Here is a 72,089-nt window from a genome sequence, read left to right on the forward strand (position 1 = left end):
GATAGGATAGAGGATAGGATAGGATAGAGGATTGGATAGAGGATAGGATAGGATAGAGGATAGGATAGGATAGAGGATAGGATAGGATAGAAGATAGGATAGGATAGAGGAAAGGATAGGATAGAGGATTGGATAGAATAGAGGATAGATGATAGGATAGGATACAGGATAGGATAGGGGATTTGATAGGATAGAGGATAGGATAGGATAGAAGATAGGATATGATAGAGGAAAGATGATAGGATAAGGTAGAGGATCGGATAGGGGATAGGATAGGATAGAGGATAGGATAGGATAGAGGATAGGATAGGATAGAGGATAGGATAGGAAAGAGGATAGGATAGGATAGAGGATAGGATAGGATACAGGATTGGATAGGATACAGGAAAGGATAGGATTGAGGATAGGATAGGATGGAGGATAGGATAGGATAGAGGATTGGATAGGATAGAGGATAGGATAGAGGATAGGATAGAGGATAGGATAGAGGATAGGATAGAGGATAGGATAGGATAGAGGATAGGATAGGATAGAGGATAGGATAGGATAGAGGATAGAGGATAGGATAGGATAGAGGATAGGATAGGATAGAGGATAGGATAGGACAGAGGATAGGGTTGGGGTTTTGATAGGATAGAGGATAGGATAGGATAGAGGATAGGATAGGATAGAAGATAGGATAGGATAGAGGATAGGATAGGATAGAGGATAGGATAGAGGATAGGATAGAGGATAGGATAGAGGATAGGATAGAAGATAGGATAGAGGATAGGATAGAGGATAGGATAGAGGATAGGATAGAGGATAGGATAGAGGATAGGATAGGATAGAGGATAGGATAGGATAGAGGATAGGATAGGATAGAGGATAGGATAGGATAGAGGATAGGATAGGATAGAGGATAGGATAGGATAGAGGATAGAGGATAGGATAGGATAGAGGATAGGATAGGATAGAGGATAGGATAGGACAGAGGATAGGATAGGGGATTTGATAGGGTAGAGGATAGGATAGGATAGAGGATAGGATAGGATAGAGGATAGGATAGGACAGAGGATAGGATAGGGGATTGATAGGATAGAGGATAGGATAGGATAGAGGATTGGATAGGATAGAGGATAGATGATAGGATAGGATAGAGGATAGGATAGTGGATTTGATAGGATAGAGGATAGGGTAGGATAGAAGATAGGATAGGATAGAGGACAGGATAGGATACAGGATTGGATAGGATACAGGGAAGGATAGGATTGAGGATAGGATAGGATGGAGGATAGGATAGGATAGAGGATAGGATAGGATAGAGGTTAGGATAGAGGATAGGATAGGATAGAGGATAGGATAGGAAAGAGGATAGGGTAGGATAGAGGATAGGGAAGGATAGAGGATAGGATAGGACAGAGGATAGGATAGGGGATTTGATAGGATAGGATAGAGGATAGGATAGACGATAGGATAGGATAGAGCATAGGATAGGATAGAGGATAGGATAGGATAGAGGACAGGATAGGATAGAGGGTAGGATAGAGTAGAGGACAGGATAGGATACAGGATTGGATAGGATACAGGAAAGGATAGGATTGAGGATAGGATAGGATGGAGGATAGGATAGGATAGAGTATAGGATAGGATAGAGGATAGGATAAACGATAGGATAGTATAGAGGGTAGATAGGATAGAGGATAGGATAGGATAGAGGATAGAGGATAGAGGATAGAGGATAGGATAGGATAGAGGATAGGATAGGATAGAGGATTGGATAGAGGATAGGATAGGATAGAGGATATTATAGGATAGAGGATATGATAGGATAGAGGATAGGATAGGATAGAGGATTGGATAGGATGGAGGACAGGATAGACGATAGGATAGGATAGAGGATACGATAGGATAGAGGATAGGATAGGATAGAGGATATGATAGGATAGAGGATAGGATAGGATAGAGGATAGGATAGGGTAGAGTATAGGATAGGGAATTTGATAGGATACAGGATAGGATAGGATAGAAGATAGGATAGGATAGGATAGAGGATAGGATAGGATAGAGGATTGGATAGAGGATAGGATAGGATAGAGGATATTATAGGATAGAAGATAGGATAGGATAGAGGATAGGATAGGATAGAGGATAGGATAGGATAGAGGATTGGATAGAGGATAGGATAGGATAGAGGATGGGATAGGATAGAGGATAGGATAGGATAGAAGATAGGATAGGATAGAGGATAGGATAGGATAGAGGATAGATGATAGGATAGGATAGAGGATAGGATAGGGGATTTGATAGGATAGAGGATAGGATAGGATAGAAGATAGGATATGATAGAGGAAAGATGATAGGATAAGATAGAGGATCGGATAGGGGATAGGATAGGATAGAGGATAGGATAGGATAGAGGATAGGATAGGATAGAGGATAGGATAGGAAAGAGGATAGGGTAGGATAGAGGATAGATGATAGGATAGGATAGAGGATAGGATAGGGGATTTGATAGGATAGAGGATAGGATAGGATAGAAGATAGGATATGATAGAGGAAAGATGATAGGATAAGATAGAGGATCGGATAGGGGATAGGATAGGATAGAGGATATGATAGGATAGAAGATAGGATAGGATAGAGGATAGGATAGGATAGAGGATAGGATAGGATAGAGGATAGGATAGGATAGAGGATTGGATAGAGGATAGGATAGGATAGAGGATAGGATAGGATAGAGGATAGGATAGGATAGAAGATAGGATAGGATAGAGGATAGGATAGGATAGAGGATTGGATAGAATAGAGGATAGATGATAGGATAGGATAGAGGATAGGATAGGGGATTTGATATAATAGAGGATAGGATAGGATAGAAGATAGGATATGATAGAGGAAATATGATAGGATAAGGTAGAGGATCGGATAGGGGATAGGATAGGATAGAGGATAGGATAGGATAGAGGATAGGATAGGATAGAGGATAGGATAGGAAAGAGGATAGGATAGGATAGAGGATAGGAAAGGATAGAGGATAGGATAGGACAGAGGATAGGATAGGGGATTTGATAGGATAGGATAGAGGATAGGATAGGATAGAGGATAGGATAGGATAGAGGATAGGATAGGATAGAGGATAGGATAGGATAGAGGATAGGATAGGATAGAGGATAGGATAGGATAGAGGATAGGATAGGATAGAGGATAGGATAGGATAGAGGATAGGATAGGATAGAGGATAGGATAGGATAGAGGATAGGATAGGGCATTTGATAGGATAGAGGATAGGATAGGATAGAAGATAGGATATGATAGAGGAAAGATGATAGGATAAGATAGAGTATCGAATAGGGGATAGGATAGGATAGAGGATATGATAGGATAGAAGATAGGATAGGATAGAGGATAGGATAGGATAGAGGATAGGATAGGATAGGATAGGATAGAGGATTGGATAGAGGATAGGATAGGATAGAGGATAGGATAGGATAGAGGATAGGATAGGATAGGATAGAGGATAGGATAGGATAGAGGATAGAGGATAGGATAGGATAGAGGATAGGATAGGATAGAGGTTAGGATAGAGGATAGGATAGGATAGAGGATAGGATAGGAAAGAGGATAGGGTAGGATAGAGGATAGGGAAGGATAGAGGATAGGATAGGACAGAGGATAGGATAGGGGATTTGATAGGATAGGATAGAGGATAGGATAGACGATAGGATAGGATAGAGCATAGGATAGGATAGAGGATAGGATAGGATAGAGTATAGGATAGGATAGAGGATAGGATAGACGATAGGATAGTATAGAGGGTAGATAGGATAGAGGATAGGATAGGATAGAGGATAGAGGATAGAGGATAGAGGATAGGATAGGATAGAGGATAGGATAGGATAGAGGATTGGATAGAGGATAGGATAGGATAGAGGATATTATAGGATAGAGGATATGATAGGATAGAGAATAGGATAGGATAGAGGATTGGATAGGATAGAGGACAGGATAGACGATAGGATAGGATAGAGGATACGATAGGATAGAGGATAGGATAGGATAGAGGATAGGATAGGATAGAGGATAGGATAGGATAGAGGATAGGATAGGATAGAGGATAGGATAGGATAGAGGATAGGATAGGGAATTTGATAGGATACAGGATAGGATAGGATAGAAGATAGGATAGGATAGGATAGAGGATAGGATAGGATAGAGGATAGGATAGGGAATTTGATAGGATACAGGATAGGATAGGATAGAAGATAGGATAGGATAGGATAGAGGATAGGATAGGATAGAGGATTGGATAGAGGATAGGATAGGATAGAGGATATTATAGGATAGAGGATATGATAGGATAGAGGATAGGATAGGATAGAGGATTGGATAGGATAGAGGACAGGATAGACGATAGGATAGGATAGAGGATACGATAGGATAGAGGATAGGATAGGATAGAGGACAGGATAGGATACAGGATTGGATAGGATACAGGAAAGGATAGGATTGAGGATAGGATAGGATGGAGGATAGGATAGGATAGAGGATAGGATAGGATAGAGGATAGGATAGACGATAGGATAGGATAGAGGATAGGATAGGATAGAGGATAGGATAGGATAGAGGGTAGGATAGTATAGAGGATAGGATAGGACAGAGGATAGGGTAGGGGATTTGATAGGATAGAGGATAGGATAGGATAGAAGATAGGATAGGATAGAGGATAGGATAGGATAGAGGATAGGATAGGATAGAGGATTGGATAGAGGATAGGATAGGATAGAGGATAGGATAGGATAGAGGATAGGATAGGATAGAAGATAGGATAGGATAGAGGATAGGATAGGATAGAGGATAGATGATAGGATAGGATAGAGGATAGGATAGGGGATTTGATAGGATAGAGGATAGGATAGGATAGAAGATAGGATATGATAGAGGAAAGATGATAGGATAAGATAGAGGATCGGATAGGGGATAGGATAGGATAGAGGATAGGATAGGATAGGATAGAGGATAGGATAGGATAGAGGATAGGATAGGAAAGAGGATAGGGTAGGATAGAGGATAGATGATAGGATAGGATAGAGGATAGGATAGGGGATTTGATAGGATAGAGGATAGGATAGGATAGAAGATAGGATATGATAGAGGAAAGATGATAGGATAAGATAGAGGATCGGATAGGGGATAGGATAGGATAGAGGATAGGATAGGATAGGATAGAGGATAGGATAGGATAGAGGATAGGATAGGAAAGAGGATAGGGTAGGATAGAGGATAGATGATAGGATAGGATAGAGGATAGGATAGGGGATTTGATAGGATAGAGGATAGGATAGGATAGAAGATAGGATATGATAGAGGAAAGATGATAGGATAAGATAGAGGATCGGATAGGGGATAGGATAGGATAGAGGATATGATAGGATAGAAGATAGGATAGGATAGAGGATAGGATAGGATAGAGGATAGGATAGGATAGAGGATAGGATAGGATAGAGGATTGGATAGAGGATAGGATAGGATAGAGGATAGGATAGGATAGAGGATAGGATAGGATAGAAGATAGGATAGGATAGAGGATAGGATAGGATAGAGGATTGGATAGAATAGAGGATAGATGATAGGATAGGATAGAGGATAGGATAGGGGATTTGATATAATAGAGGATAGGATAGGATAGAAGATAGGATATGATAGAGGAAATATGATAGGATAAGGTAGAGGATCGGATAGGGGATAGGATAGGATAGAGGATAGGATAGGATAGAGGATAGGATAGGATAGAGGATAGGATAGGAAAGAGGATAGGATAGGATAGAGGATAGGAAAGGATAGAGGATAGGATAGGACAGAGGATAGGATAGGGGATTTGATAGGATAGGATAGAGGATAGGATAGGATAGAGGATAGGATAGGATAGAGGATAGGATAGGATAGAGGATAGGATAGGATAGAGGATAGGATAGGATAGAGGATAGGATAGGATAGAGGATAGGATAGGATAGAGGATAGGATAGGATAGAGGATAGGATAGGATAGAGGATAGGATAGGGCATTTGATAGGATAGAGGATAGGATAGGATAGAAGATAGGATATGATAGAGGAAAGATGATAGGATAAGATAGAGTATCGGATAGGGGATAGGATAGGATAGAGGATAGGATAGGATAGAGGATAGGATAGGATAGAGGATAGGATAGGATAGAGGATAGGATAGGATAGAGGATAGAGGATAGGATAGGATAGAGGATAGGATAGGATAGAGGATAGGATAGGACAGAGGATAGAGGATAGGATAGGATAGAGGATAGGATAGGATAGAGGATAGGATAGGATAGAGGATAGGATAGGACAGAGGATAGGATAGGGGATTTGATAGGGTAGAGGATAGGATAGGATAGAGGATAGGATAGGATAGAGGATAGGATAGGACAGAGGATAGGATAGGGGATTGATAGGATAGAGGATAGGATAGGATAGAGGATTGGATAGGATAGAGGATAGATGATAGGATAGGATAGAGGATAGGATAGTGGACTTGATAGGATAGAGGATAGGATAGGATAGAAGATAGGATAGGATATAGGATAGGATAGGATAGAGGATAGGATAGGATAGAGGACAGGATAGGATACAGGATTGGATAGGATACAGGGAAGGATAGGATTGAGGATAGGATAGGATGGAGGATAGGATAGGATAGAGGATAGGATAGGATAGAGGTTAGGATAGAGGATAGGATAGGATAGAGGATAGGATAGGATAGAGGATAGGATAGGATAGAGGATAGAGGATAGGATAGGATAGAGGATAGGATAGGACAGAGGATAGGATAGGGGATTTGATAGGGTAGAGGATAGGATAGGATAGAGGATAGGATAGGATAGAGGATAGGATAGGACAGAGGATAGGATAGGGGATTGATAGGATAGAGGATAGGATAGGATAGAGGATTGGATAGGATAGAGGATAGATGATAGGATAGGATAGAGGATAGGATAGTGGATTTGATAGGATAGAGGATAGGATAGGATAGAAGATAGGATAGGATAGAGGATAGGATAGGATAGAGGATAGGATAGGATAGAGGACAGGATAGGATACAGGATTGGATAGGATACAGGGAAGGATAGGATTGAGGATAGGATAGGATGGAGGATAGGATAGGATAGAGGATAGGATAGGATAGAGGTTAGGATAGAGGATAGGATAGGATAGAGGATAGGATAGGATAGAGGTTAGGATAGAGGATAGGATAGGATAGAGGATAGGATAGGATAGAGGACAGGATAGGATACAGGATTGGATAGGATACAGGAAAGGATAGGATTGAGGATAGGATAGGATGGAGGATAGGATAGGATAGAGGATAGGATAGGATAGAGGATAGGATAGACGATAGGATAGGATAGAGGATAGGATAGGATAGAGGGTAGGGTTGGGGTTTTGATAGGATAGAGGATAGGATAGGATAGAGGATAGGATAGAATAGAAGATAGGATAGGATAGAGGATAGGATAGGATAGAGGATTGGATAGAGGATAGGATAGGATAGAGGATAGGATAGGATAAAGGATAGGATAGGATAGAGGATAGGATAGGATAGAAGATAGGATAGGATAGAGGATAGAGGATAGGATAGGATAGAAGATAGGATAGGATAGAGGATAGGATAGGATAGAGGATAGGATAGGATAGAGGATAGGATAGACGATAGGATAGGATAGAGCATAGGATAGGATAGAGGATAGGATAGGATAGAGGACAGGATAGGATACAGGATTGGATAGGATGCAGGAAAGGATAGGATTGAGGATAGGATAGGATGGAGGATAGGATAGGATAGAGGATAGGATAGAGGATAGGATAGAGGATAGGATAGGATAGGATAGAGGATAGAGGATAGGATAGGATAGAGGATAGGATAGGATAGAGGATAGGATAGGACAGAGGATAGGGTTGGGGTTTTGATAGGATAGAGGATAGGATAGGATAGAGGATAGGATAGGATAGAAGATAGGATAGGATAGAGGATAGGATAGGATAGAGGATAGGATAGAGGATAGGATAGGATAGAGGATAGGATAGAGGATAGGATAGAGGATAGGATAGAGGATAGGATAGAGGATAGGATAGAGGATAGGATAGAGGATAGGATAGAGGATAGGATAGAGGATAGGATAGAGGATAGGATAGATGATAGGATAGAGGATAGGATAGGATAGAGGATAGGATAGGATAGAGGATAGGATAGGATAGAGGATAGGATAGGATAGAGGATAGGATAGGATAGAGGATAGGATAGGATAGAGGATAGGATAGGATAGAGGATAGGATAGGATAGAGGATAGGATAGGATAGAGGATAGGATAGGATAGAGGATAGGATAGGATAGAGGATAGGATAGGATAGAGGATAGAGGATAGGATAGGATAGAGGATAGGATAGGATAGAGGATAGAATAGGATAGAGGATAGGATAGGACAGAGGATAGGATAGGGGATTTGATAGGGTAGAGGATAGGATAGGATAGAGGATAGGATAGGATAGAGGATAGGATAGGACAGAGGATAGGATAGGGGATTGATAGGATAGAGGATAGGATAGGATAGAGGATTGGATAGGATAGAGGATAGATGATAGGATAGGATAGAGGATAGGATAGTGGATTTGATAGGATAGAGGATAGGGTAGGATAGAAGATAGGATAGGATAGAGGACAGGATAGGATACAGGATTGGATAGGATACAGGGAAGGATAGGATTGAGGATAGGATAGGATGGAGGATAGGATAGGATAGAGGATAGGATAGGATAGAGGTTAGGATAGAGGATAGGATAGGATAGAGGATAGGATAGGATAGAGGATAGGATAGGATAGAGGATAGGATAGGATAGAGGATAGAGGATAGGATAGGATAGAGGATAGGATAGGATAGAGGATAGGATAGGATAGAGGATAGGATATGACAGAGGATAGGGTAGGGGTTTTGATAGGATAGAGGATAGGATAGGATAGAGGATAGGATAGGATAGAAGATAGGATATGATAGAGGAAAGATGATAGGTTAAGATAGAGGATCGGATAGGGGATAGGATAGGATAGAGGATAGGATAGGATAGAGGATAGGACAGGATAGAGGATAGGATAGGAAAGAGGATAGGGTAGGATAGAGGATAGGAAAGGATAGACGATAGGATAGGACAGAGGATAGGATAGGGGATTTGATAGGATAGGATAGAGGATAGGATAGACGATAGGATAGGATAGAGCATAGGATAGGATAGAGGATTGGATAGAATAGAGGATAGGATAGACGATAGGATAGGATAGAGGATAGGATAGGATAGAGGATAGGATAGGAAAGAGGATAGGATAGGATAGAGGATAGGAAAGGATAGAGGATAGGATAGGACAGAGGATAGGATAGGGGATTTGATAGGATAGGATAGAGGATAGGATAGGATAGAGGATAGGATAGGATAGAGGATAGGATAGGATAGAGGATAGGATAGGATAGAGGATAGGATAGACGATAGGATAGGATAGATGATAGGATAGGATAGAGGATAGGATAGGACAGAGGATAGGATAGGATAGAGGATAGGATAGGAAAGAGGATAGGATAGGATAGAGGATAGGAAAGGATAGAGGATAGGATAGGATAGAGGATTGGATAGGATAGAGGATAGATGATAGGATAGGATAGAGGATAGGATAGGGGATTTGATAGGATAGAGGATAGGATAGGATAGAAGATAGGATAGGATAGAGGATAGGATAGGAAAGAGGATAGGATAGGATAGAGGATAGGATAGGATAGAGGACAGGATAGGATAGAGGGTAGGATAGAGTAGAGGACAGGATAGGATACAGGATTGGATAGGATACAGGAAGGGATAGGATTGAGGATAGGATAGGATGGAGGATAGGATAGGATAGAGTATAGGATAGGATAGAGGATAGGATAGACGATAGGATAGTATAGTGGGTAGATAGGATAGAGGATAGGATAGGATAGAGGATAGAGGATAGAGGATAGAGGATAGGATAGGATAGAGGATAGGATAGGATAGAGGATTGGATAGAGGATAGGATAGGATAGAGGATATTATAGGATAGAGGATATGATAGGATAGAGGATAGGATAGGATAGAGGATTGGATAGGATAGAGGACAGGATAGACGATAGGATAGGATAGAGGATACGATAGGATAGAGGATAGGATAGGATAGAGGACAGGATAGGATACAGGATTGGATAGGATACAGGAAAGGATAGGATTGAGGATAGGATAGGATGGAGGTTAGGATAGGATAGAGGATAGGATAGGATAGAGGATAGGATAGAGGATAGGATAGGATAGAGGATAGGATAGGATAGAGGATAGGATAGGATAGAGGATAGGATAGGATAGAGGATAGGATAGGATAGAGGATAGGATAGGATAGAGGATAGGATAGGATAGAGGATAGGATAGGATAGAGGATAGGATAGGATAGAGGATAGGATAGGATAGAGGATAGGATAGGATAGAGGATAGGATAGGACAGAGGATAGGGTAGGGGATTTGATAGGATAGAGGATAGGATAGGATAGAAGATAGGATAGGATAGAGGATAGGATAGGATAGAGGATAGGATAGGATAGAGGATAGGATAGGATAGAGGATTGGATAGAGGATAGGATAGGATAGAGGATAGGATAGGATAGAGGATAGGATAGGATAGAAGATAGGATAGGATAGAGGATAGGATAGGATAGAGGATTGGATAGAATAGAGGATAGGATAGACGATAGGATAGGATAGAGGATAGGATAGGATAGAGGATAGGATAGGAAAGAGGATAGGATAGGATAGAGGATAGGAAAGGATAGAGGATAGGATAGGATAGAGGATAGGATAGGATAGAGGACAGGATAGGATACAGGATTGGATAGGATACAGGGAAGGATAGGATTGAGGATAGGATAGGATGGAGGATAGGATAGGATAGAGGATAGGATAGGATAGAGGTTAGGATAGAGGATAGGATAGGATAGAGGATAGGATAGGATAGAGGATAGAGGATAGGATAGGAAAGAGGATAGGATAGGATAGAGGATAGGAAAGGATAGAGGATAGGATAGGACAGAGGATAGGATAGGGGATTTGATAGGATAGGATAGAGGATAGGATAGGATAGAGGATAGGATAGGATAGAGGATAGGATAGACGATAGGATAGGATAGATGATAGGATAGGATAGAGGATAGGATAGGACAGAGGATAGGATAGGATAGAGGATAGGATAGGAAAGAGGATAGGATAGGATAGAGGATAGGAAAGGATAGAGGATAGGATAGGATAGAGGATTGGATAGGATAGAGGATAGATGATAGGATAGGATAGAGGATAGGATAGGGGATTTGATAGGATAGAGGATAGGATAGGATAGAAGATAGGATAGGATAGAGGATAGGATAGGAAAGAGGATAGGATAGGATAGAGGATAGGATAGGATAGAGGACAGGATAGGATAGAGGGTAGGATAGAGTAGAGGACAGGATAGGATACAGGATTGGATAGGATACAGGAAGGGATAGGATTGAGGATAGGATAGGATGGAGGATAGGATAGGATAGAGTATAGGATAGGATAGAGGATAGGATAGACGATAGGATAGTATAGAGGGTAGATAGGATAGAGGATAGGATAGGATAGAGGATAGAGGATAGAGGATAGAGGATAGGATAGGATAGAGGATAGGATAGGATAGAGGATTGGATAGAGGATAGGATAGGATAGAGGATATTATAGGATAGAGGATATGATAGGATAGAGGATAGGATAGGATAGAGGATTGGATAGGATAGAGGACAGGATAGACGATAGGATAGGATAGAGGATACGATAGGATAGAGGATAGGATAGGATAGAGGACAGGATAGGATACAGGATTGGATAGGATACAGGAAAGGATAGGATTGAGGATAGGATAGGATGGAGGTTAGGATAGGATAGAGGATAGGATAGGATAGAGGATAGGATAGAGGATAGGATAGGATAGAGGATAGGATAGGATAGAGGATAGGATAGGATAGAGGATAGGATAGGATAGAGGATAGGATAGGATAGAGGATAGGATAGGATAGAGGATAGGATAGGATAGAGGATAGGATAGACGATAGGATAGGATAGAGGATAGGATAGGATAGAGGATAGGATAGGACAGAGGATAGGATAGTATAGAGGAAGGGATAGGATAGAGGATAGGATAGGATAGAGGATAGGATAGGATAGAGGATAGAATAGACGATAGGATAGGATAGAGGATAGGATAGGATAGAGGATAGGATAGGAAAGAGGATAGGATAGGATACAGGATAGGAAAGGATAGAGGATAGGATAGGATAGAGGATAGGATAGGATAGAGGACAGGATAGGATACAGGATTGGATAGGATACAGGGAAGGATAGTATTGAGGATAGGATAGGATGGAGGATAGGATAGGATAGAGTATAGGATAGGATAGAGGATAGGATAGACGATAGGATAGTATAGAGGGTAGGATAGGATAGAGGAGAGGATAGGATAGAGGATAGAGGATAGAGGATAGGATAGGATAGAGTATAGGATAGGATAGAGGATAGGATAGGACAGAGGATAGGATAGGGGATTTGATAGGATAGAGGATAGGATAGGATAGGATAGAGGATAGGATAGGATAGAGGATAGGATAGGATAGAGGTTACGATAGGATAGAGGATAGGATAGGACAGAGGATAGGATAGGGGATTTGATAGGATAGAGGATAGGATAGGATAGAGGATTGGATAGGATAGAGGATAGATGATAGGATAAGATAGAGGATCGGATAGGGGATAGGATAGGATAGAGGATAGGATAGGATAGAAGATAGGATAGGATAGAGGATAGGATAGGATAGAGGATAGGATAGGATAGAGGATAGAGGATAGGATAGGATAGAGGATAGGATAGGATAGAGGATAGGATAGGATAGAGGATAGGATAGGATAGAGGATAGGATAGGATAGAGGATAGGATAGGACAGAGGATAGGGTAGGGGATTTGATAGGATAGAGGATAGGATAGGATAGAAGATAGGATAGGATAGAGGATAGGATAGGATAGAGGATAGGATAGGATAGAGGATAGGATAGGATAGAGGATTGGATAGAGGATAGGATAGGATAGAGGATAGGATAGGATAGAGGATAGGATAGGATAGAGGATAGGAAAGGATAGAGGATAGGATAGGACAGAGGATAGGATAGGGGATTTGATAGCATAGGATAGAGGATAGGATAGACGATAGGATAGGATAGAGCATAGGATAGGATAGAGGATAGGATAGGATAGAGGACAGGATAGGATCGAGGATAGGATAGAATAGAGGACAGGATAGGATAGAGGGTAGGATAGAATAGAGGACAGGATAGGATACAGGATTGGATAGGATACAGGAAAGGATAGGATAGAGGATAGGATAGGATAGAGGATAGGATAGGATAGAGGATAGGATAGGATAGAGGATAGGATAGGATAGAAGATAGGTTAGGATAGAGGATAGGATAGGATAGAGGATTGGATAGAATAGAGGATAGGATAGACGATAGGATAGGATAGAGGATAGGATAGGATAGAGGATAGGATAGGATAGAGGATAGGATAGGACAGAGGATAGGATAGGGGATTTGATAGGATAGAGGATAGGATAGGATAGAAGATAGGATATGATAGAGGAAAGATGATAGGATAAGATAGAGGATCGGATAGGGGATAGGATAGGATAGAGGATAGGATAGGATAGAGGATAGGATAGGATAGAGGATAGGATAGGAAAGAGGATAGGATAGGATAGAGGATAGGAAAGGATAGAGGATAGGATAGGACAGAGGATAGGATAGGGGATTTGATAGGATAGGATAGAGGATAGGATAGACGATAGGATAGGATAGAGCATAGGATAGGATAGAGGATAGGATAGGATAGAGGACAGGATAGGATAGAGGGTAGGATAGAATAGAGGACAGGATAGGATACAGGATTGGATAGGATACACGAAAGGATAGGATTGAGGATAGGATAGGATGGAGGATAGGATAGGAAAGAGGATAGGATAGGATAGAGGATAGGAAAGGATAGAGGATAGGATAGGACAGAGGATAGGCTAGGGGATTTGATAGCATAGGATAGAGGATAGGATAGACGATAGGATAGGATAGAGCATAGGATCCGATAGAGGATAGGATAGGATAGAGGACAGGATAGGATAGAGGGTAGGATAGAATAGAGGACAGGATAGGATAGAGGGTAGGATAGAATAGAGGTCAGGATAGGATACAGGATTGGATAGGATACAGGAAAGGATAGGATAGAGGATAGGATAGGATAGAGGATAGGATAGGATAGAGGATAGGATAGGATAGAGGATAGGATAGGATAGAGGATAGGATAGGATAGAGGATAGGATAGGATAGAAGATAGGTTTGGATAGAGGATAGGATAGGATAGAGGATTGGATAGAATAGAGGATAGATGATAGCATAGGATAGAGGATAGGATAGGGGATTTGATAGGATAGAGGATAGGATAGGATAGGGGATTTGATAGGATAGAGGATAGGATAGGATAGAAGATAGGATATGATAGAGGAAAGATGATAGGATAAGATAGAGGATCGGATAGGGGATAGGATGGGATAGAGGATAGGATAGGATAGAAGATAGGATAGGATAGAGGATAGGATAGGATAGAGGATAGGTTAGGATAGAGGATAGAGGATAGGATAGGACAGAGCATAGGATAGGATAGAGGATAGGATAGGATAGAGGATAGGATAGGAAAGAGGATAGGGTAGGACAGAGGATAGGATAGGGGATTTGATAGGATAGGATAGAGGATAGGATAGACGATAGGATAGGATAGAGCATAGGATAGGATAGAGGATAGGATAGGATAGAGGACAGGATAGGATAGAGGTAGGATAGAATAGAGGACAGGATAGGATAGAGGGTAGGATAGAATAGAGGACAGGATAGGATACAGGATTGGATAGGATACAGGAAAGGATAGGATAGAGGATAGGATAGGATAGAGGATAGGATAGGATAGAGGATAGGATAGGATAGAGGATAGGATAGGATAGAAGGTAGGTTAGGATAGAGGATAGGATAGGATAGAGGATTGGATAGAATAGAGGATAGATGATAGCATAGGATAGAGGATAGGATAGGGGATTTGATAGGATAGAGGATAGGATAGGATAGAAGATAGGATATGATAGAGGAAAGATGATAGGATAAGAAAGAGGATCGGATAGGGGATAGGATGGGATAGAGGATAGGATAGGATAGAAGATAGGATAGGATAGAGGATAGGATAGGATAGAGGATAGGTTAGGATAGAGGATAGAGGATAGGATAGGATAGAGGATAGGATAGGATAGAGGATAGTATAGGATAGAGGATAGGATAGGATAGAGGATAGGATAGAGGATAGGATAGGATAGAGGATAGGATAGGATAGAGGATAGGATAGGATAGAGGATAGGATAGGATAGAAGATAGGTTAGGATAGAGGATAGGATAGGATAGAGGATTGGATAGAATAGAAGATAGGTTAGGATAGAGGATAGGATAGGATAGAGGATTGGATAGAATAGAGGATAGATGATAGGATAGGATAGAGGATAGGATAGGATAGAGGACAGGATAGGATAGAGGATAGGATAGGATAGAGGATAGGATAGGACAGAGGATAGGGTAGGGGATTTGATAGGATAGAGGATAGGATAGGATAGAAGATAGGATAGGATAGAGGATAGGATAGGATAGGATAGAGGATTGGATAGAGGATAGGATAGGATAGAGGATAGGATAGGATAGAGGATAGGATAGGATAGAAGATAGGATAGGATAGAGGATAGGATAGGATAGAGGATAGATGATAGGATAGGATAGAGGATAGGATAGGATAGAGGATACGATAGGATAGAGGATACGATAGGATAGAGGACAGGATAGGATACAGGATTGGATAGGATACAGGAAAGGATAGGATTGAGGATAGGATAGGATGGAGGATAGGATAGGATAGAGGATAGGATAGGATAGAGGATAGGATAGACGATAGGATAGGATAGAGGATAGGATAGGGTAGAGGATAGGATAGGATAGAGGGTAGGATAGGATACAGGACAGGATAGGACAGAGGATAGGATAGGGGATTTGATAGGATAGAGGATAGGATAGGATAGAGGATTGGATAGAATAGAGGATAGAGGATAGGATAGGATAGAGGATAGGATAGGATAGAGGATAGGATAGGATAGAGGATAGGATAGGATAGAGGATAGGATAGGATAGAGGATAGGATAGGACAGAGGATAGGATAGGGGATTTGATAGGATAGAGGATGGGATAGGATAGAAGATAGGATAGGATAGAGTATAGGATAGGATAGAGGATAGGATAGCATAGAGGATAGGATAGGATAGAGGATAGGATAGCATAGAGGATAGGATAGGATAGAGGATAGGATAGGATAGAGGATAGGATAGACGATAGGATAGGATAGAGGATAGGATAGGAAAGAGGATAGGATAGGATAGAGGATAGGAAAGGATAGAGGATAGGATAGGATAGAGGATTGGATAGGATAGAGGATAGATGATAGGATAGGATAGAGGATAGGATAGGGGATTTGATAGGATAGAGGATAGGATAGGATAGAAGATAGGATATGATAGAGGAAAGATGATAGGATAAGATAGAGGATCGGATAGGGGATAGGATAGGATAGAGCATATGATAGGATAGAAGATAGGATAGGATAGAGGATAGGATAGGATAGAGGATAGGATAGGATAGAGGATAGGATAGGATAGAGGATTGGATAGAGGATAGGATAGGATAGAGGATAGGATAGGTTAGAAGATAGGATAGGATAGAGGATAGGATAGGATAGAGGATTGGATAGAATAGAGGATAGATGATAGGATAGGATAGAGGATAGGATAGGGGATTTGATATAATAGAGGATAGGATAGGATAGAGGATAGGTTAGGATAGAGGATAGAGGATAGGATAGGATAGAGGATAGGATAGGATAGAGGATAGGATAGGATAGAGGATAGGATAGGAAAGAGGATAGGGTAGGACAGAGGATAGGATAGGGGATTTGATAGGATAGGATAGAGGATAGGATAGACGATAGGATAGGATAGAGCATAGGATAGGATAGAGGATAGGATAGGATAGAGGACAGGATAGGATAGAGGGTAGGATAGAATAGAGGACAGGATAGGATAGAGGGTAGGATAGAATAGAGGACAGGATAGGATACAGGATTGGATAGGATACAGGAAAGGATAGGATAGAGGATAGGATAGGATAGAGGATAGGATAGGATAGAGGATATTATAGGGGATTTGATAGGATAGAGGATAGGATAGGATAGAAGATAGGATAGGATAGAGGATAGGATAGGATAGAGGATAGGATAGGATAGAGGATACGATAGGATAGAGGATAGGATAGGATAGAGGACAGGATAGGATACAGGATTGGATAGGATACAGGGAAGGATAGTATTGAGGATAGGATAGGATGGAGGATAGGATAGGATAGAGGATAGGGTAGGGGATTTGATAGGATAGAGGATAGGATAGGATAGAAGATAGGATAGGATAGAGGATAGGATAGGATAGAGGATAGGATAGGATAGAGGATAGGATAGGATAGAGGATTGGATAGAGGATAGGATAGGATAGAGGATAGGATAGGATAGAGGATAGGATAGGATAGAAGATAGGATAGGATAGACGATAGGATAGTATAGAGGGTAGGATAGGATAGAGGATAGGATAGGATAGAGGATAGAGGATAGAGGATAGAGGATAGGATAGGATAGAGTATAGGATAGGATAGAGGATAGGATAGGACAGAGGATAGGATAGGGGATTTGATAGGATAGAGGATAGGATAGGATAGGATAGAGGATAGGATAGGATAGAGGATAGGATAGGATAGAGGTTACGATAGGATAGAGGATAGGATAGGACAGAGGATAGGATAGGGGATTTGATAGGATAGAGGATAGGATAGGATAGAGGATTGGATAGGATAGAGGATAGAGGATAGGATAGGATAGAGGATAGGATAGGATAGAGGATAGGATAGGATAGAGGATAGGATAGGATAGAGGATAGGATAGGACAGAGGATAGGGTAGGGGATTTGATAGGATAGAGGATAGGATAGGATAGAAGATAGGATAGGATAGAGGATAGGATAGGATAGAGGATAGGATAGGATAGAGGATAGGATAGGATAGAGGATTGGATAGAGGATAGGATAGGATAGAGGATAGGATAGGATAGAGGATAGGATAGGATAGAAGATAGGATAGGATAGAGGATAGGATAGGATAGAGGATTGGATAGAATAGAGGATAGGATAGACGATAGGATAGGATAGAGAATAGGATAGGATAGAGGATAGGATAGGAAATAGGATAGGATAGGATAGAGGATAGGAAAGGATAGAGGATAGGATAGGATAGAGGATAGGATAGGATAGAGGACAGGATAGGATACAGGATTGGATAGGATACAGGGAAGGATAGGATTGAGGATAGGATAGGATGGAGGATAGGATAGGATAGAGGATAGGATAGGATAGAGGTTAGGATAGAGGATAGGATAGGATAGAGGATAGGATAGGATAGAGGATAGAGGATAGGATAGGAAAGAGGATAGGATAGGATAGAGGATAGGAAAGGATAGAGGATAGGATAGGACAGAGGATAGGATAGGGGATTTGATAGCATAGGATAGAGGATAGGATAGACGATAGGATAGGATAGAGCATAGGATAGGATAGAGGATAGGATAGGATAGAGGACAGGATAGGATCGAGGATAGGATAGAATAGAGGACAGGATAGGATAGAGGGTAGGATAGAATAGAGGACAGGATAGGATACAGGATTGGATAGGATACAGGAAAGGATAGGATAGAGGATAGGATAGGATAGAGGATAGGATAGGATAGAGGATAGGATAGGATAGAGGATAGGATAGGATAGAAGATAGGTTAGGATAGAGGATAGGATAGGATAGAGGATTGGATAGAATAGAGGATAGGATAGAGGATAGGATAGGATAGAGGATAGGATAGGATAGAGGATAGGATAGGACAGAGGATAGGATAGGGGATTTGATAGGATAGAGGATAGGATAGGATAGAAGATAGGATATGATAGAGGAAAGATGATAGGATAAGATAGAGGATCGGATAGGGGATAGGATAGGATAGAGGATAGGATAGGATAGAGGATAGGATAGGATAGAGGATAGGATAGGGGATTTGATAGGATAGGATAGAGGATAGGATAGGATAGAGGATAGGATAGCATAGAGGATAGGATAGGACAGAGGATAGGGTAGGGGATTTGATAGGATAGAGGATAGGATAGAAGATAGGATAGGATAGAGGATAGGATAGGACAGAGGATAGGATAGGATAGAGGATAGGATAGGATAGAGGATAGGATAGGATAGAGGATAGGATAGGATAGAGGATAGGATAGACGATAGGATAGGATAGAGGATAGGATAGGAAAGAGGATAGGATAGGATAGAGGATAGGAAAGGATTGAGGATAGGAAAGGATTGAGGATAGGATAGGATAGAGGATTGGATAGGATAGAGGATAGATGATAGGATAGGATAGAGGATAGGATAGGGGATTTGATAGGATAGAGGATAGGATAGGATAGAAGATAGGATATGATAGAGGAAAGATGATAGGATAAGATAGAGGATCGGATAGGGGATAGGATAGGATAGAGCATATGATAGGATAGAAGATAGGACAGGATAGAGGATAGGATAGGATAGAGGATAGGATAGGATAGAGGATAGGATAGGATAGAGGATTGGATAGAGGATAGGATAGGATAGAGGATAGGATAGGATAGAAGATAGGATAGGATAGAGGATAGGATAGGATAGAGGATTGGATAGAATAGAGGATAGATGATAGGATAGGATAGAGGATAGGATAGGGGATTTGATATAATAGAGGATAGGATAGGATAGAGGATAGGTTAGGATAGAGGATAGAGGATAGGATAGGATAGAGGATAGGATAGGATAGAGGATAGGATAGGATAGAGGATAGGATAGGAAAGAGGATAGGGTAGGACAGAGGATAGGATAGGGGTTTTGATAGGATAGGATAGAGGATAGGATAGGATAGAGGATAGGATAGCATAGAGGATAGGATAGGACAGAGGATAGGATAGGGGATTTGATAGGATAGAGGATAGGATAGAAGATAGGATAGGATAGAGGATAGGATAGGACAGAGGATAGGATAGGATAGAGGATAGGATAGGATAGAGGATAGGATAGGATAGAGGATAGGATAGGATAGAGGATAGGATAGACGATAGGATAGGATAGAGGATAGGATAGGAAAGAGGATAGGATAGGATAGAGGATAGGAAAGGATTGAGGATAGGAAAGGATTGAGGATAGGATAGGATAGAGGATTGGATAGGATAGAGGATAGATGATAGGATAGGATAGAGGATAGGATAGGGGATTTGATAGGATAGAGGATAGGATAGGATAGAAGATAGGATATGATAGAGGAAAGATGATAGGATAAGATAGAGGATCGGATAGGGGATAGGATAGGATAGAGCATATGATAGGATAGAAGATAGGATAGGATAGAGGATAGGATAGGATAGAGGATAGGATAGGATAGAGGATAGGGTAGGATAGAGGATTGGATAGAGGATAGGATAGGATAGAGGATAGGATAGGATAGAAGATAGGATAGGATAGAGGATAGGATAGGATAGAGGATTGGATAGAATAGAGGATAGATGATAGGATAGGATAGAGGATAGGATAGGGGATTTGATATAATAGAGGATAGGATAGGATAGAGGATAGGTTAGGATAGAGGATAGAGGATAGGATAGGATAGAGGATAGGATAGGATAGAGGATAGGATAGGATAGAGGATAGGATAGGAAAGAGGATAGGGTAGGACAGAGGATAGGATAGGGGATTTGATAGGATAGGATAGAGGATAGGATAGACGATAGGATAGGATAGAGCATAGGATAGGATAGAGGATAGGATAGGATAGAGGACAGGATAGGATAGAGGGTAGGATAGAATAGAGGACAGGATAGGATAGAGGGTAGGATAGAATAGAGGACAGGATAGGATACAGGATTGGATAGGATACAGGAAAGGATAGGATAGAGGATAGGATAGGATAGAGGATAGGATAGGATAGAGGATAGGATAGGATAGAGGATATTATAGGGGATTTGATAGGATAGAGGATAGGATAGGATAGAAGATAGGATACGATAGAGGATAGGATAGGATAGAGGATAGGATAGGATAGAGGATACGATAGGATAGAGGATAGGATAGGATAGAGGATAGGATAGACGATAGGATAGGATAGAGGATAGGATAGGAAAGAGGATAGGATAGGATAGAGGATAGGAAAGGATTGAGGATAGGAAAGGATTGAGGATAGGATAGGATAGAGGATTGGATAGGATAGAGGATAGATGATAGGATAGGATAGAGGATAGGATAGGGGATTTGATAGGATAGAGGATAGGATAGGATAGAAGATAGGATATGATAGAGGAAAGATGATAGGATAAGATAGAGGATCGGATAGGGGATAGGATAGGATAGAGCATATGATAGGATAGAAGATAGGACAGGATAGAGGATAGGATAGGATAGAGGATAGGATAGGATAGAGGATAGGATAGGATAGAGGATTGGATAGAGGATAGGATAGGATAGAGGATAGGATAGGATAGAAGATAGGATAGGATAGAGGATAGGATAGGATAGAGGATTGGATAGAATAGAGGATAGATGATAGGATAGGATAGAGGATAGGATAGGGGATTTGATATAATAGAGGATAGGATAGGATAGAGGATAGGTTAGGATAGAGGATAGAGGATAGGATAGGATAGAGGATAGGATAGGATAGAGGATAGGATAGGATAGAGGATAGGATAGGAAAGAGGATAGGGTAGGACAGAGGATAGGATAGGGGTTTTGATAGGATAGGATAGAGGATAGGATAGGATAGAGGATAGGATAGCATAGAGGATAGGATAGGACAGAGGATAGGATAGGGGATTTGATAGGATAGAGGATAGGATAGAAGATAGGATAGGATAGAGGATAGGATAGGACAGAGGATAGGATAGGATAGAGGATAGGATAGGATAGAGGATAGGATAGGATAGAGGATAGGATAGGATAGAGGATAGGATAGACGATAGGATAGGATAGAGGATAGGATAGGAAAGAGGATAGGATAGGATAGAGGATAGGAAAGGATTGAGGATAGGAAAGGATTGAGGATAGGATAGGATAGAGGATTGGATAGGATAGAGGATAGATGATAGGATAGGATAGAGGATAGGATAGGGGATTTGATAGGATAGAGGATAGGATAGGATAGAAGATAGGATATGATAGAGGAAAGATGATAGGATAAGATAGAGGATCGGATAGGGGATAGGATAGGATAGAGCATATGATAGGATAGAAGATAGGATAGGATAGAGGATAGGATAGGATAGAGGATAGGATAGGATAGAGGATAGGGTAGGATAGAGGATTGGATAGAGGATAGGATAGGATAGAGGATAGGATAGGATAGAAGATAGGATAGGATAGAGGATAGGATAGGATAGAGGATTGGATAGAATAGAGGATAGATGATAGGATAGGATAGAGGATAGGATAGGGGATTTGATATAATAGAGGATAGGATAGGATAGAGGATAGGTTAGGATAGAGGATAGAGGATAGGATAGGATAGAGGATAGGATAGGATAGAGGATAGGATAGGATAGAGGATAGGATAGGAAAGAGGATAGGGTAGGACAGAGGATAGGATAGGGGATTTGATAGGATAGGATAGAGGATAGGATAGACGATAGGATAGGATAGAGCATAGGATAGGATAGAGGATAGGATAGGATAGAGGACAGGATAGGATAGAGGGTAGGATAGAATAGAGGACAGGATAGGATAGAGGGTAGGATAGAATAGAGGACAGGATAGGATACAGGATTGGATAGGATACAGGAAAGGATAGGATAGAGGATAGGATAGGATAGAGGATAGGATAGGATAGAGGATAGGATAGGATAGAGGATATTATAGGGGATTTGATAGGATAGAGGATAGGATAGGATAGAAGATAGGATACGATAGAGGATAGGATAGGATAGAGGATAGGATAGGATAGAGGATACGATAGGATAGAGGATAGGATAGGATAGAGGACAGGATAGGATACAGGATTGGATAGGATACAGGAAAGGATAGGATTGAGGATAGGATAGGATGGAGGATAGGATAGGATAGAGGTTAGGATAGGATAGAGGATAGGATAGACGATAGGATAGGATAGAGGATAGGATAGGGTAGAGGATAGGATAGGATAGAGGGTAGGATAGGATACAGGACAGGATAGGACAGAGGATAGGATAGGGGATTTGATAGGATAGAGGATAGGATAGAAGATAGGATAGGATAGAGGATAGGATAGGATAGAGGATAGGATAGGACAGAGGATAGGATAGGATAGAGGATAGGATAGGATAGAGGATAGGATAGGATAGAGGATAGGATAGACGATAGGATAGGATAGAGGATAGGATAGGATAGAGGATAGGATAGGATAGAAGATAGGATAGGATAGAGGATAGGATAGGATAGAGGATAGATGATAGGATAGGATAGAGGATAGGATAGGATAGGATAGAGGATAGGATAGGATAGAGGATACGATAGGATAGAGGATAGGATAGGATAGAGGACAGGATAGGATACAGGATTGGATAGGATACAGGAAAGGATAGGATTGAGGATAGGATAGGATGGAGGATAGGATAGGATAGAGGATAGGATAGGATAGAGGATAGGATAGACGATAGGATAGGATAGAGGATAGGATAGGGTAGAGGATAGGATAGGATAGAGGGTAGGATAGGATACAGGACAGGATAGGACAGAGGATAAGATAGGGGATTTGATAGGATAGAGGATAGGATAGGATAGAGGATTGGATAGAATAGAGGATAGAGGATAGGATAGGATAGAGGATAGGATAGGATAGAGGATAGGATAGGATAGAGGATAGGATAGGATAGAGGATAGGATAGGATAGAGGATAGGATAGGACAGAGGATAGGATAGGGGATTTGATAGGATAGAGGATGGGATAGGATAGAAGATAGGATAGGATAGAGGATAGGATAGGATAGAGGATAGGATAGCATAGAGGATAGGATAGGATAGAGGATAGGATAGCATAGAGGATAGGATAGGACAGAGGATAGGATAGGGGATTTGATAGGATAGAGGATAGGATAGGATAGAGGATAGGATAGGATAGAGGATAGGATAGGATAGAGGATAGGATAGGATAGAGGATAGGATAGGAAAGAGGATAGGGTAGGACAGAGGATAGGATAGGGGATTTGATAGGATAGGATAGAGGATAGGATAGACGATAGGATAGGATAGAGCATAGGATAGGATAGAGGATAGGATAGGATAGAGGATAGGATAGGATAGAGGATAGGATAGGATAGAGGATAGGATAGGACAGAGGATAGGGTAGGGGATTTGATAGGATAGAGGATAGGATAGGATAGAAGATAGGATAGGATAGAGGATAGGATAGGATAGAGGATAGGATAGGATAGAGGATAGGATAGGATAGAGGATTGGATAGAGGATAGGATAGGATAGAGGATAGGATAGGATAGAGGATAGGATAGGATAGAAGATAGGATAGGATAGAGGATAGGATAGGATAGAGGATTGGATAGAATAGAGGATAGGATAGACGATAGGATAGGATAGAGGATAGGATAGGATAGAGGATAGGATAGGAAAGAGGATAGGATAGGATAGAGGATAGGAAAGGATAGAGGATATGACAGGATAGAGGATAGGATAGGATAGAGGACAGGATAGGATACAGGATTGGATAGGATACAGGGAAGGATAGGATTGAGGATAGGATAGGATGGAGGATAGGATAGGATAGAGGATAGGATAGGATAGAGGTTAGGATAGAGGATAGGATAGGATAGAGGATAGGATAGGATAGAGGATAGAGGATAGGATAGGAAAGAGGATAGGATAGGATAGAGGATAGGAAAGGATAGAGGATAGGATAGGACAGAGGATAGGATAGGGGATTTGATAGCATAGGATAGAGGATAGGATAGACGATAGGATAGGATAGAGCATAGGATAGGATAGAGGATAGGATAGGATAGAGGACAGGATAGGATCGAGGATAGGATAGAATAGAGGACAGGATAGGATAGAGGGTAGGATAGAATAGAGGACAGGATAGGATACAGGATTGGATAGGATACAGGAAAGGATAGGATAGAGGATAGGATAGGATAGAGGATAGGATAGGATAGAGGATAGGATAGGATAGAGGATAGGATAGGATAGAAGATAGGTTAGGATAGAGGATAGGATAGGATAGAGGATTGGATAGAATAGAGGATAGGATAGACGATAGGATAGGATAGAGGATAGGATAGGATAGAGGATAGGATAGGATAGAGGATAGGATAGGACAGAGGATAGGATAGGGGATTTGATAGGATAGAGGATAGGATAGGATAGAAGATAGGATATGATAGAGGAAAGATGATAGGATAAGATAGAGGATCGGATAGGGGATAGGATAGGATAGAGGATAGGATAGGATAGAGGATAGGATAGGATAGAGGATAGGATAGGAAAGAGGATAGGATAGGATAGAGGATAGGAAAGGATAGAGGATAGGATAGGACAGAGGATAGGATAGGGGATTTGATAGGATAGGATAGAGGATAGGATAGACGATAGGATAGGATAGAGCATAGGATAGGATAGAGGATAGGATAGGATAGAGGACAGGATAGGATAGAGGGTAGGATAGAATAGAGGACAGGATAGGATACAGGATTGGATAGGATACACGAAAGGATAGGATTGAGGATAGGATAGGATGGAGGATAGGATAGGAAAGAGGATAGGATAGGATAGAGGATAGGAAAGGATAGAGGATAGGATAGGACAGAGGATAGGCTAGGGGATTTGATAGCATAGGATAGAGGATAGGATAGACGATAGGATAGGATAGAGCATAGGATCCGATAGAGGATAGGATAGGATAGAGGACAGGATAGGATAGAGGGTAGGATAGAATAGAGGACAGGATAGGATAGAGGGTAGGATAGAATAGAGGTCAGGATAGGATACAGGATTGGATAGGATACAGGAAAGGATAGGATAGAGGATAGGATAGGATAGAGGATAGGATAGGATAGAGGATAGGATAGGATAGAGGATAGGATAGGATAGAGGATAGGATAGGATAGAGGATAGGATAGGATAGAAGATAGGTTTGGATAGAGGATAGGATAGGATAGAGGATTGGATAGAATAGAGGATAGATGATAGCATAGGATAGAGGATAGGATAGGGGATTTGATAGGATAGAGGATAGGATAGGATAGGGGATTTGATAGGATAGAGGATAGGATAGGATAGAAGATAGGATATGATAGAGGAAAGATGATAGGATAAGATAGAGGATCGGATAGGGGATAGGATGGGATAGAGGATAGGATAGGATAGAAGATAGGATAGGATAGAGGATAGGATAGGATAGAGGATAGGTTAGGATAGAGGATAGAGGATAGGATAGGACAGAGCATAGGATAGGATAGAGGATAGGATAGGATAGAGGATAGGATAGGAAAGAGGATAGGGTAGGACAGAGGATAGGATAGGGGATTTGATAGGATAGGATAGAGGATAGGATAGACGATAGGATAGGATAGAGCATAGGATAGGATAGAGGATAGGATAGGATAGAGGACAGGATAGGATAGAGGTAGGATAGAATAGAGGACAGGATAGGATAGAGGGTAGGATAGAATAGAGGACAGGATAGGATACAGGATTGGATAGGATACAGGAAAGGATAGGATAGAGGATAGGATAGGATAGAGGATAGGATAGGATAGAGGATAGGATAGGATAGAGGATAGGATAGGATAGAAGGTAGGTTAGGATAGAGGATAGGATAGGATAGAGGATTGGATAGAATAGAGGATAGATGATAGCATAGGATAGAGGATAGGATAGGGGATTTGATAGGATAGAGGATAGGATAGGATAGAAGATAGGATATGATAGAGGAAAGATGATAGGATAAGAAAGAGGATCGGATAGGGGATAGGATGGGATAGAGGATAGGATAGGATAGAAGATAGGATAGGATAGAGGATAGGATAGGATAGAGGATAGGTTAGGATAGAGGATAGAGGATAGGATAGGATAGAGGATAGGATAGGATAGAGGATAGTATAGGATAGAGGATAGGATAGGATAGAGGATAGGATAGAGGATAGGATAGGATAGAGGATAGGATAGGATAGAGGATAGGATAGGATAGAAGATAGGTTAGGATAGAGGATAGGATAGGATAGAGGATTGGATAGAATAGAAGATAGGTTAGGATAGAGGATAGGATAGGATAGAGGATTGGATAGAATAGAGGATAGATGATAGGATAGGATAGAGGATAGGATAGGATAGAGGACAGGATAGGATAGAGGATAGGATAGGATAGAGGATAGGATAGGACAGAGGATAGGGTAGGGGATTTGATAGGATAGAGGATAGGATAGGATAGAAGATAGGATAGGATAGAGGATAGGATAGGATAGGATAGAGGATTGGATAGAGGATAGGATAGGATAGAGGATAGGATAGGATAGAGGATAGGATAGGATAGAAGATAGGATAGGATAGAGGATAGGATAGGATAGAGGATACGATAGGATAGAGGATAGGATAGGATAGAGGATACGATAGGATAGAGGATACGATAGGATAGAGGACAGGATAGGATACAGGATTGGATAGGATACAGGAAAGGATAGGATTGAGGATAGGATAGGATGGAGGATAGGATAGGATAGAGGATAGGATAGGATAGAGGATAGGATAGACGATAGGATAGGATAGAGGATAGGATAGGGTAGAGGATAGGATAGGATAGAGGGTAGGATAGGATACAGGACAGGATAGGACAGAGGATAGGATAGGGGATTTGATAGGATAGAGGATAGGATAGGATAGAGGATTGGATAGAATAGAGGATAGAGGATAGGATAGGATAGAGGATAGGATAGGATAGAGGATAGGATAGGATAGAGGATAGGATAGGATAGAGGATAGGATAGGATAGAGGATAGGATAGGACAGAGGATAGGATAGGGGATTTGATAGGATAGAGGATGGGATAGGATAGAAGATAGGATAGGATAGAGTATAGGATAGGATAGAGGATAGGATAGCATAGAGGATAGGATAGGATAGAGGATAGGATAGCATAGAGGATAGGATAGGATAGAGGATAGGATAGGAAAGAGGATAGGATAGGATAGAGGATAGGAAAGGATAGAGGATAGGATAGGATAGAGGATTGGATAGGATAGAGGATAGATGATAGGATAGGATAGAGGATAGGATAGGGGATTTGATAGGATAGAGGATAGGATAGGATAGAAGATAGGATATGATAGAGGAAAGATGATAGGATAAGATAGAGGATCGGATAGGGGATAGGATAGGATAGAGCATATGATAGGATAGAAGATAGGATAGGATAGAGGATAGGATAGGAAAGAGGATAGGATAGGATAGAGGATAGGAAAGGATAGAGGATAGGATAGGATAGAGGATTGGATAGGATAGAGGATAGATGATAGGATAGGATAGAGGATAGGATAGGGGATTTGATAGGATAGAGGATAGGATAGGATAGAAGATAGGATATGATAGAGGAAAGATGATAGGATAAGATAGAGGATCGGATAGGGGATAGGATAGGATAGAGCATATGATAGGATAGAAGATAGGATAGGATAGAGGATAGGATAGGATAGAGGATAGGATAGGATAGAGGATAGGATAGGATAGAGGATTGGATAGAGGATAGGATAGGATAGAGGATAGGATAGGATAGAAGATAGGATAGGATAGAGGATAGGATAGGATAGAGGATTGGATAGAATAGAGGATAGATGATAGGATAGGATAGAGGATAGGATAGGGGATTTGATATAATAGAGGATAGGATAGGATAGAGGATAGGTTAGGATAGAGGATAGAGGATAGGATAGGATAGAGGATAGGATAGGATAGAGGATAGGATAGGATAGAGGATAGGATAGGAAAGAGGATAGGGTAGGACAGAGGATAGGATAGGGGATTTGATAGGATAGGATAGAGGATAGGATAGACGATAGGATAGGATAGAGCATAGGATAGGATAGAGGATAGGATAGGATAGAGGACAGGATAGGATAGAGGGTAGGATAGAATAGAGGACAGGATAGGATAGAGGGTAGGATAGAATAGAGGACAGGATAGGATAGAGGATATTATAGGGGATTTGATAGGATAGAGGATAGGATAGGATAGAAGATAGGATAGGATAGAGGATAGGATAGGATAGAGGATAGGATAGGATAGAGGATACGATAGGATAGAGGATAGGATAGGATAGAGGACAGGATAGGATACAGGATTGGATAGGATACAGGGAAGGATAGTATTGAGGATAGGATAGGATGGAGGATAGGATAGGATAGAGGATAGGGTAGGGGATTTGATAGGATAGAGGATAGGATAGGATAGAAGATAGGATAGGATAGAAGATAGGTTAGGATAGAGGATAGGATAGGATAGAGGATTGGATAGAATAGAGGATAGGATAGACGAAAGGATAGGATAGAGGATAGGATAGGATAGAGGATAGGATAGGATAGAAGATAGGATAGGATAGAGGATAGGATAGGGGATTTGATAGGATAGAGGATAGGATAGGATAGAAGATAGGATATGATAGAGGAAAGATGATAGGATAAGATAGAGGATCGGATAGGGGATAGGATAGGATAGAGGATAGGATAGGATAGAGGATAGGATAGGATAGAGGATAGGATAGGGGATTTGATAGGATAGGATAGAGGATAGGATAGGATAGAGGATAGGATAGCATAGAGGATAGGATAGGACAGAGGATAGGATAGGGGATTTGATAGGATAGAGGATAGGATAGAAGATAGGATAGGATAGAGGATAGGATAGGACAGAGGATAGGATAGGATAGAGGATAGGATAGGATAGAGGATAGGATAGGATAGAGGATAGGATAGGATAGAGGATAGGATAGGATAGAGGATAGGATAGACGATAGGATAGGATAGAGGATAGGATAGGAAAGAGGATAGGATAGGATAGAGGATAGGAAAGGATTGAGGATAGGAAAGGATTGAGGATAGGATAGGATAGAGGATTGGATAGGATAGAGGATAGATGATAGGATAGGATAGAGGATAGGATAGGGGATTTGATAGGATAGAGGATAGGATAGGATAGAAGATAGGATATGATAGAGGAAAGATGATAGGATAAGATAGAGGATCGGATAGGGGATAGGATAGGATAGAGCATATGATAGGATAGAAGATAGGATAGGATAGAGGATAGGATAGGATAGAGGATAGGATAGGATAGAGGATAGGATAGGATAGAGGATTGGATAGAGGATAGGATAGGATAGAGGATAGGATAGGATAGAAGATAGGATAGGATAGAGGATAGGATAGGATAGAGGATTGGATAGAATAGAGGATAGATGATAGGATAGGATAGAGGATAGGATAGGGGATTTGATATAATAGAGGATAGGATAGGATAGAGGATAGGTTAGGATAGAGGATAGAGGATAGGATAGGATAGAGGATAGGATAGGATAGAGGATAGGATAGGATAGAGGATAGGATAGGAAAGAGGATAGGGTAGGACAGAGGATAGGATAGGGGATTTGATAGGATAGGATAGAGGATAGGATAGACGATAGGATAGGATAGAGCATAGGATAGGATAGAGGATAGGATAGGATAGAGGACAGGATAGGATAGAGGGTAGGATAGAATAGAGGACAGGATAGGATAGAGGGTAGGATAGAATAGAGGACAGGATAGGATACAGGATTGGATAGGATACAGGAAAGGATAGGATAGAGGATAGGATAGGATAGAGGATAGGATAGGATAGAGGATAGGATAGGATAGAGGATATTATAGGGGATTTGATAGGATAGAGGATAGGATAGGATAGAAGATAGGATACGATAGAGGATAGGATAGGATAGAGGATAGGATAGGATAGAGGATACGATAGGATAGAGGATAGGATAGGATAGAGGACAGGATAGGATACAGGATTGGATAGGATACAGGAAAGGATAGGATTGAGGATAGGATAGGATGGAGGATAGGATAGGATAGAGGTTAGGATAGGATAGAGGATAGGATAGACGATAGGATAGGATAGAGGATAGGATAGGGTAGAGGATAGGATAGGATAGAGGGTAGGATAGGATACAGGACAGGATAGGACAGAGGATAGGATAGGGGATTTGATTGGATAGAGGATAGGATAGAAGATAGGATAGGATAGAGGATAGGATAGGATAGAGGATAGGATAGGACAGAGGATAGGATAGGATAGAGGATAGGATAGGATAGAGGATAGGATAGGATAGAGGATAGGGTAGGATAGAGGATAGGATAGACGATAGGATAGGATAGAGGATAGGATAGGATAGAGGATAGGATAGGATAGAAGATAGGATAGGATAGAGGATAGGATAGGATAGAGGATAGATGATAGGATAGGATAGAGGATAGGATAGGATAGAGGATACGATAGGATAGAGGATAGGATAGGATAGAGGACAGGATAGGATACAGGATTGGATAGGATACAGGAAAGGATAGGATTGAGGATAGGATAGGATGGAGGATAGGATAGGATAGAGGATAGGATAGGATAGAGGATAGGATAGACGATAGGATAGGATAGAGGATAGGATAGGGTAGAGGATAGATGATAGGATAGGATAGAGGATAGGATAGGGGATTTGATAGGATAGAGGATAGGATAGGATAGAAGATAGGATATGATAGAGGAAAGATGATAGGATAAGATAGAGGATCGGATAGGGGATAGGATAGGATAGAGCATATGATAGGATAGAAGATAGGATAGGATAGAGGATAGGATAGGATAGAGGATAGGATAGGATAGAGGATAGGATAGGATAGAGGATTGGATAGAGGATAGGATAGGATAGAGGATAGGATAGGATAGAAGATAGGATAGGATAGAGGATAGGATAGGATAGAGGATTGGATAGAATAGAGGATACGATAGGATAGAGGATAGGATAGGATAGAGGACAGGATAGGATACAGGATTGGATAGGATACAGGAAAGGATAGGATTGAGGATAGGATAGGATGGAGGATAGGATAGGATAGAGGATAGGATAGGATAGAGGATAGGATAGACGATAGGATAGGATAGAGGATAGGATAGGGTAGAGGATAGGATAGGATAGAGGGTAGGATAGGATACAGGACAGGATAGGACAGAGGATAAGATAGGGGATTTGATAGGATAGAGGATAGGATAGGATAGAGGATTGGATAGAATAGAGGATAGAGGATAGGATAGGATAGAGGATAGGATAGGATAGAGGATAGGATAGGATAGAGGATAGGATAGGATAGAGGATAGGATAGGATAGAGGATAGGATAGGACAGAGGATAGGATAGGGGATTTGATAGGATAGAGGATGGGATAGGATAGAAGATAGGATAGGATAGAGGATAGGATAGGATAGAGGATAGGATAGCATAGAGGATAGGATAGGATAGAGGATAGGATAGCATAGAGGATAGGATAGGACAGAGGATAGGATAGGGGATTTGATAGGATAGAGGATAGGATAGGATAGAGGATAGGATAGGATAGAGGATAGGATAGGATAGAGGATAGGATAGGATAGAGGATAGGATAGGAAAGAGGATAGGGTAGGACAGAGGATAGGATAGGGGATTTGATAGGATAGGATAGAGGATAGGATAGACGATAGGATAGGATAGAGCATAGGATAGGATAGAGGATAGGATAGGATAGAGGACAGGATAGGATAGAGGGTAGGATAGAATAGAGGACAGGATAGGATAGAGGGTAGGATAGAATAGAGGACAGGATAGGATACAGGATTGGATAGGATACAGGAAAGGATAGGATAGAGGATAGGATAGGATAGAGGATAGGATAGGATAGAGGATAGGATAGGATAGAGGATATTATAGGGGATTTGATAGGATAGAGGATAGGATAGGATAGAAGATAGGATAGGATAGAGGATAGGATAGGATAGAGGATAGGATAGGATAGAGGATACGATAGGATAGAGGATAGGATAGGATAGAGGACAGGATAGGATACAGGATTGGATAGGATACAGGAAAGGATAGGATTGAGGATAGGATAGGATGGAGGATAGGATAGGATAGAGGTTAGGATAGGATAGAGGATAGGATAGACGATAGGATAGGATAGAGGATAGGATAGGGTAGAGGATAGGATAGGATAGAGGGTAGGATAGGATACAGGACAGGATAGGACAGAGGATAGGATAGGGGATTTGATAGGATAGAGGATAGGATAGAAGATAGGATAGGATAGAGGATAGGATAGGATAGAGGATAGGATAGGACAGAGGATAGGATAGGATAGAGGATAGGATAGGATAGAGGATAGGATAGGATAGAGGATAGGGTAGGATAGAGGATAGGATAGACGATAGGATAGGATAGAGGATAGGATAGGATAGGATAGAGGATAGGATAGGAAAGAGGATAGGATAGGATAGAGGATAGGAAAGGATAGAGGATAGGATAGGATAGAGGATTGGATAGGATAGAGGATAGGATAGGACGGAGGATAGGGTAGGGGATTTGATAGGATAGAGGATAGGATAGGATAGAAGATAGGATAGGATAGAGGATAGGATAGGATAGGATAGAGGATTGGATAGAGGATAGGATAGGATAGAGGATAGGATAGGATAGAGGATAGGATAGGATAGAAGATAGGATAGGATAGAGGATAGGATAGGATAGAGGATAGATGATAGGATAGGATAGAGGATACGATAGGGGATTTGATAGGATAGAGGATAGGATAGGGAAGAGGATAGGGTAGGATAGAGGATAGGAAAGGATAGAGGATAGGATAGGACAGAGGATAGGATAGGGGGTTTGATAGGATAGGATAGAGGATAGGATAGACGATAGGATAGTATAGAGGGTAGATAGGATAGAGGATAGAGGATAGAGGATAGAGGATAGAGGATAGGATAGGATAGAGGATAGGATAGGATAGAGGATAGGATAGGACAGAGGATATTATAGGGGATTTGATAGGATAGAGGATAGGATAGGATAGAAGATAGGATAGGATAGAGGATAGGATAGGATAGAGGATAGGATAGGATAGAGGATACGATAGGATAGAGGATAGGATAGGATAGAGGACAGGATAGGATACAGGATTGGATAGGATACAGGAAAGGATAGGATTGAGGATAGGATAGGATGGAGGATAGGATAGGATAGAGGTTAGGATAGGATAGAGGATACGATAGACGATAGGATAGGATAGAGGATAGGATAGGGTAGAGGATAGGATAGGATAGAGGGTAGGATAGGATACAGGACAGGATAGGACAGAGGATAGGATAGGGGATTTGATAGGATAGAGGATAGGATAGAAGATAGGATAGGATAGAGGATAGGATAGAAGATAGGATAGGATAGAGGATAGGATAGGATAGAGGATAGGATAGGACAGAGGATAGGATAGGATAGAGGATAGGATAGGATAGAGGATAGGATAGGATAGAGGATAGGGTAGGATAGAGGGTAGGATAGACGATAGGATAGGATAGAGGATAGGATAGGATAGGATAGAGGATAGGATAGGAAAGAGGATAGGATAGGATAGAGGATAGGAAAGGATAGAGGATAGGATAGGATAGAGGATTGGATAGGATAGAGGATAGATGATAGGATAGGATAGAGGATAGGATAGGGGATTTGATAGGATAGAGGATAGGATAGGATAGAAGATAGGATATGATAGAGGAAAGATGATAGGATAAGATAGAGGATCGGATAGGGGATAGGATAGGATAGAGGATATGATAGGATAGAAGATAGGATAGGATAGAGGATAGGATAGGATAGAGGATAGGATACGATAGAGGATAGGATAGGATAGAGGATTGGATAGAGGATAGGATAGGATAGAGGATAGGATAGGATAGAGGATAGGATAGGATAGAAGATAGGATAGGATAGAGGATAGGATAGGGGATTTGATATAATAGAGGATAGGATAGGATAGAAGATAGGATATGATAGAGGAAATATGATAGGATAAGGTAGAGGATCGGATAGGGGATAGGATAGGATAGAGGATAGGATAGGATAGAGGATAGGATAGGATAGAGGATAGGATAGGAAAGAGGATAGGATAGGATAGAGGATAGGAAAGGATAGAGGATAGGATAGGACAGAGGATAGGATAGGGGATTTGATAGGATAGGATAGAGGATAGGATAGGATAGAGGATAGGATAGGATAGAGGATAGGATAGGATAGAGGATAGGATAGGATAGAGGATAGGATAGGATAGAGGATAGGATAGGATAGAGGATAGGATAGGATAGAGGATAGGATAGGATAGAGGATAGGATAGGATAGAGGATAGGATAGGATAGAGGATAGGATAGGATAGAGGATAGGATAGGGGATTTGATAGGATAGAGGATAGGATAGGATAGAAGATAGGATATGATAGAGGAAAGATGATAGGATAAGATAGAGTATCGGATAGGGGATAGGATAGGATAGAGGATATGATAGGATAGAAGATAGGATAGGATAGAGGATAGGATAGGATAGAGGATAGGATAGACGATAGGATAGGATAGAGGATAGGATAGGATAGAGGATAGGATAGGATAGAGGGTAGGATAGGATACAGGACAGGATAGGACAGAGGATAGGATAGGGGATTGGATAGGATAGAGGATAGGATAGGAAAGAGGTTTGGATAGAATAGAGGATAGAGGATAGGATAGGATAGAGGATAGGATAGAGGATAGGATAGGATACAGGATAGGATAGGATAGAGGATAGGATAGGATAGAGGATAGGATAGGATAGAGGATAGGATAGGACAGAGGATAGGATAGGGGATTTGATAGGATAGAGGATAGGATAGAAGATAGGATAGGATAGAGGATAGGATAGGATAGAGGATAGGATAGGACAGAGGATAGGATAGGATAGAGGATAGGATAGGATAGAGGATAGGATAGGATAGAGGATAGGATAGACGATAGGATAGGATAGAGGATAGGATAGGACAGAGGATAGGATAGGATAGAGGATAGGATAGGATAGAGGATACCATAGGATAGAGGATAAGATAGGATAGAAGATAGGATAGGATAGAGGATTGGATAGGATAGAGGATAGATGATAGGATAAGATAGAGGATCGGATAGGGTATAGGATAGGATAGAGGATAGGATAGGATAGAAGATAGGATAGGATAGAGGATAGGATAGGATAGAGGATAGGATAGGATAGAGGATAGAGGATAGGATAGGATAGAGGATAGGATAGGATAGAGGATAGGATAGGATAGAGGATAGGATAGGATAGAGGATAGGATAGGACAGAGGATTGGATAGAATAGAGGATAGATGATAGCATAGGATAGAGGATAGGATAGGGGATTTGATAGGATAGAGGATAGGATAGGATAGAAGATAGGATATGATAGAGGAAAGATGATAGGATAAGATAGAGGCTCGGATAGGGGATAGGATGGGATAGAGGATAGGATAGGATAGAAGATAGGATAGGATAGAGGATAGGATAGGATAGAGGATAGGTTAGGATAGAGGATAGAGGATAGGATAGGATAGACTATAGGACAGGATAGACGATAGGATAGGATAGAGGATACGATAGGATAGAGGATACGATAGGATAGAGGATAGGATAGGATAGAGGACAGGATAGGATACAGGATTGGATAGGATACAGGAAAGGATAGGATTGAGGATAGGATAGGATGGAGGATAGGATAGGATAGAGGATAGGATAGGATAGAGGATAGGATAGACGATAGGATAGGATAGAGGATAGGATAGGATAGAGTATAGGATAGGATAGAGGGTAGGATAGGATACAGGACAGGATAGGACAGAGGATAGGATAGGGGATTTGATAGGATAGAGGATAGGATAGGATAGAGGATTGGATAGAATAGAGGATAGAGGATAGGATAGGATAGAGGATAGGATAGGATAGAGGATAGGATAGGACAGAGGATAGGATAGGATGGAGGATAGGATAGGATAGAGGATAGGATAGGATAGAGGATAGGATAGACGATAGGATAGGATAGAGGATGGGATAGGATAGAAGATAGGATAGGATAGAGGATAGGATAGGATAGAGGACAGGATAGGATAGAGGATAGGATAGGACAGAGGATAGGATAGGGGATTTGATAGGATAGAGGATAGGATAGAAGATAGGATAGGATAGAGGATAGGATAGGATAGAGGATAGGATAGGACAGAGGATAGGATAGGATAGAGGATAGGATAGGATAGAAGATAGGATAGAATAGAGGACAGGATAGGATACAGGATTGGATAGGATACAGGAAAGGATAGGATTGAGGATAGGATAGGATGGAGGATAGGATAGGATAGAGTATAGGATAGGATAGAGGATAGGATAGACGATAGGATAGTATAGAGGGTAGGATAGGATAGAGGATAGGATAGGATAGAGGATAGAGGATAGAGGATAGAGGATAGGATAGGATAGAGTATAGGATAGGATAGAGGATAGGATAGGACAGAGGATAGGATAGGGGATTTGGTAGGATACAGGATAGGATAGGATAGGATAGAGGATAGGATAGGATAGAGGATAGGATAGGATAGAGGATAGGATAGGATAGAGGTTACGATAGGATAGAGGATAGGATAGGACAGAGGATAGGATAGGGGATTTGATAGGATAGAGGATAGGATAGGATAGAGGATTGGATAGGATAGAGGATAGATGATAGGATAAGATAGAGGATCGGATAGGGTATAGTATAGGATAGAGGATAGGATAGGATAGAAGATAGGATAGGATAGGATAGAGGATAGGATAGGATATTGGATAGAGGATAGGATAGGATAGAGGATAGGATAGGATAGAGGATAGGATAGGATAGAGGATAGGATAGGATAGAGGATAGGATAGGATAGAGGATAGGATAGGATAGAGGATAGGATAGGACAGAGGATAGGGTAGGGGATTTGATAGGATAGAGGATAGGATAGGATAGAAGATAGGATAGGATAGAGGATAGGATAGGATAGAGGATAGGATAGGATAGAGGATAGGATAGGATAGAGGATAGGATAGGATAGAGGATAGGATAGGATAGAAGATAGGATATGATAGAGGAAAGATGATAGTATAAGATAGAGGATCGGATAGGGGATAGGATGGGATAGAGGATAGGATAGGATAGAAGATAGGATAGGATAGAGGATAGGATAGGATAGAGGATAGGTTAGGATAGAGGATAGAGGATAGGATAGGATAGAGGATAGGACAGGATAGACGATAGGATAGGATAGAGGATACGATAGGATAGAGGATAGGATAGGATAGAGGACAGGATAGGAAACAGGATTGGATAGGATACAGGAAAGGATAGGATTGAGGATAGGATAGGATGGAGGATAGGATAGGATAGAGGATAGGATAGGATAGAGGATATGATAGACGATAGGATAGGATAGAGGATAGGATAGGATAGAGGATAGGATAGGATAGAGGGTAGGATAGGATACAGGACAGGATAGGACAGAGGATAGGATAGGGGATTTGATAGGATAGAGGATAGGATAGAGGATTGGATAGAATAGACGATAGAGGATAGGATAGGATAGAGGATAGGATAGGATAGAGGATAGGATAGGATAGAGGATAGGATAGGACAGAGGATAGGATAGGGGATTTGATAGGATAGAGGATGGGATAGGATAGAAGATAGGATAGGATAGAGGATAGGATAGGATAGAGGATAGGATAGGATAGAGGATAGGATAGGACAGAGGATAGGATAGGATAGAGGATAGGATAGGATAGAGGATAGGATAGGACAGAGGATAGGATAGGGGATTTGATAGGATAGAGGATAGGATAGAAGATAGGATAGGATAGAGGATAGGATAGGATAGAGGATAGGATAGGACAGAGGATAGGATAGGATAGAGGATAGGATAGGATAGAGGATAGGATAGGATAGAGGATAGGATAGGACAGAGGATAGGATAGGGGATTTGATAGGATAGGATAGAGGATAGGATAGACGATAGGATAGGATAGAGCATAGGATAGGATAGAGGATAGGATAGGATAGAGGACAGGATAGGATAGAGGATAGGATAGAATAGAGGACAGGATAGGATACAGGATTGGATAGGATACAGGAAAGGATAGGATTGAGGATAGGATAGGATGGAGGATAGGATAGGATAGAGTATAGGATAGGATAGAGGATAGGATAGACGATAGGATAGTATAGAGGGTAGGATAGGATAGAGGATAGGATAGGATAGAAGATAGAGGATAGAGGATAGGATAGGATAGAGTATAGGATAGGATAGAGGATAGGATAGGACAGAGGATAGGATAGGGGATTTGATAGGATAGAGGATAGGATAGGATAGGATAGAGGATAGGATAGGATAGAGGATAGGATAGGATAGAGGTTACGATAGGATAGAGGATAGGATAGGACAGAGGATAGGATAGGGGATTTGATAGGATAGAGGATAGGATAGGATAGAGGATTGGATAGGATAGAGGATAGATGATAGGATAAGATAGAGGATCGGATAGGGTATAGTATAGGATAGAGGATAGGATAGGATAGAAGATAGGATAGGATAGAGGATAGGATAGGATAGAGGATAGGATAGGATAGAGGATAGAGGATAGGATAGGATAGAGGATAGGATAGGATAGAGGATAGGATAGGATAGAGGATAGGATAGGATAGAGGATAGGATAGGATAGATTATAGGATAGGACAGAGGATAGGGTAGGGGATTTGATAGGATAGAGGATAGGATAGGATAGAAGATAGGATAGGATAGAGGATAGGATAGGATAGAGGATAGGATAGGATAGAGGATAGGATAGGATAGAGGATAGGATAGGATAGAGGATAGGATAGGATAGAAGATAGGATATGATAGAGGAAAGGTGATAGTATAAGATAGAGGATCGGATAGGGTATAGTATAGGATAGAGGATAGGATAGGATAGAAGATAGGATAGGATAGGATAGAGGATAGGATAAGATATTGGATAGAGGATAGGATAGGATAGAGGATAGGATAGGATAGAGGATAGGATAGGATAGAGTATAGGATAGGATAGAGGATAGGATAGGATAGAGGATAGGATAGGACAGAGGATAGGGTAGGGGATTTGATAGGATAGAGGATAGGATAGGATAGAAGATAGGATAGGATAGAGGATAGGATAGGATAGAGGATAGGATAGGATAGAGGATAGGATAGGATAGAGGATAGGATAGGATAGAGGATAGGATAGGATAGAAGATAGGATATGATAGAGGAAAGATGATAGTATAAGATAGAGGATCGGATAGGGGATAGGATGGGATAGAGGATAGGATAGGATAGAAGATAGGATAGGATAGAGGATAGGATAGGATAGAGGATAGGTTAGGATAGAGGATAGAGGATAGGATAGGATAGAGGATAGGACAGGATAGACGATAGGATAGGATAGAGGATACGATAGGATAGAGGATAGGATAGGATAGAGGACAGGATAGGAAACAGGATTGGATAGGATACAGGAAAGGATAGGATTGAGGATAGGATAGGATGGAGGATAGGATAGGATAGAGGATAGGATAGGATAGAGGATATGATAGACGATAGGATAGGATAGAGGATAGGATAGGATAGAGGATAGGATAGGATAGAGGGTAGGATAGGATACAGGACAGGATAGGACAGAGGATAGGATAGGGGATTTGATAGGATAGAGGATAGGATAGGATAGAGGATTGGATAGAATAGAGGATAGAGGATAGGATAGGATAGAGGATAGGATAGGATAGAGGATAGGATAGGATAGAGGATAGGATAGGACAGAGGATAGGATAGGGGATTTGATAGGATAGAGGATGGGATAGGATAGAAGATAGGATAGGATAGAGGATAGGATAGGATAGAGGATAGGATAGGATAGAGGATAGGATAGGACAGAGGATAGGATAGGATAGAGGATAGGATAGGATAGAGGATAGGATAGGATAGAGGTTACGATAGGATAGAGGATAGGATAGGACAGAGGATAGGATAGGGGATTTGATAGGATAGAGGATAGGATAGGATAGAGGATTGGATAGGATAGAGGATAGATGATAGGATAAGATAGAGGATCGGATAGGGTATAGTATAGGATAGAGGATAGGATAGGATAGAAGATAGGATAGGATAGAGGATAGGATAGGATAGAGGATAGGATAGGATAGAGGATAGAGGATAGGATAGGATAGAGGATAGGATAGGATAGAGGATAGGATAGGATAGAGGATAGGATAGGATAGAGGATAGGATAGGATAGAGGATAGGATAGGATAGAGGATAGGATAGGATAGAGGATAGGATAGGATAGATTATAGGATAGGACAGAGGATAGGGTAGGGGATTTGATAGGATAGAGGATAGGATAGGATAGAAGATAGGATAGGATAGAGGATAGGATAGGATAGAGGATAGGATAGGATAGAGGATAGGATAGGATAGAGGATAGGATAGGATAGAGGATAGGATAGGATAGAAGATAGGATATGATAGAGGAAAGGTGATAGTATAAGATAGAGGATCGGATAGGGGATAGGATGGGATAGAGGATAGGATAGGATAGAAGATAGGATAGGATAGAGGATAGGATAGGATAGAGGATAGGTTAGGATAGAGGATAGAGGATAGGATAGGATAGAGGATAGGACAGGATAGACGATAGGATAGGATAGAGGATACGATAGGATAGAGGATAGGATAGGATAGAGGACAGGATAGGATACAGGATTGGATAGGATACAGGAAAGGATAGGATTGAGGATAGGATAGGATGGAGGATAGGATAGGATAGAGGATAGGATAGGATAGAGGATATGATAGACGATAGGATAGGATAGAGGATAGGATGGGATAGAGGATAGGATAGGATAGAGGGTAGGATAGGATACAGGACAGGATAGGACAGAGGATAGGATAGGGGATTTGATAGGATAGAGGATAGGATAGGATAGAGGATTCGATAGAATAGAGGATAGAGGATAGGATAGGATAGAGGATAGGATAGGATAGAGGATAGGATAGGATAGAGGATAGGATAGGACAGAGGATAGGATAGGGGATTTGATAGGATAGAGAATGGGATAGGATAGAAGATAGGATAGGATAGAGGATAGGATAGGATAGAGGATAGGATAGGATAGAGGATAGGATAGGACAGAGGATAGGATAGGGGATTTGATAGGATAGAGGATAGGATAGAAGATAGGATAGGATAGAGGATAGGATAGCATAGAGGATAGGATAGGACAGAGGATAGGATAGGATAGAGGATGGGATAGGATAGAGGATAGGATAGGATAGAGGATAGGATAGGATAGAGGATAGGATAAACGATAGGATAGGATAGAGGATAGGATAGGATAGAGGATAGGATAGGAAAGATGATAGGATAGGATGGAGGATAGGATGGGGGATTTGATAGGATAGAGGATAGGATAGGAGATAGGATAGGATAGAGGATAGGATAGGACAGAGGATAGGATAGGATAGAGGATAGGATAGGATAGAGGATAGGATAGGATAGAGGATAAGATAGGATAGAGGATAGGATAGACGATAGGATAGGATAGAGGATAGGATAGGATAGAGGATAGGATAGGAAAGAGGATAGGATAGGATAGAGGATAGGAAAGGATAGAGGATAGGATAGGATAGAGGATTGGATAGGATAGAGGATAGATGATAGGATAGGATAGAGGATAGGATAGCGGATTTGATAGGATAGAGGATAGGATAGGATAGAAGATAGGATATGATAGAGGAAAGATGATAGGATAAGATAGATTATCGGATAGGGGATAGGATAGGATAGAGGATATGATAGGATAGAAGATAGGATAGGATAGAGGATAGGATAGGATAGAGGATAGGATAGACGATAGGATAGGATAGAGGATAGGATAGGATAGAGGATAGGATAGGAAAGAGGATAGGATAGGATAGAGGATAGGAAAGGATAGAGGATAAGATAGGATAGAGGATGGATAGGATAGAGGATAGATGATAGGATAGGATAGAGGATAGGATAGGGGATTTGATAGGATAGAGGATAGGATAGAAGATAGGATAGGATAGAGGATAGGATAGGATAGAGGATAGGATAGGACAGAGGATAGGATAGGATAGAGGATAGGATAGGATAGAGGATAGGATAGGATAGAGGATAAGATAGGATAGAGGATAGGATAGACGATAGGATAGGATAGGATAGAGGATAGGATAGGATAGAGGATAGGATAGGAAAGAGGATAGGATAGGATAGAGGATAGGAAAGGATAGAGGATAGGATAGGATAGAGGATTGGATAGGATAGAGGATAGATGATAGGATAGGATAGAGGATAGGACAGCGGATTTGATAGGATAGAGGATAGGATAGGATAGAAGATAGGATATGATAGAGGAAAGATGATAGGATAAGATAGAGGATCGGATAGGGGATAGGATAGGATAGAGGATATGATAGGATAGAAGATAGGATAGGATAGAGGATAGGATAGGATAGAGGATAGGATAGGATAGAGGATAGGATAGGATAGAGGATAGGATAGGATAGAGGATAGGATAGGATAGAGGATAGGATAGGATAGAGGATAGGATAGGATAGAAGATAGGATATGATAGAGGAAAGGTGATAGTATAAGATAGAGGATCGGATAGGGGATAGGATGGGATAGAGGATAGGATAGGATAGAAGATAGGATAGGATAGAGGATAGGATAGGATAGAGGATAGGTTAGGATAGAGGATAGAGGATAGGATAGGATAGAGGATAGGACAGGATAGACGATAGGATAGGATAGAGGATACGATAGGATAGAGGATAGGATAGGATAGAGGACAGGATAGGATACAGGATTGGATAGGATACAGGAAAGGATAGGATTGAGGATAGGATAGGATGGAGGATAGGATAGGATAGAGGATAGGATAGGATAGAGGATATGATAGACGATAGGATAGGATAGAGGATAGGATGGGATAGAGGATAGGATAGGATAGAGGGTAGGATAGGATACAGGACAGGATAGGACAGAGGATAGGATAGGGGATTTGATAGGATAGAGGATAGGATAGGATAGAGGATTGGATAGAATAGAGGATAGAGGATAGGATAGGATAGAGGATAGGATAGGATAGAGGATAGGATAGGATAGAGGATAGGATAGGACAGAGGATAGGATAGGGGATTTGATAGGATAGAGAATGGGATAGGATAGAAGATAGGATAGGATAGAGGATAGGATAGGATAGAGGATAGGATAGGATAGAGGATAGGATAGGACAGAGGATAGGATAGGGGATTTGATAGGATAGAGGATAGGATAGAAGATAGGATAGGATAGAGGATAGGATAGCATAGAGGATAGGATAGGACAGAGGATAGGATAGGATAGAGGATGGGATAGGATAGAGGATAGGATAGGATAGAGGATAGGATAGGATAGAGGATAGGATAAACGATAGGATAGGATAGAGGATAGGATAGGATAGAGGATAGGATAGGAAAGATGATAGGATAGGATGGAGGATAGGATGGGGGATTTGATAGGATAGAGGATAGGATAGGAGATAGGATAGGATAGAGGATAGGATAGGACAGAGGATAGGATAGGATAGAGGATAGGATAGGATAGAGGATAGGATAGGATAGAGGATAAGATAGGATAGAGGATAGGATAGACGATAGGATAGGATAGAGGATAGGATAGGATAGAGGATAAGATAGGATAGAGGATGGATAGGATAGAGGATAGATGATAGGATAGGATAGAGGATAGGATAGGGGATTTGATAGGATAGAGGATAGGATAGAAGATAGGATAGGATAGAGGATAGGATAGGATAGAGGATAGGATAGGACAGAGGATAGGATAGGATAGAGGATAGGATAGGATAGAGGATAGGATAGGATAGAGGATAAGATAGGATAGAGGATAGGATAGACGATAGGATAGGATAGGATAGAGGATAGGATAGGATAGAGGATAGATGATAGGATAGGATAGAGGATAGGACAGCGGATTTGATAGGATAGAGGATAGGATAGGATAGAAGATAGGATATGATAGAGGAAAGATGATAGGATAAGATAGAGGATCGGATAGGGGATAGGATAGGATAGAGGATATGATAGGATAGAAGATAGGATAGGATAGAGGATAGGATAGGATAGAGGATAGGATAGGATAGAGGATAGGATAGGATAGAGGATAGGATAGGATAGAGGATAGGATAGGATAGAGGATAGGATAGGATAGAGGATAGGATAGGATAGAAGATAGGATATGATAGAGGAAAGGTGATAGTATAAGATAGAGGATCGGATAGGGGATAGGATGGGATAGAGGATAGGATAGGATAGAAGATAGGATAGGATAGAGGATAGGATAGGATAGAGGATAGGTTAGGATAGAGGATAGAGGATAGGATAGGATAGAGGATAGGACAGGATAGACGATAGGATAGGATAGAGGATACGATAGGATAGAGGATAGGATAGGATAGAGGACAGGATAGGATACAGGATTGGATAGGATACAGGAAAGGATAGGATTGAGGATAGGATAGGATGGAGGATAGGATAGGATAGAGGATAGGATAGGATAGAGGATATGATAGACGATAGGATAGGATAGAGAATAGGATGGGATAGAGGATAGGATAGGATAGAGGGTAGGATAGGATACAGGACAGGATAGGACAGAGGATAGGATAGGGGATTTGATAGGATAGAGGATAGGATAGGATAGAGGATTGGATAGAATAGAGGATAGAGGATAGGATAGGATAGAGGATAGGATAGGATAGAGGATAGGATAGGATAGAGGATAGGATAGGACAGAGGATAGGATAGGGGATTTGATAGGATAGAGAATGGGATAGGATAGAAGATAGGATAGGATAGAGGATAGGATAGGATAGAGGATAGGATAGGATAGAGGATAGGATAGGACAGAGGATAGGATAGGGGATTTGATAGGATAGAGGATAGGATAGAAGATAGGATAGGATAGAGGATAGGATAGCATAGAGGATAGGATAGGACAGAGGATAGGATAGGATAGAGGATGGGATAGGATAGAGGATAGGATAGGATAGAGGATAGGATAGGATAGAGGATAGGATAAACGATAGGATAGGATAGAGGATAGGATAGGATAGAGGATAGGATAGGAAAGATGATAGGATAGGATGGAGGATAGGATGGGGGATTTGATAGGATAGAGGATAGGATAGGAGATAGGATAGGATAGAGGATAGGATAGGACAGAGGATAGGATAGGATAGAGGATAGGATAAACGATAGGATAGGATAGAGGATAGGATAGGATAGAGGATAGGATAGGATAGAGGATAAGATAGGATAGAGGATAGGATAGACGATAGGATAGGATAGAGGATAGGATAGGATAGAGGATAGGATAGGAAAGAGGATAGGATAGGATAGAGGATAGGAAAGGATAGAGGATAGGATAGGATAGAGGATTGGATAGGATAGAGGATAGATGATAGGATAGGATAGAGGATAGGATAGCGGATTTGATAGGATAGAGGATAGGATAGGATAGAAGATAGGATATGATAGAGGAAAGATGATAGGATAAGATAGAGGATCGGATAGGGGATAGGATAGGATAGAGGATATGATAGGATAGAAGATAGGATAGGATAGAGGATAGGATAGGATAGAGGATAGGATAGGATAGAGGATTGGATAGAGGATAGGATAGGATAGAGGATAGGATAGGATAGAGGATAGGATAGGATAGAAGATAGGATAGGATAGAGGATAGGATAGGATAGAAGATAGGATAGGATAGAGGATAGGATAGGATAGAGGATTGGATAGAATAGAGGATAGATGATAGGACAGGATAGAGGATAGGATAGGGGATTTGATAGGATAGAGGATAGGATAGGATAGAAGATAGGATATGATAGAGGAAATATGATAGGATAGGGGATAGGATAGGATAGAGGATAGGATAGGATAGAGGATAGGATAGGATAGAGGATAGGATAGGAAAGAGGATAGGATAGGATAGAGGATAGGAAAGGATAGAGGATAGGATAGGACAGAGGATAGGATAGGGGATTTGATAGGATAGGATAGAGGATAGGATAGGATAGAGGATAGGATAGGATAGAGGATAGGATAGGATAGAGGATAGGATAGGATAGAGGATAGGATAGGATAGAGGATAGGATAGGATAGAGGATAGGATAGGGGATTTGATAGGATAGAGGATAGGATAGGATAGAAGATAGGATATGATAGAGGAAAGATGATAGGATAAAATAGAGGATCGGATAGGGGATAGGATAGGATAGAGGATATGATAGGATAGAAGATAGGATAGGATAGAGGATAGGATAGGATAGAGGATATAATAGGATAGAGGATTGGATAGAGGATAGGATAGGATAGAGGATAGGATAGGATAGAGGATAGGATAGGATAGAGGATAGGATAGGATAGATGATAGGATAGAATAGAGGAAAGGATAGGATAGAGGATTGGATAGAATAGAGGATAGATGATAGGATAGGATAGAGGATAGGATAGGGGATTTGATAGGATAGAGGATAGGATAGGATAGAAGATAGGATATGATAGAGGAAAGATGATAGGATAAGGTAGAGGATCGGATAGGGGATAGGATAGCATAGAGGATAGGATAGGATAGAGGATAGGATAGGATAGAGGATAGGATAGGAAAGAGGATAGGATAGGATAGAGGATAGGAAAGGATAGAGGATAGGATAGGATAGAAGATACAATAGGATAGACGATAGGATAGTATAGAGGGTAGGATAGGATAGAGGATAGGATAGGATAGAGGATAGAGGATAGAGGATAGGATAGGATAGAGTATAGGATAGGATAGAGGATAGGATAGGACAGAGGATAGGATAGGGGATTTGATAGGATAGAGGATAGGATAGGATAGGATAGAGGATAGGATAGGATAGAGGTTACGATAGGATAGAGGATAGGATAGGACAGAGGATAGGATAGGGGATTTGAAAGGATAGAGGATAGGATAGGATAGAGGATTGGATAGGATAGAGGATAGATGATAGGATAAGATAGAGGATCGGATAGGGGATAGGATAGGATAGAGGATATTATAGGATAGAAGATAGGATATGATAGAGGAAAGATGATAGGATAGGATAGAGGATAGGATAGGATAGAGGATAGAGGATAGGATAGGATAGAGGATAGGATAGGATAGAAGATAGGACAGGATAGAGGATACGATAGGATACAGGATAGGATAGGATAGAGGATAGGATAGGATAGAGGATAGGATAGGATAGAGGATAGGATGGGATAGAGGATAGGATACGATAGAGGATAGGATAGGACAGAGGATTGGATAGAATAGAGGATAGATGATAGCATAGGATAGAGGATAGGATAGGGGATTTGATAGGATAGAGGATAGGATAGGATAGAAGATAGGATATGATAGAGGAAAGATGATAGGATAAGATAGAGGATCGGATAGGGGATAGGATGGGATAGAGGATAGGATAGGATAGAAGATACAATAGGATAGAGGATAGGATAGGATAGAGGATAGTTTAGGATAGAGGATAGAGGATAGGATAGGATAGAGGATAGGATAGGATAGAGGATAGGATAGGATAGAGGATAGGATAGGACAGAGGATAGCGTAGGGGATTTGATAGGATAGAGGATAGGATAGGATAGAGGATTGGATAGAATAGAGGATAGATGATAGGATAGGATAGAGGATAGGATAGGGGATTTGATAGGATAGAGGATAGGATAGGATAGAAGATAGGATATGATAGAGGAAAGATGATAGGATAAGGTAGAGGATCGGATAGGGGATAGGATAGCATAGAGGATAGGATAGGATAGAGGATAGGATAGGATAGAGGATAGGATAGGAAAGAGGATAGGATAGGATAGAGGATAGGAAAGGATAGAGGATAGGATAGGACAGAGGATAGGATAGGGGATTTGATAGGATAGGATAGAGGATAGGATAGGATAGAGGATAAGATAGGATAGAGAGATAGGATAGGATAGAGGAGAGGATAGGATAGGATAGAGGATAGGATAGGATAGAGGATAGGATAGGATAGAGGATAGGATAGGATAGAGGATAGGATAGGATAGAGGATAGGATAGGATAGAGGATAGGAATAGGATAGAGGATAGGATAGACGATAGGATAGGATAGAGGATAGTATAGGATAGAGGATAGGATAGGACAGAGGATAGGATAGGATAGAGGATAGGATAGGATAGAGGATAGGATAGACGATAGGATAGGATAGAGGATAGGATAGGATAGAGGATAGGATAGGAAAGAGGATAGGATAGGATAGAGGATAGGAAAGGATAGAGGATAGGATAGGATAGAGGATAGGATAGGATAGAGGACAGGATAGGATACAGGATTGGATAGGATACAGGGAAGGATAGGATTGAGGATAGGATAGGATGGAGGATAGGATAGGATAGAGGATAGGATAGGATAGAGGTTAGGATAGAGGATAGGGTAGGATAGAGGATAGGATAGGATAGAGGATAGGATAGGATAGAGGATAGTATAGGATAGAGGATAGGATAGGATAGAGGATAGAGGATAGGATAGGATAGAGGATAGGATAGGATAGAGGATAGGATAGGATAGAGGATAGGATAGGATAGAGGATAGGATAGGACAGAGGATAGGGTAGGGGTTTTGATAGGATAGAGGATAGGATAGGATAGAGGATAGGATAGACGATACGATAGGACAGAGGAAAGGATAGGATAGAGGATAGGATAGGATAGAGGATAGGATAGGACAGGGGATAGGATAGGGGATTTGATAGGATAGAGGATAGGATAGGATAGAGGATTGGATAGGATAGAGGATAGATGATAGGATAGGATAGAGGATAGGATAGGATAGAGGATAGGATACGATAGAGGATAGGATAGGACAGAGGATTGGATAGAATAGAGGATAGATGATAGCATAGGATAGAGGATAGGATAGGGGATTTGATAGGATAGAGGATAGGATAGGATAGAAGATAGGATATGATAGAGGAAAGATGATAGGATAAGATAGAGGATCGGATAGGGGATAGGATGGGATAGAGGATAGGATAGGATAGAAGATACAATAGGATAGAGGATAGGATAGGATAGAGGATAGTTTAGGATAGAGGATAGAGGATAGGATAGGATAGAGGATAGGATAGGATAGAGGATAGGATAGGATAGAGGATAGGATAGGACAGAGGATAGCGTAGGGGATTTGATAGGATAGAGGATAGGATAGGATAGAAGATAGGATAGGATAGAGGATAGGATAGGATAGAAGATAGGATATGATAGAGGAAAGATGATAGGATAAGATAGAGGACAGGATAGGATAGAAGATAGGATATGATAGAGGAAAGATGATAGGATAAGATAGATGATCGGATAGGGGATAGGATGGGATAGAGGATAGGATAGGATAGAAGATAGGATAGGATAGAGGATAGGATAGGATAGAGGATAGTTTAGGATAGAGGATAGAGGATAGGATAGGATAGTGGATAGGATAGGATAGAGGATAGGATAGGATAGAAGATAGGATAGGATAGAGGATAGGATAGGATAGAGGATAGATGATAGGATAGGATAGAGGATAGGATAGGGGATTTGATAGGATAGAGGATAGGATAGGATAGAAGATAGGATATGATAGAGGAAAGATGATAGGAAAAGATAGAGGATCGGATAGGGGATAGGATAGGATAGAGGATAGGATAGGATAGAGGATAGGATAGGATAGAGGATAGGATAGGATAGAGGATAGGATAGGAAAGAGGATAGGATAGGATAGAGGATAGGAAAGGATAGAGGATAGGATAGGACAGATGATAGTATAGGGGATTTGATACGATAGAGGATAGGATAGGATAGAAGATAGGATAGGATAGAGGATAGGATAGGATAGAGGATAGGATAGGATAGAGGATAGGATAGAATAGAGGATAGATGATAGGACAGGATAGAGGATAGGATAGGGGATTTGATAGGATAGAGGATAGGATAGGATAGAAGATAGGATATGATAGAGGAAATATGATAGGATAGGGGATAGGATAGGATAGAGGATAGGATAGGATAGAGGATAGGATAGGATAGAGGATAGGATAGGAAAGAGGATAGGATAGGATAGAGGATAGGAAAGGATAGAGGATAGGATAGGACAGAGGATAGGATAGGGGATTTGATAGGATAGGATAGAGGATAGGATAGGATAGAGGATAGGATAGGATAGAGGATAGGATAGGATAGAGGATAGGATAGGACAGAGGATAGCGTAGGGGATTTGATAGGATAGAGGATAGGATAGGATAGAAGATAGGAAAGGATAGAGGATAGGATAGGATAGAAGATAGGATATAATAGAGGAAAGATGATAGGATAAGATAGAGGACAGGATAGGATAGAAGATAGGATATGATAGAGGAAAGATGATAGGATAAGATAGAGGATCGGATAGGGGATAGGATGGGATAGAGGATAGGATAGGATAGAAGATAGGATAGGATAGAGGATAGGATAGGATAGAGGATAGGATAGGATAGAGGATTGGATAGAGGATAGGATAGGATAGAGGATAGGATAGGATAGAGGATAGGATAGGATAGAAGATAGGATAGGATAGAGGATAGGATAGGATAGAGGATAGGATAGGATATAGGACAGGATAGGATAGAGGGTAGGATAGAATAGAGGACAGGATAGGATACAGGATTGGATAGGATACAGGAAAGGATAGGATTGAGGATAGGATAGGATGGAGGATAGGATAGGATAGAGTATAGGATAGGATAGAGGATAGGATACACGATAGGATAGTATAGAGGGTAGGATAGGATACAGGATAGGATAGGATAGAGGATAGGATAGGATAGAAGATAGGATAGGATAGAGGATAGGATAGGATAGAAGATAGGATAGGATAGAGGATAGGATAGGATAGAGGATTGGATAGAATAGAGGATAGATGATAGGATAGGATAGAGGATAGGATAGGGGATTTGATAGGATAGAGGATAGGATAGGATAGAAGATAGGATATGATAGAGGAAATATGATAGGATAAGGTAGAGGATCGGATAGGGGATAGGATAGGATAGAGGATAGGATAGGATAGAGGATAGGATAGGATAGAGGATAGGATAGGAAAGAGGATAGGATAGGATAGAGGATAGGAAAGGATAGAGGATAGGATAGGACAGAGGATAGGATAGGGGATTTGATAGGATAGGATAGAGGATAGGATAGACGATAGGATAGGATAGAGCATAGGATAGGATAGAGGATAGGATAGGATAGAGGACAGGATAGGATAGAGGGTAGGATAGAATAGAGGACAGGATAGGATACAGGATTGGATAGGATACAGGAAAGGATAGGATTGAGGATAGGATAGGATGGAGGATAGGATAGGATAGAGTATAGGATAGGATAGAGGATAGGATAGACGATAGGATAGTATAGAGGGTAGATAGGATAGAGGATAGGATAGGATAGAGGATAGAGGATAGAGGATAGAGGATAGGATAGGATAGAGGATAGGATAGGATAGAGGATAGGATAGGACAGAGGATAGTATAGGGGATTTGATAGGATAGAGGATAGGATAGGATAGAGGATACGATAGGATAGAGGATAGGATCGGATAGAGGACAGGATAGGATACAGGATTGGATAGGATACAGGAAAGGATAGGATTGAGGATAGGATAGGATGGAGGATAGGATAGGATAGAGGATAGGATAGGATAGAGGATAGGATAGACGATAGGATAGGATAGAGGATAGGATAGGATAGAGGATAGGATAGGATAGAGGGTAGGATAGGATACAGGACAGGATAGGACAGAGGATAGGATAGGGGATTTGATAGGATAGAGGATAGGATAGGATAGAGGATTGGATAGAATAGAGGATAGAGGATAGGATAGGATAGAGGATAGGATAGGATAGAGGATAGGATAGGATAGAGGATAGGATAGGACAGAGGATTGGATAGAGGATAGGATAGGATAGAGGATATTATAGGATAGAGGATATGATAGGATAGAGGATAGTATAGGATAGAGGATTGGATAGGATAGAGGACAGGATAGACGATAGGATAGGATAGAGGATACGATAGGATAGAGGATAGGATCGGATAGAGGACAGGATAGGATACAGGATTGGATAGGATACAGGAAAGGATAGGATTGAGGATAGGATAGGATGGAGGATAGGATAGGATAGAGGATAGAATAGGATAGAGGATAGGATAGACGATAGGATAGGATAGAGGATAGGATAGGATAGAGGATAGGATAGGATAGAGGGTAGGATAGGATACAGGACAGGATAGGACAGAGGATAGGATAGGGGATTTGATAGGATAGAGGATAGGATAGGATAGAGGATTGGATAGAATAGAGGATAGAGGATAGGATAGGATAGAGGATAGGATAGGATAGAGGATAGGATAGGATAGAGGATAGGATAGGATAGAGGATAGGATAGGACAGAGGATAGGATAGGGGATTTGATAGGATAGAGGATGGGATAGGATAGAAGATAGGATAGGATAGAGGATAGGTTAGGATAGAGGATAGGATAGGACAGAGGATAGGATAGGGGATTTGATAGGATAGAGGATAGGATAGAAGATAGGATAGGATAGAGGATAGGATAGGATAGAGGATTGGATAGAATAGAGGATAGATGATAGCATAGGATAGAGGATAGGATAGGGGATTTGATAGGATAGAGGATAGGATAGGATAGAAGATAGGATAGGATAGAGGAAAGATGATAGGATAAGATAGAGGATCGGATAGGGGATAGATAGGATAGAGGATAGGATAGGATAGAGGATAGGATAGGATAGAGGATAGGATACGATAGAGGATAGGATAGGAAAGAGGATAGGATAGGATAGAGGATAGGAAAGGATAGAGGATAGGATAGGACAGAGGATAGGATAGGGGATTTGATAGGATAGGATAGAGGATAGGATAGACGATAGGATAGGATAGAGCATAGGATAGGATAGAGGATAGGATAGGATAGAGGACAGGATAGGATAGAGGGTAGGATAGAATAGAGGACAGGATAGGATACAGGATTGGATAGGATACAGGAAAGGATAGGATTGAGGATAGGATAGGATGGAGGATAGGATAGGAAAGAGGATAGGATAGGATAGAGGATAGGAAAGGATAGAGGATAGGATAGGACAGAGGATAGGATAGGGGATTTGATAGGATAGAGGATAGGATAGGATAGAAGATTCGATAGGATAGAGGATAGGATAGGATAGAGGATAGGATAGAGGATAGGATAGGATAGAGGATAGAGGATAGGATAGGATAGAGGATAGGATAGGATAGAGGATAGGATAGGATAGAGGATAGGATAGGATAGAGGATAGGATAGGAGAGAGGATAGGATAGGACAGAGGATAGGGTAGGGGATTTGATAGGATAGAGGATAGGATAGGATAGAAGATAGGATAGGATAGAGGATAGGATAGGATAGAGGATAGGATAGGATAGAGGATTGGATAGAGGATAGGATAGGATAGAGGATAGGATAGGATAGAAGATAGGATAGGATAGAGGATAGGATAGGATAGAGGATTGGATAGGATAGAGGACAGGATAGGATAGAGGGTAGGATAGAATAGAGGACAGGATAGGATACAGGATTGGATACGATACAGGAAAGGATAGGATTGAGGATAGGATAGGATGGAGGATAGGATAGGATAGAGTATAGGATAGGATAGAGGATAGGATAGACGATAGGATAGTATAGAGGGTAGGATAGGATAGAGGAAAGGATAGGATAGAGGATAGAGGATAGAGGATAGAGGATAGGATAGGATAGAGGATAGAGGATAGAATAGGATAGGATAGAGGATAGGATAGGATAGAGGATAGGATAGGATAGAGGATAGGATAGGATAGAGGATAGGATAGGACAGAGGATAGGGTAGGGGATTTGATAGGATAGAGGATAGGATAGGATAGAAGATAGGATAGGATAGAGGATAGGATAGGATAGAGGATAGGATAGGATAGATGATTGGATAGAGGATAGGATAGGATAGAGGATAGGATAGGATAGAGGATAGGATAGGATAGAAGATAGGATAGGATAGAGGATAGGATAGGATAGAGGATAGGATAGGATATAGGACAGGATAGGATAGAGGGTAGGATAGAATAGAGGACAGGATAGGATACAGGATTGGATAGGATACAGGAAAGGATAGGATTGAGGATAGGATAGGATGGAGGATAGGATAGGATAGAGTATAGGATAAGATAGAGGATCGGATAGGGGATAGGATAGGATAGAGGATAGGATAGGATAGAGGATAGGATAGGATAGAGGATAGGATAGGAAAGAGGATAGGATAGGATAGAGGATAGGAAATGATAGAGGATAGGATAGGACAGAGGATAGGATAGGGGATTTGATAGGATAGGATAGAGGATAGGATAGACGATAGGATAGGATAGAGCATAGGATAGGATAGAGGATAGGATAGGATAGAGGGTAGGATAGAATAGAGGACAGGATAGGATACAGGATTGGATAGGATACAGGAAAGGATAGGATTGAGGATAGGATAGGATGGAGGATAGGATAGGATAGAGTATAGGATAGGATAGAGGATAGGATAGACGATAGGATAGTATAGAGGATAGGATAGGATAGAGGATGGGGACCTAGGGGATATGGGCTTGGCAGTGGTGACTCGGATCCACTGCTAGGTATGCCACAGTGGTGGCGGTCATATTCCTAAAATCCTCCACGCTCCACCTCCTCGCGGTGGTCCCTGGGCACTCACGACTGTGGGTGGCTAACGGAGCGGGGGGTACGCGGCAGGAAGTAGCCTCGACGATGTGCGAGGCAATGCCGGCGGGATCTTCGGATCCTGGTAGGGGCACCCTTGCCGGTAAGGTTCGCACGGAGGGGCAAAAACTGCCGAGTTGGGACGGGATTTTCGGTGACGGACCAGGGCAAGGCTGGGTGTTTCACAAAATTGACATGGACGGCACAAAGGAAAAGAGTTTAGTTTACGGTGCAGGGGAGGGATACCCCAGTACCGGCGCGACTGTTGGTGGGCGAGCAGGCCACAGCGCGTCGTTATCCAACGACTGCGAGCCGAAGGTGGTGGACCACTGGGCCCCTTCGGAGGTAAATACTACCAGCGAAGCTGTGGTGACGGAAACGTCATCACAGATTTCGGGAGACTCGGACGCGGGCGTGTCGCGCGCGGGAGCCGAGATGCGGGGGGCGGACGGAGCTCCGACGGGGAAGCGGCCCCGGCTGGAGCCGTCCGTGGCAGGAGGGGGGCTGCAGACGCGCAGCGGGAGGGTCGTCGGGGGGACCCCTGAGGAGGGCTCCTCGGGGGCGGGTGCTGAGCAGGTGCTCAGCGACCGCGCCGAGAGGGGCCAGCTCCACAAAATCGCGGAGCTAATGGAGTCCGCGGGGAAGCTGCCGACGGCGCAGCTGGCGGAGGAGGTGGAGGACGCGATGAGACGTGTGGAGGGCGTCTCCACCGTCTCCAGGGGCCTCAAGGGCAGTTTTGCCAAGGAGCTCAGGGATTGCTCCGCGCTGGCCAGGGCCTATTGCACTACGCTGGTGCAGCGGGCATACACTGGCACGGCGTGGGGCAATAGCCAGGAGGTCGCCCGTCTCCGCCAACAGACCGAGGCCCTCGCCAAGGAGGTACAGGACCTCCGGGCGAGGCTTCGCGTCGCGGGGGCGGAGAAGCGGGCGGTCGCGGGAAAGACGGCCCCTGGGGCGGTACCCTCCGCCTCCTCAGGCGGGACCGCGGGGACGGGACCGGCGGCGGAAGCGGCGACGCGGGCGGCGGAGGGGGCGGGGGTACTGGACCCTCAAGCCCTTCTCCTCCGCGTCGACGCGATGGTGGCGGCCAGGAATGCCGAGCTGGAAGCGAGAATGGAGAATCGTTTCCGGGCAATCCTGGCCGGGATGGTTCCGGCTCTCCAGTGCAGGGGGGGAGGGACGCGCGATGCCCCGCCGGTGGCTTCTCCGCCGGCGGTGGTCGAAACCAGGAGGACTGGGCCGGTGGTGGTGTCCAGCGCCGGGGTGGTGCCACCCGTGGACATCCCGCCGCCGGTCGACCCAGCCTCCTGGTCGGTGGCGAAGTCGAGGTCCGCGAGGAAGGCGGAGAGGAGGCGGGCAGCGGCGGAGGAGAGGGCGGCCATAGCCCTCGCCGCCGAGTCGGCGGCCGCTGCTTCGGCGAAACGGAGGACGGCGACCGGGGGTTCGGCGGTCGGCACGCGAAAGGGGGCCGGCGCGATCACGGCGAAGCCGTCAAGTGGGAGGGTTGTTGCCCTGGGGCGCGCCCCCAAGTCCGGGGCCGTGGCGATCACGAGGGTCTCTGAGGCCTTACAAGGGACTGGGGTTAAAGTCGTCCAGGCCGTCAAGCGAGGCGAGTTGCGCGTCGCTGGCCTGGACGACTCGGTTAGCGCAAGGGAGGTCGCGGCGGCACTTGCGGCTGCGGGGGGGTGCTCGGAGGCCGAGTTCCGGGTCGGAGAGATCCGGAGGTCCGCCTCTGAGCGGGTGCTGGGCTCCTGTTGGGCCCAGGGCCCCCTCGCGGCCGTCAGGAAGGTGGTGGCGGGGGGCCGGCTGCTGGTCGGCTGGTCCTCGGCGCGGGTGGAGGCACTGAGGGAGCGACCCCTTCAGTGCTTCCGCTGCTTGGAGACGGGGCACACGCGGTCGACCTGTAAAAGCACGGTCGACAGGAGCGCGAGGTGCTATCGGTGCGGTGCGACCGAGCACCGCGCCTCGGCCTGTGGGGCTGCCCCCAGATGCCCGCTCTGCGCGGATCTGGGGAGGCCCTCGAACCACAGGTTCGGGGCCAAAGCGTGTGCCCCGGCTCCGAGGAGGGGTCGCGCGGCGGTGAAGGGAAGAGGGGAAAAGTCGGCGGCTGCACCCGCGCAGCAGCAGCCGACTACACCGGGGGCCCAGTCCCCCCAGGGGGGGGAGCCTGCAGAGCAAATGTCAGGGTAGGCTGTTTTCAGGCCTATTCCGGTTCTGCAGGCGAACCTCAACCACTCGCGTGCGGCCCAGGACTTGTTTGTCCAGGCCGTGCGCGAGCGGGGGACTGGGTTGGCAGTGGCGGCGGAGCCGTACTCCGTTCCCGATCACCCCTTCTGGGTGGGGGACGGGGCCGGCTCCGTCGCCATAGTGGCGGAGGGCCGCCGCGGGTCCCCGTCGATCTCCCTTCTGGAGAGAGGCGAGGGATTCGTGGCGGTGCGGTGGGGGGACATCGCGGTCGTCGGAGTTTATATCTCGCCGAGCCGTGGCCTCGATCATTTTCGGGGGTTCCTGGGCGGGCTGAGTAGCTGCATCGCGCGGTGCAGCGCCCGTCCGGTTCTCGTCCTGGGAGACTTCAATGCCCACGCGGTATCGTGGGGGAGTCCCAGGACGACCACTAGGGGAAGCGAGGTGTTAACCTGGGCGTCCGGCCTGGATCTCCGGTTGATTAACCGGGGATCCACGCCGACGTGCGTGCGGCCGCAGGGTGTCTCTATTGTCGATCTGACATGGGGGACGCCGTCGGCCGTGCGCCGAGTGTCGGGATGGAGGGTGGCGGAAGAACTAGAGCTGGCCTCTGACCACACGCCCATAGTCATGGACGTGTGGCCCGCCGCCCTCTACGCGCGGGATTCCCGGCACGGCCAGGTGGACCGACGGCCGCGATGGGCGTGGAGCAGGGCGGACGAGGACCTGTTCCGGGCCGCTGTCGCCGCGGTAACGTGGGGGGGGCCCCAGCCGGCTGGGGGGGCACCGGCGCGCGGGGCGGAGCGGCTCCGGGAGGTGATGACGGCGGTGTGCGACACCGCGGTGCCCCGGAGCCGGTCCGACCATAGAAGGGCGGCATACTGGTGGTCCGCGGGCATTGCGGAGCTTCGGCGTGCCTGCAATGCCGCGCGGCGCCAGTATGGCCGAGCGCGCAGGAGGCGCGACGACGAGGAGGCGAGGCTCCACGGGGAGTACCGAGCCGCGCTCGGGACTCTCCGGAGGGCCATCGCGAGGGCCAAGGCGGACGCGTGGTCGGAGCTCGTCGGCACGGTGGACGCGGATCCGTGGGGGCGCCCGTATAAGCTTGTAATGAGCAAGCTGCGCGCGTGGGCCCCCCCACTGACGGAATCGATGGACCCTCCCTTACTCGAGGAGGTGGTGACGTCTCTCTTCCCGCGTGAGGGGGGACAGCGACACCGCCTCCATCCGGGCCAGGAGCCTCTCTCCTGGTCCGCGGAGTGGGAGGTGTCAGCCGGCGAGCTCGGGGAGGCGGTGACCAGGGCCCGTCGGGTGGGCCGCAAGGCCCCGGGTCCTGACGGGGTGTCGGGCCGCGCGTTGGTCTTGGCATTGGAGGGGGGGCTCGCTCCCGAACTCAGGCGGCTGTTCAACAGTTGTCTGAGGGAGGGAGTGTTCCCCCCACTATGGAAGTCAGGCAGGCTGGTCCTCCTTCCAAAGGCGGGCAAGTCCCGGGACTCGCCCTCCGGGTACCGGCCAATTTGCTTGCTGGACGAGGCGGGGAAGTTGTTCGAGCGCGTTCTCGTTGGACGCCTCGTCCGGCACCTGTCGGGGGGAGGAGTCCCCGATCTGAGCGAGGCGCAGTTCGGCTTCCGGGGGGGTCTCTCCACCGTCGACGCAATTCGGCGGGTGAGGGCTCTCTCGGAGGCCTGTACGGAGGGGGGCGGTGTTGCGTTGGCGATCTCCTTGGATATCGCCAACGCGTTCAACACCGTCCCCTGGGATAGAATTTCGGAGGCCCTGGTCTTCCACCAGGTGCCTCCGTACCTTAGGAGGGTGATCGGGGACTATCTCTCCGACAGGAGCATAGAATATCCTGGCCGGTACGGGATGATTCGCAGGAGCGTCGTGCGGGGGGTTCCACAGGGCTCGGTGTTGGGCCCGTTGCTGTGGAACCTCGCGTACGACAGCGTCCTGCGGGAGGGGATGCCTCCCGGTGTCAGCCTAACGTGTTACGCCGACGACACGTTGGTGCTTGCCACCGGGAGGTATACGAAGGAGGCCGTCTGCCTGGCGGAGCGCGGCGCGTGGCGCGCGGTACGCGCGATCCGGTCTCTGGGCCTAGAGGTGTCCGTCGCTAAGACCAGGGCCATGTGGTTTTACCACCGGGCCCGGCTGGCGGCGCCTCCCCAGTGCTGGATCGCCGTGGGGGGGGGGAGCGGTCGAGGTCGGGTTCCAGATGCGGTACCTGGGACTCGAGCTCGACGGCCTGTGGCGTTTCTGCCGCCACATCGAGTCGCTAGTGCCCCGGGCGGAGAGGGCGACCGCTGCGCTCGGTCGTCTTCTCCCGAATCTCGGGGGACCCTGTGGACGGGTGCGTCGCCTGTTCGCGGTGGTGGTGCGGGTTTTAGTCCTGTACGGAGCCCCTGTGTGGGCGTACGATGTCTTGGCCGGGGGGCGTAGCGGTGTGCGAGCACTGCTGCGCCGAATCGAGCGCAGGCTGGCCATTGGCATCGTGCGGGGGTATCGCACCATCTCTTACGCGACGGCGATGGTGATGTCGGGGCTTATCCCCCTCGAGCTGGAGGCCCGCGTGTTGTCGGACGTACACGGGTACGCCAGGGACCTCCGGCGGAGGGGGATGGCTCCGGATCGGGTGGCGCTCGATGTGGCGGAGTACAGGGGCCGCGCTCGGCGGGCCGCCGCCCGGGAATGGCGCGAAAGCCTTCACGGGACGGAGGAAGGAGGGAGGCGGGCCGTTCGGGCCATCCTCCCCGTGTTCGACCGGTGGAACAGGGGATGGATGGGGCATAGGGTCTCCTACCGAGTGACGCAGGTGATGACCGGGCACGGTTGCTTCGGTGTGTACCTGTGTCGCATCGGGCGGGAGGCCGAGGAGGCGTGTCACCACTGCGGCGAGTCGCGGGACACGGCGCAGCACACTCTGGAGGAGTGTCCAGCGTGGGCGGGTGAGCGCCGTGCTCTGCGGCGCGCAGTGGGCCATGACCTCTCGCTTCCGGCTGTCGTCTCGGCGGCAGCGGGCGGCGAGGGGGCGTGGAGAGGGTTCGCCTCCTTCTGTGAGCAGGTAATGCTGCAGAAGGAGGCTGCGGAACGGGGTCGTGAGCGAAATCACGATCCCGGCCGAAGGGGTGGGAGAAGGAGACGCAGGGCACGCCCCGTGGGCGTGCCTCCGTTGCGGCGTCCTTAACGCGGGCGGGGGCGCCCTTGGTGATCTCGAGGCGGGGGACCGACGGTCTCCTTATACTCGGTTGCCAATGGCGTCCCCGGAGGCCGTCGGACGTCTTGGGCGGGGGCCCGGACGTCCATCGGGCGGCCTAAATGGGGGGGAAGGCTTCACGTCGTCCGTTGCGTGGCGCCTTCGGATAGAGTAGGATAGGGTGGAGGCCGCGTCCCCCACCCAGGGAGGAATGCTAAGGCGGGGGCACACCGGATAGACATGCGCGCGCGGACCACGGGTGCCCCCAGGAGCCTAGGGACGGACGGGGAGGAGTTAGTGGGTATACTCGGCATTGCACCCACCAGCCGAGGAGTCCCACATAACCCGGCCCACTCCCCCCCGGGAGGGGTCGGGTATCCGTAATAGTGATTACCTCCTCGGAAAAAAAAAAAAAAAAAAAAAAAAAAAAAAATAGGATAGAGGATAGGATAGGATAGAGGATAGAGGATAGGATAGGATAGAGGATAGAGGATAGGAAAGGATAGAGGATAGGATAGGACAGAGGATAGGATAGGGGATTTGATAGGATAGGATAGAGGATAGGATAGACGATAGGATTGGATAGAGCATAGGATAGGATAGAGGATAGGATAGGATAGAGGATAGGATAGGATAGAGGATTGGATAGAGGATAGGATAGGATAGAGGATAGGATAGGATAGAAGATAGGATAGGATAGAGGATAGGATAGGATAGAGGATTGGATAGGATAGAGGACAGGATAGGATAGAGGGTAGGATAGAATAGAGGACAGGATAGGATACAGGATTGGATACGATACAGGAAAGGATAGGATTGAGGATAGGATAGGATGGAGGATAGGATAGGATAGAGTATAGGATAGGATAGAGGATAGGATAGACGATAGGATAGTATAGAGGGTAGGATAGGATAGAGGAAAGGATAGGATAGAGGATAGAGGATAGAGGATAGAGGATAGGATAGGATAGAGGATAGAGGATAGAATAGGATAGGATAGAGGATAGGATAGGATAGAGGATAGGATAGGATAGAGGATAGGATAGGACAGAGGATAGGGTAGGGGATTTGATAGGATAGAGGATAGGATAGGATAGAAGATAGGATAGGATAGAGGATAGGATAGGATAGAGGATAGGATAGGATAGATGATTGGATAGAGGATAGGATAGGATAGAGGATAGGATAGGATAGAGGATAGGATAGGATAGAAGATAGGATAGGATAGAGGATAGGATAGGATAGAGGATAGGATAGGATATAGGACAGGATAGGATAGAGGGTAGGATAGAATAGAGGACAGGATAGGATACAGGATTGGATAGGATACAGGAAAGGATAGGATTGAGGATAGGATAGGATGGAGGATAGGATAGGATAGAGTATAGGATAAGATAGAGGATCGGATAGGGGATAGGATAGGATAGAGGATAGGATAGGATAGAGGATAGGATAGGATAGAGGATAGGATAGGAAAGAGGATAGGATAGGATAGAGGATAGGAAATGATAGAGGATAGGATAGGACAGAGGATAGGATAGGGGATTTGATAGGATAGGATAGAGGATAGGATAGACGATAGGATAGGATAGAGCATAGGATAGGATCGAGGATAGGATAGGATAGAGGGTAGGATAGAATAGAGGACAGGATAGGATACAGGATTGGATAGGATACAGGAAAGGATAGGATTGAGGATAGGATAGGATGGAGGATAGGATAGGATAGAGTATAGGATAGGATAGAGGATAGGATAGACGATAGGATAGTATAGAGGATAGGATAGGATAGAGGATAGGATAGGATAGAGGATAGAGGATAGGATAGGATAGAGGATAGAGGATAGGAAAGGATAGAGGATAGGATAGGACAGAGGATAGGATAGGGGATTTGATAGGATAGGATAGAGGATAGGATAGACGATAGGATTGGATAGAGCATAGGATAGGATAGAGGATAGGATAGGATAGAGGATCGGATAGGATAGAGGGTAGGATAGAATAGAGGACAGGATAGGATACAGGATTGGATAGGATACAGGAAAGGATAGGATTGAGGATAGGATAGGATGGAGGATAGGATAGGATAGAGTATAGGATAGGATAGAGGATAGGATAGACGATAGGATAGTATAGAGGATAGGATAGGATAGAGGATAGGATAGGATAGAGGATAGAGGATAGGATAGGATAGAGGATAGGATAGGACAGAGGATAGGGTAGGGGATTTGATAGAATAGAGGATAGGATAGGATAGAAGATAGGATAGGATAGAGGATAGGATAGGATAGAGGATTGGATAGAATAGAGGCTAGATGATAGGATAGGATAGAGGATAGGATAGGGGATTTGATAGGATAGAGGATAGGATAGGATAGAGGATAGGATAGGATAGAGGATAGGATAGGACAGAGGATAGGGTAGGGGATTTGATAGGATAGAGGATAGGATAGGATAGAAGATAGGATAGGATAGAGGATAGGATAGGATAGGGGATAGGATAGGATAGAGGATAGGATAGACGATAGGATAGGATAGAGGATAGGATAGGATAGAGGGTAGGATCGGAAAGAGGATAGGATAGGATAGAGGATAGGAAAGGATAGAGGATAGGATAGGACAGAGGATAGGATAGGGGATTTGAGAGGATAGTATAGAGGATAGGATAGACGATAGGAAAGGATAGAGCATAGGATAGGATAGAGGATAGGATAGGATAGAGGATCGGATAGGATAGAGGGTAGGATAGAATAGAGGACAGGATAGGATACAGGATTGGATAGGATACAGGAAAGGATAGGATTGAGGATAGGATAGGATGGAGGATAGGATAGGATAGAGTATAGGATAGGATAGAGGATAGGATAGACGATAGGATAGTATAGAGGATAGGATAGGATAGAGGATAGGATAGGATAGAGGATAGGATAGGATAGAGGGTAGGATCGGAAAGAGGATAGGATAGGATAGAGGATAGGAAAGGATAGAGGATAGGATAGAACAGAGGATAGGATAGGGGATTTGATAGGATAGTATAGAGGATAGGATAGACGATAGGATAGGATAGAGCATAGGATAGCATAGAGGATAGGATAGGATAGAGGATCGGATAGGATAGAGGGTAGGATAGAATAGAGGACAGGATAGGATACAGGATTGGATAGGATACAGGAAAGGATAGGATTGAGGATAGGATAGGATGGAGGATAGGATAGGATAGAGTATAGGATAGGATAGAGGATAGGATAGACGATAGGATAGTATAGAGGATAGGATAGGATAGAGGATAGGATAGGATAGAGGATAGAGGATAGGATAGGATAGAAGATTGGGTGAGATACAGGATATGATAGGATAGAGGATAGGATAGGATAGGATAGAGGATAGAGGATAGGATAGGATAGAGGATAGGATAGGATAGAGGATAGGATAGGATAGAGGATAGGATAGGGCAGAGGATAGGGTAGGGGATTTGATAGGATAGAGGATAGGATAGGATAGAAGATAGGATAGGATAGAGGATAGGATAAGATAGAGGATAGGATAGGATAGAGGATAGGATAGGATAGAGGATAGGATAGGATAGAGGATAGGATAGGATAGAGGACAGGGATAGGATACAGGATTGGATAGGATACAGGAAAGGATAGGATTGAGGATAGGATAGGATGGAGCATAGGATAGGATAGAGGATAGGATAGGATAGAGGATAGGATAGACGATAGGATAGGATAGAGGATTGGATAGGATAGAGGATAGATGATAGGATAGGATAGAGGATTGGGTGAGATACAGGATATGATAGGATAGAGGATAGGATAGGATAGAGGATAGAGGATAGGATAGGATAGAGGATAGGATAGGATAGAGGATAGGATAGGGCAGAGGATAGGGTAGGGGATTTGATAGGATAGAGGATAGGATAGGATAGAAGATAGGATAGGATAGAGGATAGGATAGGATAGAGGATAGGATAGGATAGAGGATAGGATAGACGATAGGATAGGATAGAGGATAGGATAGGATAGAGTATAGGATAGGATAGAGGATAAGATAGGACAGAGGATAGGATAGGGGATTTGATAGGGTAGAGGATAGGATAGGACAGAAGATAGGATAGGATAGAGGATAGGATAGTATAGAGGATAGGATAGAGGATAGGATAGGATAGAGGATAGGATAGGATAGAGGATAGGATAGGATAGAGGATAGGATAGTATAGAGGATAGCATAGGATAGAGGATAGGTTAGGATAGAGGATAGGATAGGATAGAGGATAGAGGATAGGATAGGATAGGATAGAGGATAGAGGATAGGATAGGATAGAGGATAAGATAGGATAGAGGATAGCATAGGATAGAGGATAGGGTAGGGGATTTGATATGGTAGAGGATAGGATAGGATAGAAGATAGGATAGGATAGAGGATAGGATAGGATAGAGGATAGGATAGGATAGAGGATAGGATAGGACAGAGGATAGGATGGGATAGAGGATTGGATAGAGGATAGGATAGAACAGAGGATAGGATAGGGGATTTGATAGGATAGTATAGAGGATAGGATAGACGATAGGATAGGATAGAGCATAGGATAGCATAGAGGATAGGATAGGATAGAGGATCGGATAGGATAGAGGGTAGGATAGAATAGAGGACAGGATAGGATACAGGATTGGATAGGATACAGGAAAGGATAGGATTGAGGATAGGATAGGATGGAGGATAGGATAGGATAGAGTATAGGATAGGATAGAGGATAGGATAGACGATAGGATAGTATAGAGGATAGGATAGGATAGAGGATAGGATAGGATAGAGGATAGAGGATAGGATAGGATAGAAGATTGGGTGAGATACAGGATATGATAGGATAGAGGATAGGATAGGATAGGATAGAGGATAGAGGATAGGATAGGATAGAGGATAGGATAGGATAGAGGATAGGATAGGATAGAGGATAGGATAGGGCAGAGGATAGGGTAGGGGATTTGATAGGATAGAGGATAGGATAGGATAGAAGATAGGATAGGATAGAGGATAGGATAAGATAGAGGATAGGATAGGATAGAGGATAGGATAGGATAGAGGATAGGATAGGATAGAGGATAGGATAGGATAGAGGACAGGGATAGGATACAGGATTGGATAGGATACAGGAAAGGATAGGATTGAGGATAGGATAGGATGGAGCATAGGATAGGATAGAGGATAGGATAGGATAGAGGATAGGATAGACGATAGGATAGGATAGAGGATTGGATAGGATAGAGGATAGATGATAGGATAGGATAGAGGATTGGGTGAGATACAGGATATGATAGGATAGAGGATAGGATAGGATAGAGGATAGAGGATAGGATAGGATAGAGGATAGGATAGGATAGAGGATAGGATAGGGCAGAGGATAGGGTAGGGGATTTGATAGGATAGAGGATAGGATAGGATAGAAGATAGGATAGGATAGAGGATAGGATAGGATAGAGGATAGGATAGGATAGAGGATAGGATAGACGATAGGATAGGATAGAGGATAGGATAGGATAGAGTATAGGATAGGATAGAGGATAAGATAGGACAGGGATAGGATACAGGATTGGATAGGATACAGGAAAGGATAGGATTGAGGATAGGATAGGATGGAGCATAGGATAGGATAGAGGATAGGATAGGATAGAGGATAGGATAGACGATAGGATAGGATAGAGGATTGGATAGGATAGAGGATAGATGATAGGATAGGATAGAGGATTGGGTGAGATACAGGATATGATAGGATAGAGGATAGGATAGGATAGAGGATAGAGGATAGGATAGGATAGAGGATAGGATAGGATAGAGGATAGGATAGGGCAGAGGATAGGGTAGGGGATTTGATAGGATAGAGGATAGGATAGGATAGAAGATAGGATAGGATAGAGGATAGGATAGGATAGAGGATAGGATAGGATAGAGGATAGGATAGACGATAGGATAGGATAGAGGATAGGATAGGATAGAGTATAGGATAGGATAGAGGATAGGATAGGACAGAGGATAGGATAGGGGATTTGATAGGGTAGAGGATAGGATAGGACAGAAGATAGGATAGGATAGAGGATAGGATAGTATAGAGGATAGGATAGAGGATAGGATAGGATAGAGGATAGGATAGGATAGAGGATAGGATAGGATAGAGGATAGGATAGTATAGAGGATAGCATAGGATAGAGGATAGGTTAGGATAGAGGATAGGATAGGATAGAGGATAGAGGATAGGATAGGATAGGATAGAGGATAGAGGATAGGATAGGATAGAGGATAAGATAGGATAGAGGATAGCATAGGATAGAGGATAGGGTAGGGGATTTGATATGGTAGAGGATAGGATAGGATAGAAGATAGGATAGGATAGAGGATAGGATAGGATAGAGGATAGGATAGGATAGAGGATAGGATAGGACAGAGGATAGGATGGGATAGAGGATTGGATAGAGGATAGGATAGGATAGAGGATATTATAGGATAGAGGATATGATAGGATAGAGGACAGGGATAGGATACAGGACTGGATAGGATACAGGAAAGGATAGGATTGAGGATAGGATAGGATGGAGGATAGGATAGGATAGAGGATTGGATAGGATACAGGATAGGATAGGATAGAGGATAGGATAGGATAGAGGATAGGATAGGATAGAGGATAGGATAGGATAGAGGATAGGATAGGATAGAGGATAGGATAGGATAGAGGATAGGATAGGATAGAGGATAGGATAGGATAGAGGATAGGATAGACGATAGGATAGGATAGAGGATAGGATAGAGGATAGGATAGGATAGAGGATAGGATAGGACAGAGGATAGGATAGGATAGAGGATAGGATAGGATAGAGGATAGGATAGGATACAGGATAGGATAGGATGGAGGATAGGATAGGATAGAGGATAGGATAGGATAGAGGATAGGATAGAGGATTGGATAGGATACAGGATAGGATAGGATAGAGGATAGGATAGGGGATTTGATAGGATAGAGGATAGGATAGGATAGAGGATAGGATAGGATAGAGGATAGGATAGGATAGAGGATAGGATAGGATAGAGGACAGGATAGGATACAGGATTGGATAGGATGCAGGAAAGGATAGGATTGAGGATAGGATAGGATGGAGGATAGGATAGGATAGAGGATAGGATAGGATACAGGATAGGATAGGATATAGGATTGGATAGGATACAGGAAAGGGTAGGATTGAGGATAGGATAGGATGGAGGATAGGATAGGATAGAGGATAGGATAGGATAGAGGATAGGATAGGATAGAGGATAGGATAGGATAGAGGATAGGATAGGATAGAGGATAGGATAGGATAGAGGATAGGATAGGATAGAGGATAGGATAGGATAGAGGATAGGATAGGATAGAGGATAGGATAGGATAGGATAGAGGATAGGATAGGATACAGGATAGGATAGGATAGAGGATAGGATAGGATAGAGGATAGGATAGGACAGAGGATAGGATAGGGGATTTGATAGGATAGAGGATAGGATAGGATAGAAGATAGGATAGGATTGAGGATAGGATAGGATAGGATAAAAGGATAGGATCGAATAGAGGATACTATAGGATAGAGGACAGGAGAGGATACAGGATTGGATATAATACAGGAAAGGATAGGATTGAGGATAGGATAGGATGGAGGATAGGATAGGATAGAGGATAGGATAGGATAGAGGATAGGATAGACGATAGGATAGGATAGAGGATAGCATAGAGGATAGGATAGAGGATAGGATAGGGGATTTGATAGGATAGAGGATAGGATAGGATAGAGGATAGGATAGGATACAGGATAGGATAGGATAGAGGATAGGATAGGATAGAGGATAGGATAGGATAGAGGATAGGATAGGATACAGGATAGGATAGGATAGAGGATAGGATAGGATAGAGGATAGGATAGGATAGAGGATAGGATAGGATAGAGGATAGGATAGGATAGAGGATAGGATAGGATATAGGATAGGATAGGATAGAGGATAGGATAGGATAGAGGAATAGGATAGGATAGAGGATAGAATAGACGATAGGATAGGATAGAGCATAGGATAGGATAGAGGATAGGATAGGATAGAAGATAGGATAGAATAGAGGATAGGATAGGATAGAGGATAGGATAGGATAGAGGATAGAGGATAGGATTGGATAGTGGATAGGATAGGATAGAGGATAGGATAGGATAGAGGATAGGATAGGATAGAGGATAGGATAGGATAGAGGATAGGATAGGATAGACGATAGGATAGGATATAGGATAGGATAGGATAGAGGATAGGATAGACGATAGGATAGGATAGAGGATAGGATAGAGGATAGGATAGGATAGAGGATAGGATAGGACAGAGGATAGGATAGGATAGAGGATAGGATAGGATAGAGGATAGGATAGGATACAGGATAGGATAGGATGGAGGATAGGATAGGATAGAGGATAGGATAGGATAGAGGATAGGATAGAGGATAGGATAGAGGATAGGATAGGATAGAGGATAGGATAGGATAGAGGATAGGATAGAGGATAGGATAGGATACAGGATAGGATAGGATATAGGATAGGATAGGATAGAGGATAGGATAGGATAGAGGATAGGATAGACGATAGGATAGGATAGAGCATAGGATAGGATAGAGGATAGGATAGGATAGAAGATAGGATAGAATAGAGGATAGGATAGGATAGAGGATAGGATAGGATAGAGGATAGGATAGGATAGAGGATAGGATAGGATAGAGGATAGGATAGGATATAGGATTGGATAGGATACAGGAAAGGGTAGGATTGAGGATAGGATAGGATGGAGGATAGGATAGGATAGAGGATAGGATAGGATAGAGGATAGGATAGGATATAGGATAGGATAGGATAGAGGATAGGATAGGATAGAGGATAGGATAGACGATAGGATAGGATAGAGCATAGGATAGGATAGAGGATAGGATAGGATAGAAGATAGGATAGAATAGAGGATAGGATAGGATAGAGGATAGGATAGGATAGAGGATAGAGGATAGGATTGGATAGTGGATAGGATAGGATAGAGGATAGGATAGGATAGAGGATAGGATAGGATAGAGGATAGGATAGGATAGAGGATAGGATAGGATATAGGATAGGATAGGATAGAGGATAGGATAGACGATAGGATAGGATAGAGGATAGGATAGAGGATAGGATAGGATAGAGGATAGGATAGGACAGAGGATAGGATAGGATAGAGGATAGGATAGGATAGAGGATAGGATAGAGGATTGGATAGGATACAGGATAGGATAGGATAGAGGATAGGATAGGGGATTTGATAGGATAGAGGATAGGATAGGATAGAGGATAGGATAGGATAGAGGATAGGATAGGATAGAGGATAGGATAGGATAGAGGACAGGATAGGATACAGGATTGGATAGGATGCAGGAAAGGATAGGATTGAGGATAGGATAGGATGGAGGATAGGATAGGATAGAGGATAGGATAGGATACAGGATAGGATAGGGTAGAGGATAGGATAGGGTAGAGGATAGGATAGAATAGAGGATAGGATAGGATATAGGATTGGATAGGATACAGGAAAGGGTAGGATTGAGGATAGGATAGGATGGAGGATAGGATAGGATAGAGGATAGGATAGGATAGAGGATAGGATAGGATATAGGATAGGATAGGATAGAGGATAGGATAGGATAGAGGATAGGATAGGATAGAGGATAGGATAGGATAGAGGACAGGATAGGATACAGGATTGGATAGGATGCAGGAAAGGATAGGATTGAGGATAGGATAGGATGGAGGATAGGATAGAATAGAGGATAGGATAGGATACAGGATAGGATAGGATAGAGGATAGGATAGGGTAGAGGATAGGATAGAATAGAGGATAGGATAGGATAGAGGATAGGATAGGATAGAGGATAGAGGATAGGATAGGATACGATAGAGGATAGGATAGGATAGAGGATAGGATAGGACAGAGGATAGGGTTGGGGATTTGATAAGATAGAGGATAGGATAGGATAGAAGATAGGATAGGATAGAGGATAGGATAGGATAGAGGATAGGATAGGATACAGGATAGGATAGGATGGAGGATAGGATAGGATAGAGGATAGGATAGGATAGAGGATAGGATAGAGGATTGGATAGGATACCGGGTAGGATAGAATAGAGGATAGGATAGGGGATTTGATAGGATAGAGGATAGGATAGGATAGAGGATAGGATA

Source organism: Halictus rubicundus, unplaced genomic scaffold (assembly GCF_050948215.1).
Source record: "Halictus rubicundus isolate RS-2024b unplaced genomic scaffold, iyHalRubi1_principal scaffold0128, whole genome shotgun sequence".
Lineage (NCBI taxonomy): Eukaryota > Metazoa > Arthropoda > Insecta > Hymenoptera > Halictidae > Halictus > Halictus rubicundus.